The sequence below is a fragment of the Emys orbicularis genome, chromosome 7 (genome assembly GCF_028017835.1).
Source record: "Emys orbicularis isolate rEmyOrb1 chromosome 7, rEmyOrb1.hap1, whole genome shotgun sequence".
NCBI lineage: Eukaryota > Metazoa > Chordata > Testudines > Emydidae > Emys > Emys orbicularis.
In genome coordinates this window covers 83,106,661-83,178,749 of record NC_088689.1, presented here as the reverse complement: position 1 = coordinate 83,178,749, position 72,089 = coordinate 83,106,661, and positions in this window count along the sequence as shown.

The window sequence follows — 72,089 nt, the reverse complement described above, 5'->3', positions numbered from 1 at the left end:
AACTATACTTGGCATGTCCTGATTGAGGGACTCACCCTCAACTACACAGCACTTGCTAGGCAGGGGACATGGGTTCCAAAGCCAGGTGAGTGGAGAGAGAGGGTGGGGACAGGTACTTGTAACTGGTGTGTGGGTCTTGCTTAAGGGCTTCCCCCCCCCCCTTGACCCTGCCTCTCTCCACTGTGTAATAACAGAGCTAATTTACACTCAATTGAGAGTCTTGTTACATGTTGCAGAGCTGAAATCACTTATACCTAGGTCTAAGTATTAGACCTGCTTTGATAGAGTGTCTCTGATACCAGAGACTGGCCAGTGTGCACTAGTGGTGAAGCTTCCCCACTAACAACTGAAATCACTGAGAACTGAAATCAGTACGAGCGATGTTAAGTGTGGGGCCTTGAAGACATCTTGGTGATCAGCAGGGCGGCTGGTGGAAAGGTGTGGTGAGCAGCCAGCAGAGCGGCTGGCCGAGAGTGCGGGAGCAGAGCCCCGCAGAGAGTGGCGGGTGCCTCCTTACCCCTTCCCCCCTCCACCCAGGGTGGAAGGTGAACTCTGCAGATGCACCTCTGAACTCTGGGTCTGCACTGTCCAAGGACACCAACTGTGAGTGGGGTTCAGAGAAGGGATGGGCACATTAAAAGGACTTTTGGGTTACTGGACTTTAGAACCTGAGGGGAAAAGGACACTGCCCAACTTACTTGGTGGTGGGTCTTTTGCTCATGGTTTATGTTTATATACCGTTTGCAGTGTTTCCCCAAATTAATGCTGCATTATTTCCCTCCTTTTATTAAAATTTTTTTTTGCTACACTCAGACTCTGTGCTTGCAAGAGGGGAAGTATTGCCTCCTAGAGGCGCCCAGAGGGTCACTGGGTGGGGGCTCGAGCTGGTTTGTGTTGTATTGTTGAAAAGGAACCCCTAGATATTGAACCCGGCCCTTGTTGCTGCCAACTCTGACTGGCAGAAGGGTTACACAAGTGTCAAGTACAAGACTGAGTCATACATGGTCCATTGAAGGCCACCAAAGCTGTAACACATCACATGTCTGCTGCATGTTCCTCTGTTACTTCCCGGAAAGCTGCATTGTTTGATTTGCTTCCAAGACAGAGCTTGGTTCACCCGGGGCGGGAGTCCAACTCTGTGTTTCTCAGCCCTTACCTGCAAATTCCTTGCATCTCTCCTTCCTGCCAACATTGTGCTGACAGTTTCAGAGTTTGTTTTCCACTGCCTCCCCTGGGTCCCTTTACTGTTCATTATTTCCCAGAGCAGATTTATTAAATGGTACAGTGCAGTATATTACTTTTCCCTGTGTTTTGTCCCCAGCCTTATTACCTTCAATTGCTTCTCATTTCATTGCTTTGGTAGGATTATGTCCTGGTCTTAATGCTATTTTAATAGAGTTTTTGCCTCTAATTTCCTTGTCATTAAGTTATTGCTGTCTACAGCTCATCAAAACAGTGTCATTTCCCACTCGGTCATAAAATTCCCTTTGAAATTATTCGAGAAGGTAAGGAGATAGGAAAAATATCTGACTGGTGGCTCCATTCAGGAGCAGCATCGTGTCTGACTCAGACAGTGACTCAGACGCAAGGCTCTTGGCCACCGTACCTTCCTGGGTTTCATGCAGGCCGAACAACATGAGGGCACATTAAGTCAAGATGGGGGGGGGGGAAGAGGAGGATTTATAAATTCAGGCCTTTCATTGTTATCTAACCCTTCCCTCTCCCCGCCGGACAGTCTTCTATGGGATTTGTTTCTCCTAAGCAGTTTGGGCTAGAGTACAACTGACTATACATCCACACAGGGGGACTGTGTCTAAGGGTACATCGAGACTTCAAGCTGGGGGGCGTCATTCCCAGCTGGAGGGGACGTAAAGATGCTAAAAACAGAGCGTTGCCATGGGGGTGTGAGCAGCCGAGGGGCTAGCCACCTCACGCACGGCCCTGTCTGAGATACTAGGGACATACTCAGGGTAGCTAGGCCCTCCCATGGCAGAGGCCATCATGGCTACCCTCTGTTTTTAGTGGAGAGCTTAGAGCGGGTACATCTCCTTGAGCTGGGAATTATACCCCCAGTGCAAAGTGCAGACATACCCTAAAGCCACCCACTTATACAGGCTCCCAGACCTTACATCTGGCTGGATATCTTCATATGTGGATGCAGCACACTTGCAGGGGAATGGGAGTGGGGGTGGGAAATGGGCAACGGCCTAGTGGCAGGCCAGTACAGCTGAGCTAGTGCACAGAATACAGGCCAGGAGCAAATTATTCCCCTTCATCCAGCCTGACTGTGGAGGAATTGGGACCTGGGAGGTGGGGTGTCTCTGGGCCACAGCACCTCCTGGGCCTGCTCCTGGAATGGTGCTGCTTTACCCCACTCCTTCTCCTCCTACACTCATTTGACTGAATGATTTCCAGACAGCGCGTTAGCTGGGTATTGTTTGCTACTCACGCTATGCGGTTTGCCTTGGTCACATGGTATTGTCGCTGCTCCTCTATTGGGCGTCTGAAAGATTTTAAGCCAGAGAACAGTGAATGGCTAGTAGTGAGCTGGTGGTACAAACCATCTTTTGTGCCAATAGTGGAGGGACGTTCAGAATTCCCAGTGCCTGTGGCATTGGGAGGAATGGGCCAGGATATACACGGACCTGGATTCTCAGAACAGGGAGTCTGGGGGCCTGGTGTGTCTTTTGCTCTTTGTGATGAAGCCGGCCAAACACAGTTAGGTCCCAAATAACCCTATTTACTCACTAGACTGGGCCAGGGATAGCTCCATCCTGCTGCTTTGGCTGGTTTCTAGCAGCTGCTAAAGCAGTTAGAGAGTTCACACACTATACAAAGGGGCACAATCCTATTCTTATACATTACAGTGCCCATCTTAAGAGACCTGAAAGTTGTCAGTGGGCGGCTGTTCTGCGTTTTCTGACAGTCAAGCCCTAGTTTTAAGGTAGTACCAGAGGCCCCCAAAGTCACACTCCTCAGTTTGGAAAATGTTGGCCAGGGCATCCCCATGAATCGCCCCTGTACCCCAGGGTGGGGTACAGACACATTTCTGGCATCTGTGATTGTAAAACAGGGAGGGAATGTATACGATGTCCTGCCTCCCTTGAGGAGCCAGATGAAGGCTTGGGCAGAAGGAAGCCCAGTTGTAATTGGGTAAGGAAAGGCCTGCTTCAGCCCATGCAAAGCCAAGGGCTAGATTGTGGCTTACTTCAGCCAGGGAAGAGGAAAACACCCCTGCTTCTCCTCTCTACTCCAACCCACTGCCTAGAATGGCACTCCTGACTCTTTTCTCCCCAGCACAGAGCTCCAGCGGGTGAGAAGGAAAGATGTAACCCTCCCCATCTGGCTCAGCCCTTCAGCTGCACTCCTTCCCCTAGCCAGGAGAAGACTAAACCCGCCCTTGCTAACTCCTGGATGGGACAGAGATGGACTCACCCTAGGTGGTGTCATAGCAATGAACTGCTTGGATTCAATCTCATAGCCCCACGGCTTTATCTCACTTTCCTAATTGCCGGTATCGACTGATAAAATGTGGTTTGTTGATTGAAAACTATGGAGAAGTCTAGTCTGCCTGCAGTTTCACTAATAGAAAAGCTCCCTGTGTAGCTAAGCAGCTCTTCCAAGGGGTCATCTATTACCCCGTCTTTACTCTTACCCCTCCAAGCAGTTCAATTAATTTAAAGGTTAGATCCCCCCACACCTCCACCACCCCCACCCCGCACACCCTTCATGGTGCTAACAAAAGCCATTAGCATCTCCAGCTTCAATTAGTGCTTGCTTCCAACTGAGCTGCTATTTCTTCTACCCTGGCAATTCTGCTCCCCAGCAAAGATCAGTTCCTGATGGGGAAGACAAGAGGAACCATGAAGGGATGCCACGGCCCTAGCCCAGGACTGAAAGCATCCAGCTACTCACTGGCAATACAGAGACATCCTCAAGGAAGTCTAGAGGCTCTCAGCTCTATTTGCAGTGTCATGCCAATTTCACGGAGTGCATGGGACTCGCTCCCTAGCTTTGGCTTCCCGGCGTGCGGTGCAGGTGCATGCACATGTAAGGGAGCAGGGCAGAGAATGTAGAGATGATAAGGAGGCCTTAGATTAACTCATATGGAATATACAGGTGTTTAAACACAGCTCTGCTGGGGGAGGGTAGGAAACTGCAACGCCACCTGTGATCAGCACATGCCTTTGTTACCATTGCTGCCCCACTGTCTGTTCCGGGGCCCTGATGTGAAAACTTGGTGGCTCAGTCCATTTCTTGGCAGGGGGAGCTGACGTCACAGAAAACAGTTGGCCCCACTGAAATCAGGGTTTCACCAACAGAGAGGGCTGTCTCAGGTCAGGGTTTGGAGCAATGATTGCTGTGTTCCTGCCCATGTCGGTGGCTCGACAGTGGATTTCAGTCTCCTGGGTTCCTATCAGACAATCCATAGCAGTCAGTGTGTTAAGGGGGGAAGGCACAAAGAGGAAAGCAGGGATCTGAAGTATTCCATATGCTATAGAAAAGTGTGCAAGGAATGGGGAAAGGGCAATTGCTTTGCTCACTCATTGCACACACTGCAGGGCTTTCTGGCACACTCTGGGAAGTAGCAGGCCATGGGGCAATTTCCCACTTATTTTTTTAAAGAAAAAGAAAAAAATTCCATATTCAGATATTTGCAAGCGAGCAGGAGAAAGCATGGCACGGCACATCTGTGCCATCAGTGAGACAAAAACCTCATCCTCTTTTCATGCACTCTTTATAACAGAAGGAAGCAGAGCCCTAAGCTAAACACACGTGTGGAACCAGTATGGCACAATTAAGAGATCCTTGTGCAAAGCACAGTGTGCATGTGCACTGTACAGATTTTAATCCCTTACACTGTAACTGACAAATTATTAGCAACTTTCATGAGAACATCTAAAGACACATCTGAGACCCATAGACAACCGAAATACCTACTTTCAAGTCTTTACCATATACCTCTGGTGTTCAAGAGCTGGTGAAATTGTTCTCTTGAATGCCCCTGTCTGCATGCAGTTAAGGGTACGAACAACTACATGAGCAACAATATTTCCCATTCGTTATTCCAGAGTATTAAAAGTTCCATTTAAGCAGCTAGGGAGCAGAAACAATGCTATGTGACTAGGGTGACCAATCACATTCCATGAATATCAAGCAGACATTGAAGGAAACAACCTGTAGGCTTAAGTTTGTTTGTGCAAGCTGTTTGCTTGCAGATAAAAAGCACATTGACAAAAAATGGGGATTGGCCCATGAAAAATGCACAAACTGAAAAAAGTGTTCTGTTCATTGGATAACTTATCCCTAACAAATCATTCAACTACAGCAGAACCTCAGAGTTATGAACACCAGAGTTACGAACTGACCAGTCAACCACACACCTCCTTTGGAACCAGAAGTACACAATGAGGCAGCAGCAGAGATTAAAAAAAAAAAAAAAGCAAATACAGTACACTGCTGTGTTAAATGTAACCTAATAAACACCCAAAAGCAACATTTTTCTTCTGTATAGTAAAGTTTCAAAGCTGTATGAAGTCAATGTTCAGTTGTAAAACTTTTGAAAGAACCACCATAATGGTTTATTCAGAGTTACAAACAACATTTCAGAGTTACAAACAACCTCCATTCCCAAGGTGTTCGTAACTCTGCGTCTGACGAAGTGGGTATTCACCCACGAAAGCTTATGCTCCAATACTTCTGTTAGTCTATAATGTGCCACAGGACTCTGTCGCTTTTTCCTGAGGCTCTACTGTAACTCTACTGAGCAAGCTGGAACAGGGAACTTGGGACACTAAGTTTAGAATGAAAGACATTGACTAGAGAACCCAGCTGTTGGTCTGTGCCATCTATTGCAGCAGGCTAGAGCTGACAGCTTTGTTGAGTATTTGCTAAAGAGGACCTTCTTTATGTTGATAGACATTTGTGTGCATAAGATTTATGCATTTAACAGGTTTAGATGCTATTAGGAAACCCGGAGATCATTTCTCTGATTGCTCTGGCTGATGAAATTGTATTTATGCCTTTCTTGGGTATTAAAGGATTTTTCCGGATGCATGGAAACCGCAGTTTGGTCTCATTAAAGGTAGGCTTTGAAGAGATTTATCCTTATCCGGAATTTGTTTAATTCACTCTATTCTCCTAATGACATAAATCAAAAGTATGAGGCCTTTTATTAACATGTTAAGTGTGTCAAGTGTTTAAATTAGGTTTTAGAAGAGAGGAACAGGATGGGAAAGTCTCTTGGGGTTATGGTCAAAGAGGAGCAAGAGTATGATGAACAGTCCTTGGGGATGGAAACAAAGGTACAGGCTCTGTGCTGGATGGTAGAGATGTCCTTGCTCTGGGGCAATTGTACCTGTTGTCACAGCAGTATTACTCAACTTCTGTGTTCTCAGAAAACTATGTGGAAAAATTACAAGCTGTCACTTTAAATTTTAGGGGGTTCCCCCTCCTGCTTGCAGGCTAGGGGACCCCGTAGAGAAGCATGTGATCTAGCAGCAGTTAATCTGAGAAGCCCCAGTTTGGAACAAGATGGGGTGAATTGTGCCTCGCTCTGCCTTAGGGAGCAGCCTGCTTTGTCTCTCTCTGTTTTTGATAACTGTGTGTTATTGTTATGGAGTCTAAGAATAAAAGCAGCATTATTCTGCAGCCTTGCAGCAAGAGTATTTTATGTTTTTAATTTAACTTCTCTGTATGCATGCTGTTAAACGTAACTGCCGGTCTCAGCAAACCAGAACTCTTTGCAACATAGTAACAAGACTAAGAGGAAGCCACAACCCTTGCACCATGTTGAACTGTTAGTCAGATGGCATCAGAAACCCCTACCAATACTGCCCATCATGGGCAATTGATGCGGCAGGAGCCCTCTCCTCATTCCTGCAGTTGAAGCTTGTTCAGCAATGCTTAATCTCGTGATATTTAGTTCTTTCTTTAAATCCTCAGCTCCTGGAGTCATGGAGTTTGGGAAGAATCCAGCTTTCATTTAAAAAAGTAAGTCAATTTCTAGCCCTCCTGGTTGTGGAGACCAATGGGAAAGCATGACACCCCCTACAGGCTCAAATGAAAGAGGACATAATAAATGAACCCTGTTTTGTTTTAACCTCATGATATTTGAATGCTAATTTTTTGTGGACTGGAAGTGGGGAGTATGTCCTCTGATAACCAAGAACTTCCAGTTACTAATTTGAAACCCTAAATATTAAAGTTTAACATCCTAATTTCCCCCCAGGATTATGCACACAGCTGGGTCACTCCAATAGCAGGCAGAGCCATAAATCCAGCAGGTTGTTCAGACAAGTCCTGAGGGATTCCCCCCTGTAGTGAGCTCAGCAGCCTCCCATGCACCCCTTTGTAGCTAGGGGTGCCTGTATGGGGTCTGCTAACTATTCCTCCCCTCTTCAGGACTCTCCCATTACATTCACAACAAACCAGCTGTCTCACAAGCTCAGGCTTTTATTCCTTTTCCATTTCCCCAAAACTGGAAACACCACAACAGTTACCCTGCTGGTTGAGTTCAGTCCTCAGGGGCACCTCATCTGCAGCTTACCTCCTGCCTCGGGTGTTCTCAAAACCCTCCTCCTCTGCAGCTGCCTCCTCACTGCAGCTTCCTGCTGCTCTGAGAGTGGAATCACCTGATCCAGCCCAGCTGTGGCTCCTTCACTGTGAGGGTTGGCTGACCCTCCAACACATAAGGGCAAGTCACTCTCTTACACCCTCAAAACAACATCTCCTCCAGGGAACCCAAGCAGATGGTTCACTTGTAGAGAGGAGAGATAATCTGCTAGATCCTCAGCTGGTGCAAATAAGCATAGTTCTTTTGCCTTCAGTGAAGCTATGCTAGGATCTAGCTCCACATTCCTGGAGAGTCTAGTGGGGCTGGATTCACAGAAACCTTGTACTGCCTGAGTAGGAGGAATAAGGACTTCCAGCTTCTGTACAAAGGCCCTCTCCCTTCCTCCACCTTTGCATACTCATGGTGGCCAGGTGAAATGTTGCCCATAGCCCCTCGGTATCACCCTCTTAGCCTGCATCATGTTTGTGCTGCCTAGTAACAGTCGAGACCTGCTGAAACGCCATGAGGACTTATTCTCCAAAAGTTGTCTTCCCCGATCCCAATAGCAGATGCTGTGCTCTTTTGCTGCACCGCTGGGGACACCCAGAGGACAGCTGGGCGCACGTTTTGTTGTGTGGTGCTGACAAGGGAGAAGCCAGATTTTAGCAGGCCGGAGCATCAGAGTTGGTTTCACAGAAAGATGGAGTGTTCATGGCCACAGGCCCTAATTACAATATTTAGCAAGCCTGCGGCTTTACACGGGAGCCACTCTGCTCTGCCTCCCTCCCTTCCCCAGATGTATAAATCACTGTACAATGCTTCACCCTGGTGCACTGTGACTGCTAGGGAGTTTGGGCTGGAAATGGGACAGGAAGCTGTACTTTGGTAGTAGAGCAACTGGTCCTAGTCCTGGCACAGTGTGCTCAACGGGGGAGGAGGACAGAAGCGGCTTGTAGTTCCACCATAGGTGTGGATCGATAGCATGACTGTTTGCTCAGACTGGGAGCCAGTACCGATCTGCTGCTGCTGTGTACCAGGTATTCTTGTCTCGATGCACAGCAAGCATTGAGGGCACTGAGCAAAGCAGCAGCACAGGGACTGGTGAATGATAGGATCCCACAGTGTAGTTGTGGCCAAGTTTCTCCCTGGTGAAAGTTCCCTTTGCTCCTTCTGTTTTGACTTCTATCTCCTCCTTATCACCATAGCATCTGAGTGCCTTCCCAGAAGATGAACAGGTGTTTCACTGGTGCCGGGTTCTCTATCCCTTCCCAGCTCAGGGCAGCAAAGAGTCATTTTCAAATTCTTATGATTATTGTTCTGTGGACGGAAAGCTAGAGTCCAGAGATGGTTCTTGCATTTGGATCAGAAGGTGGTAGAGATTCAAGAACACCCTGATCTCTTCAGGAAGGGAGCCCCGCCACCAGCCAGCCACAGAGAAAGCTGTGTGTCCAGCAGGGGTGGTCACACATTCTCCCTTGAAGCTTCTTTTAGAAGATAGAAAATGGGGGTTTTTAACTAAGGAAGAAATTGACAAAAACATTGGCTTTCCTCAGAACTTTTTTGATTTTTTAATCTGAAAAAATGGAACAAGGGGGCGGTTGGCAGTTTTCAGCAGAAGGTTCTCTGGTTTTCCATTTTTCACCAAAATCTAGTTTTCCACTGACACAAATATGGTAGGTTTTGCTGAAGTTTTCTGTACGAAGAGACATTTTCCCATCAGACCTAGTCTCCAGCTCTCAGTGGGCACGTAGCTTCCTTTTCCCCCCTATGCTGCCTCTTCAGATGTTACCTACCCTCTTCATCAGGGCCCTCCCCATTCCCCAGGGAATGTGCCACTCCACACAGCAAGATGCCCAGGCAGCCTGGTCCAAGCTGGGCCTTGGAAGGTAAAATGCTGAAATGTTGTACAGGCTAATGAGCCTTGAATGGCATTGGCCTCCGCAGGAGCTTTGTATTATTTTTAATCTCTCAGTGCCTTTGTTTGAAATGGATACGGAGAAGAGAAAATAGAGATAAATTAGCCCCATTCTGCTAGGAGAATAAAATGACCCTGAACAAAGCCGAGCCGAGGAAGCGAGCTATTGTTCCAGTGGCAATCACAACAGAAACGAGAGGAACAAATGCTAATTTCTCTTTTCCACAACGAGACACGGGAGCGGAAATGCTAATGGCGGCCACAGAGGGCCGGAGATAAAAGTCGGCGTTTGTGTGTGCGCGCACACGGACGAATTTGAGCTCAGAGATAAGCTGGCAAACAAGGTAATTAAAATAATTAAAATGCTAATCAAGGGGGGCATCAGGCTGAATGACAGACAGGCATTGATGGGGTGGGGAGGTGGTGTGGCAGCGGTGGCTGTGGGGATAATGCAGTCACTCTATTGCTAAGAAATGTCAAAGCTTTTATCCTCGCCCCTGGGAAAACGGGAGAGAGAGAGAGACAGCGAGGGGGACCTTGGGAGGGCATTCAACTCAGCAGGGTGAGGGGTATATTTAAATGTATTTGTCTTACAGCCAGGTACTTTGGGGGACTTGGTGACTGTGAAGACTCTAGTGAGGCCCCAGTCAGGAAGGACCGGGAAGATCCAGAGACATGCACACAAACTGGTAAGAAAAGAGACTTATCTTCAGGACAGTGTCCCATCAGGCTCCACGCCACCACCAGAACAGGGGCCTCCCTGCCTTTGCCCACCTCGTGACAGCTACTCCCAATCTGAGAGGAGGCCCTGTGGCCCAGAGCCCTGAAATTTGTAGTCCCAGCTGCCCTGCAGGGTCCGCAAGGACAACAGGACTGGCCCAGACTATGTGGTCTGTGTCTATCTGCTCTCAGCCTCCACTCATAATGGGATCCCTTGATATTTCCTCACCAAGCCCAAGAGTGCCTGTGAAAAAATATACTACATATCTGCTTTGTCCTGAATATCAGTCTTCTGCCCCGAATGCCATCCCTCTGCCCTGCCCCATGCCTTTTCCCCACCCCGGCTGCTCTATTTCCAGAGCAGGCAGGAATGGAGAGACGCCTGAATCCAGCAGGTGCCATATACACATCACTCCCATGAGAAGGGATGAAGCAGCCAGCCAGAACACAGGGGCCGTGCAACCTGCACAGACTCAGTCATACCAGCTGTGCACTAGGGTTGGCCCCAGGAAGCTGGGAATGCTGCAGCCCCTTTGGGAGGAGACAGTGGCTTCCAAAAAGAGGCAGATGTTCCCTTGCCAGAGCCACTGAGCGCAGGGTCTGTTCTAGGCCTGTCGTCCTGGAGGTCCTCTTTTCAGAAGCAGGGATCTCTGCTCCCCCTCCTGTCCCTCTGACTCCCACCCTGCACTCTCCACTGCCCCTCAGCTTACAGGAGGCTCCTGTATTCCCCTCCTTCCTCCCCCATGTCCACACTCACCCCCAATGCTCATCCCCACTCCCTGCCTGGGGTCTGGGTCCCAGCGATGCCCACACTCATCCCACCGCTCACTGTCCTTTGTCCTGATCTGTACCACAGGTAGGAAGGGAACGGTGAGTAGAAGTGGGGATGGCGCATAAGATGGATCCTTCCCTCTCTTTCTGATCTCATTCTCCTCCTCGTCTCACCTCCTCCCCCATCCCTTTCTCTTGGAAGTGGCGGAAATACGGCGCTCCGTGTTTGGAGATAAGCTGGCTGAGCCTCTTCGTTTGCTAAGACAAGAATGGAGCGAGCACACGTTAGTGCTTGAGCGGCGGCGAGGACACTGGATTATACAGATAGCGCTTGGAATCCAGCTGCGGCTGCCGGGTTAGCTTTAGCATTCACCGTGCCCGTCATGCCAGCCAACTTCACTCTTTGCTAATCCAGCCAGCAAATGAATTGGGAGCTCCCCCTCACATTCCCAGCACCATTAACTGATTCACTCCTGCTCCTCTACTACAGCACCCCATGCTGCCATTTTCTGCTGATCTTCCAATGCAATCACCAGAGAAGTAACATGATCCATTAAGCACAGGACCTGGAGAGGAATTTTGCCCAGTGTAGCAGGCATATTACACCAAGGGTTCTCAAACTGGGGGTCAGGACCCCTCAGGGGGTCGCAAGGTTATTACATGGGGGTTGCGAGCTGTCAGCCTCCAACCCAAACCCTGCTTTTCCTCCAGCATTTATAATAATGTTAAATATATAAAAATGTGTTTTTAATTTAAAAAGAGGGGGCTGCATTCAGAGGCTTGCTATGTGAAAGGGATCACCAAAGTTTGAGAACCAGTGTATTACATAATAAGAGTGCACACAATTTGCTAACATACCAGGGACCCGTGGCCCATGCCTTTTGTCATGCTATCTGAGATCAAAATCCCATCTTAAATAGGAGGGGTTTATTAAAGAAAATAGCTATAACTACAAACAGTCTTCTGCACAGCTCAAGTGCCAGCGTTGTCAGCCTTGTTTACCAGAGGCTGTACCCTCTACAGCTCACAGAGACATTTAGTGCTGAATTACATACTGCAAATAAACGCATCATTACACCTGAAGCAGTTTGTCTACAAGTGCATGTACATTTAGAGATGCATAATAAATGCACACCAATGTGTTTGCTTGTACTTATATATTCCTTGATCGAAAAGTGGAAATTGTTTATTGCTTGACTTTGCCAGTAATAAAACCCAGCAGTGCTGTCATCTCCCTGCTGTGCCAGAGACAGAATAACTACAGTAAAAAGCCTGAAAGTGCCAAGTGCAGAATTCTGGACAGGCCACCTCACTTGGAGCACTGCACTTTGTTAGAAAGCCTCTTCAGTAGGCATTGTGTAACCTAGTTATGTGACCTCAACTGCTGTCTGGTGTGATCTGCCAGGGGGAAATTCCCTTTCTAGGAGTCTGGCATCCCTCAGTCTAGTCGCTCACACTGGATGATTTCTCCCAATCCACTCTCCGTCTCTTATTAGCGCAAAGGGCTACCGCCCATGGCCTTTCCACTGAAGTGATGGGGGCTCACTCTGTCTGAGTTGTGGCAGAACTGTCCACTTGTCCGGCTGGAGACGAGATCCAAGTTTGGTGGCTTTCTCCCAACTCTATTGTGGGCCAGACAGAAAACTTGGATCCAAATGCCCACAATGCTTTGGAGAGCTAGATCCCAGCTAAGTGCCTGTAGCCCAGACCTGCTCAGGATAAGGGAATTCCAGCTCAGCTTGTCTCCAGCTGCTTCCTCCTAGCTCCTGTCCCTTTATCCTGGTTCCCCAGGTCTAGTCCTCAGTAGATTGATCCTGCAGGTGACAATGGAATTTAGCACCCCCTTCACTCTCCCAACCAGTCCAGCACCACCCGTTCCTTCTCCTATCTGCAACAGGGGCTCATCTGGGAACCAAAGACCCAGTGTCCTTTGAGCTGTGAAGGAGTCCAGGGTAGAGCTGGTTGGAAAATAGATTCTCCATCCTGAAAAAAATTGAGATTTCAGCCTTTTCCATCCAAAACTGGGTCAAAATTTCGAAGTTTTTTGCAAAAGGAAATTCTGAAATATTTTTGCTTTGATAAATTCAGAGTATTTCACTGGAGTTTTGACCCTTCCCCCATCTTTTAATATATAGTAAATTTCAAGATGACAAGACATTTCCAAATGGAAAACAAACTTTTCATCCCAAAAATGTTGAAGTAGGATGTTTTGACAATTTGAAAAAAAGTGTTTTCTACTGGAATTTTTTTTAATTAATCAAAAATCAATCCAATTGTGAAAAATTTTGATTTCATCCAAACAGTATTTTCCCAACAGAAAATTGTTTTGAATAACTTTTTCTGACTGATTCTAGGTGGGGACAGCTGGGCCCCACACAAGCAGAAATGTTACCTATCTGGAAGTGAGGAGCAGGTGCTCGGATACCAGGGTGGTGGGCACTCGATCAGTACACAGATTAGACAGATAGTTTGAAATGGGCTTTTATTGATTAGCCACAGTGCTAGCCTACCACCTCTTTATCTCTGCTACTCAATGGTGCTATGTTCTTAGCCTGGGCCCATTGGCTCCATCAGATGCTCTAAATTTGTTACCTGCGTGGTACAGACTGATCTCACAGCCAAATGGCACCAAACAGTTGCTGGCTGGAAAGCTTGACAGGGGAGAAAGCTCAACTCCTGTGAATGAGTTCCCTTTGCAGATGGGAGCAGTGGGAAATTCAAGGCTTGCTCTAAAGTCTGGAGTCAACGGGAGCCTTCCCAGTGATTTCACCCAGGTTTGGATGAGGCCCGCAAAGACGCATTCCTGAAACAGGTTTGTGACCGGGATCCCTGTGGCTGCAGAGGGGGTGGGAATGGGGCTGCTTTGCCCCTCAGAGAGTTGGGAGGACAGTGATCCAGGAGACAACATCCTTCTCTACAGCTTCCTTCACACAGAGCGTCACAGGGCAGTTGCCACAGAGCGGCAGAGTAGAGAGAAGGTTTCACACACCTGGGTGTGGTGCCAAGGGATGGTGAGGCATTAAGAGGAAGAGGAAAGGGGAGGTGGCAGGGAAGATTGGCAAAGAGACAAGCAACTGTACTCAGAGACTGGTTACACCTGAGGGGAAAGGTGACATCAGTGGAGCTACACCAATTAAAACCACCTGAGGATCTAGCCCTTATATTATTCTCTCTCCCCCCCATCTCCCTGTAGACTAGAAACCTTTCCTCATACAGAAACCATCAGAGGATGGTGAAGGGATCCAAACTACCCCAGTGTTCTGGAGGGTTTGGATCCTCTCCTTTGGTTTCATCTCACAGAGATGGCGTCGAGGCACAATCTTTGAATCCAGACCTAAATTCCCATCGTTCCAGGGGGCTGGGATTTAATTCTCCAGATTTAGGCCCATTTGATTTAAAGCAAACAAGCAAACACACAACCTGCTGACCAGCGTCTGCCTCAAGGAACAGCTCCCCTGGGAACCAGCACATTACCAGTCTGTAGGCAGTGGGCCAGAGCAGGCGGAAAAAGCAGAAACTTCCGCTGTGCCTGGATCTGACTTGGCCTCTCTCAGAGCAGGGAGCAAAGCAAATTCCAGAGCAGAGGGCTCTCCAGCAAGGCCTTGTTTCTGCCCCCAAATACTTGGCGCTGAAGACAACTAGCAACAGCGGCCAAGCTGACCCCAGCTCTTGCTGGAGAGGGAGGCATCTCTCAGGCCATCAAAACGGCAGCCACCAGCTTTATCAGGAATTTGAGCTGCATCAGGAACCAGACGCCAGTGCAGCTTTCGGAGAACAGGGGTCAGGGGACTTGTGTGCCGCATACTCCAGTACGGGGAAGGCCCTGTGCCTCACACCAGGGAGCTGGGGGTTGGAGGAAAGTCTTGCAGGTTGTCATAGGCGCAGGTGGCTCAGATGAGCAACCTGTGGCTCGGTGGGGCCCCGTATCTAGACCCTGATCTCAAACCTGCTTAACCCACTCTGGAGTGAAGCCCTCAGCTCTGCGGGAGCCCACCCCTCTCCTTCACGCCAGGACACCAGAGGAGACAAGTGGCGGGTGGTGTGCTGGCGAGTGCTATCTCCCGTTGCCATGGCACCAGTGGGCCTGTGAAGGGAGGGAGGACGGGGGAGCCACAATGGATAGTTTATAGGCTGCCTCAGGAAGATTCAAGGCAGACAAAAGTGTTGCAGGTTATGAAAGATTTACACAAGAGGGTATGCAGTCAGGCAGGGCTGCAGAGGCCTCTCCCCTCCCTACCCCTCCACAGACACACTGTCAAGGACTCTCAGGGGTTACAGCTGAGGGAGCTGTATGCTCTCAGCATACAGCAGTGCTGGTGCTACTGGCTTTGGAACACTTGCCCAGGGGGTAGGAAACAACCCCATGGCACAACAGGGGACCCTGATGAAAGCTGCTCAGTTGGCACGACGGTCTGCTGACGTGTTGAATGGACCCAGCCTGCGTTACATCCGGAGCTAAACTGCCTTGCTGATCCACTGGCAGTGGAGATCTGGCTGATCCTGGGCAGACCCAGCTTTGCACAGGCTCACAGTACAGTTCACATGCCATCCCAGGCTCCTGTGCCTTCGGAGACAGTCCAGCGCGTCAGGTGAGCGCAAGGACAAAACAGGAACATAGGGATTGCCAGAGTGGATCAGATCAGGGGTCCATCTAGCCCTTCCACAATAGCCAGTCCCAGCTGCTTCAACGGGAAGATGCAAGAAACCCTGTATAGGCAAAATGGGATAACTGACCCCCAAAGAAAGTTCCCTCCAAACCCCCATTAGTAAGAGGCTGGCCTATGCCCTGAATCAGGAACTTGGTCTGTGAAGATCTAGTATTTGGAAATCTAGCTGGTGGCTTCTAAGCCACAGATTACAAAAGGAATCACATTTGCATGGGAGTTGATCAGGGCTGGGCCACAACATTTTGGCACCTGAGGTGGGGAGCTCAAATGACACCTCCATGCCCTCTCACTTGGGCCAAAACTTTGAAAGGTCTCAATTCTGCCTTCTTCCTGTTCTACTCCTCTCATGGTACTGCTCTGCTACCTACCCCAATAAAGGAGAACTAACAACTTAAAATGTCTTGTTCAAAAATTTTAAGTAACAACTTTCAAACACCTGTCCTGGATCTCCCTTTGTATAGCCGCTTGGGCATGAGGTGACTCCCGGTAGGGTGGGGTTCTAATTGGGTGAGCATTACCTGTGTCAATGGAGTGGTATGCCCGTTCGGTCCGTCCTGGAGTGGCTGAGAAAAATCGGTGCAAAGCTTGTGCACAGCTCCTTTATCTGCTGTCGCTGCAGACGTCCCAGGGTCGTGGAGAGGTTCACCTCTTCCACGCCACCATTCCTTTTTCCTTCATAGTAGACACCTGCAGGCCACTCCGCATCATCAGTTTCCTGGGCTGTAAACTGGCAAACGTTTAATTCTCTAGAATAAAAGGGCTTAAGAGAATTAACAAGGTATACCTTAGGCTTTATGTTGGAGGTGGGGGAGGCTATGAGATAGTTAACAGCTCCTAGGCGCTCCTGGACCGTGAATGGTCCTTCCCATGACGCTTCCATTTTATGGGCCTGGAGCGCCTTTAAGACCATGACTTGGTCTCCTACTTTGAAGGACCGTTCTCTGGAATGTTTATCATACCAGGCCTTTTGCTCTTCCTGAGCATCCTTTAGGTTTTCTTTAGCAAGGGCTAAAGAGTGTCGGAGGGTGTTTTGTAGGTTGCTTACAAAGTCTAGAATGTTAGTTCCTGGAGAAGGCGTAAACCCCTCCCATTGCTGCTTCACCAACTGTAATGGCCCCCTAACCTCGCGGCCATACACAAGTTCAAATGGTGAAAACCCTAAACTGGGATGTGGTACAGCCCTGTAGGCAAAAAGCAACTGCTGCAACACTAGGTCCCAATCATTGGAGTGTTCATTTACGAATTTACGTATCATGGCCCCCAAAGTTCCATTAAACCTCTCCACCAGACCATTGGTTTGATGGTGATGAGGGGTGGCAACCAAGTGATTCACCCCATGAGCTTCCCACAGGTTTTTCATGTTCCCTGCCAGGAAATTAGTTCCCAAATCTGTAAGGATGTCGGAGGGCCAACCTACCCTGGCAAAAATGTCTGCTAATGCCTGGCACACACTTTTAGTCTTGGTGTTGCTTAAGGGTACAGCTTCCGGCCATCGGGTAGCAAAATCCATGAAAGTCAGTACGTACTGCTTTCCTCTGGGTGTCTTCTTTGGGAAAGGACCCAGAATATCCACAGCTACTCGCTGAAATGGGACCTCAATTATGGGTAGTGGCTGGAGAGGGGCTTTAACCTGGTCTTGGGGCTTTCCCACTCGTTGGCACACCTCACAAGACCGGACATAATTAGCAACGTCCTTGCCCATTCCCTCCCAGTGGAAGGACTTCCCCAACCGGTCTTTGGTTCTGTTCACCCCAGAATGGCCACTGGGATGATCATGGGCTAAGCTCAAGAGCTTTACCCGATACTTAGTGGGAACTACCAGCTGTCTTTGAGGATGCCAGTCTTCCTGGTGCCCACCAGAAAGAGTCTCCTTGTATAAAAGTCCTTTTTCTACAACAAACCGGGATCGGTTAGAAGAGCTGAGAGGCGGTGGGGTGCTCCGTGCCGCCGCCCAAGCTTTCTGAAGGCTGTCATCTGCTTCCTGCTCGGCCTGGAACTGTTCCCTTGGATGCTGGAGACATCAGTTCCTCCTTGGACTGTGGACTGGGGCTTGGTCCCTCTGGAAGCGATGCAGGTGCTGGGGCTGTTTCCATTGACTGTGAACCGCTGTTCGCTGGTGCACTATGTGGTATCTCAGGCTCTGGCTGAGCCTCTTGGGTAAGGTTATCTGCTGCTTCCGCCAGTTCAGGCTCGCTGGTGTCCTCTGGCATTGGAGTTGTAGACGGGCTTGCAAGCGCTGGACTCAGTGCTGGCAATGGTTCTGGTGCTGGTTGCGTTGCCAGTTCCGGTTCTGGGACTGGCTTTGGCTGGGTCTCTGGGATTGGATCCACTACGGCTGTTGCAGTCGTTGGCAGGGGATCCGGTTCCACCACCTTTGTTTGGGTCTCTGGTAACACAGACGGGGTCCTGGTGGACGGCTCAGGAACAGGGATGGGGGTGGAAGCTTGCTTAGCCTGGCTGTGGGTGACTATTCCCACCCTCTTGGCTAGCTTCACATGGTTGGCCAAGTCTTCCCCCAGTAGCATGGGAATGGGATAATTGTCATAGACTGCAAAAGTCCACATTCCTGACCAGCCCTTGTACTGGACATGCAACTTGGCTGTAGGCAAGGTTACAGACTGTGACACGAAGGGTTGAATTGTCATTGTAGCCTCCGGGTTGATGAGTTTGGGGTCCACTAGGGATTGGTGAATAGTTGACACTTGTGCCCCAGTGTCCCTCCAAGCGATAACCTTCTTTCCGCCCACTCTCAAGGTTTCCCTTCGCTCCGAGGGTATGAGAGAGGCATCTGGGTCTGGGGTTCTTTGGTGTGATTGGGGTGTAATGAACTGTAATCGGTTGGGGTTCTTGGGGCAGTGAGCCTTTATATGCCCCAGTTCATTACATTTAAAACATCGCCCTGCTAAGGTATCACCGGGGCGATGTTGGTTGATGGAGACTGGTGTGGTGGGGTGAGAAGGCGTCTGGGGTTTCCCTTGGGATGTGGGTGGGGCCTTGGGTTGTCCCCGGTGATAAGGTTTTGTTTCGGCTTGCCCCTTCTGATATTCACTCCAACTGCTACTAGCTTTTTTCTTTTCTGTCACCTCCACCCATTTGGCTCCAATCTCCCCCGCCTCGGTTACAGTTTTGGGCTTCCCATCTAGGATGTACCTTTCTATTTCCTCAGGAACACCCTCTAAAAACTGCTCCATTTGCAATAGGAAGGGCAACTCTTCCGTAGATTTAACATTTGCTCCTGATATCCAGGCATCCCAATTTTTCCCAATGTGGTAGGCATGTCAGGTAAATGACACATCAGGTTTCCACCTTAGGGCTCTGAACCGCCGACGGGCATGCTCAGGTGTTAGCCCCATTCTGATTCTGGCCTTGTTTTTAAAAAGTTCATAACTGTTCATGTGTTCCTTAGGCATTTCAGCCACCACCTCTGCTAAGGGTCCACTGAGCTGCGGCCTCAGCTCTACCATGTACTGGGTTGGAGGGATGTTGTATCCAAGGCAGGCCCTTTCAAAATTTTCTAAGAAGGCCTCAGTATCATCGCCTGCCTTGTAGGTGGGGAATTTCCTGGGATGGGAAGTGGTACCTGGAGAGGAGTTGTTAGGATGGTCTGATGCACCCTGCCTAGTCCTTGCTGCTTCCAGTTCCATCTCTTTTTCTTTCAGCTCCATTTCTCTCTTGTGGGCCTCCTCTTCAGCTTCTTTCTCGAGTTTTTAAATTTCAAGCAGTCTCTGATGTTTTCTCTCATTTTCTTCTGCTTCTAGTCTGGCCAGTTCTATTTTGTTAGCTGCTTCTTTGGTAGTCATTTTCCTGTTTTCTTGTGCTGGGTCACACCCTCTGCAGTTGACTGAAACTGGGATGTATTTAGCTTAGGCTCCTGCTGAGTGCTGCTGAGTTAACAGAGACTTTCTAACTAGCTACTTCCGAGGATGTAAAAAGAAAAAAAAAACAATTCAGCTTGTAAATTACCTTTACCAGATCAAAGTTCGCTCACTGATTGAACCCTTCTCTTAACAAAGCCCCTTGTTAAAAAAACGTAACACCTCTGCCTTCAGGCAAGGAGAGATAAGATATGCATCTACCTTTAGCTCTGCTCTCCAAGCAGCTAGAAGGAAAAAAAAAAATCTCTTACTGGCTTTTGGGTTTAAAACGATCCCACCGCTGTGCCACCATGTCAAGGCTGTATCCCTACTTTGAACTTTAGGGTACAAATGTAGGGGCCTGCATGAAGACTAAGCTTAACTACCAGCTTAGTTCTGGTCCGCTGCCACCATCCCAAAGCTAATTCCCTTTCCTGGGTAGCCTTGAGAGACCTTCACCAATTCCCTGGTGAATACAGATCCAAACCCCTTTTGGATCTTAAAACAAGGAGAAATCAATCAGGTTCTTAAAAAGAAGGCTTTTAATTAAAGAAAAAGGTAAAAATCATCTCTGTAAAATCAGTATGGAAAATAACTTTACAGGGTAATCAAACTTAAAGAGCTTAGAGGAACCCCCTCTGTCTTAGGTTCAAAGTATAGCAAACAAAGTTAAGCACTCTAGTAAAAGGTACATTTACAAGTTGAGAAAAACAAAGTAAATCTAAGACGCCTTGCCTGGCTTTTACTTACAATTTTGAAATAAGAGAGACTTGTTTAGAAAGATGGGGAGAACCTGGATTGATGTCTGGTCCCTCTCAGTCCCAAGAGCGAACAACCCCTTAAACAAAGGACACACACAAAAGCCTCCCCCCCCCCCCCAAGATTTGAAAGTATCTTGTCCCCTTATTGGTCCTTGGGGTCTGGTGTCAGCCAGGTTACCTGAGCTTCTTAACCCTTTACAGGTAAAAGGATTTGGAGTCTCTGGCTAGGAGGGATTTTAGTACTGTACACAGGAGAGCTGTTACCCTTCCCTTTATAGTTATGACACACCTGAACAACAAATGTAACTTTTCTTGTCTGCATAATAAACACTGGCATTTTTATCTGTTTGAATAATCAAAGTGGTGCTTTCTGTGCCTTCTTGGTTGCGAAGATTTGAACTGCTTCCTGAAGGTCCACAGTCTGGGCCAGCTCATGCTCTATTGAGATGGTTGCAAGGCCGACCAGCCTCTCCTGTGTCATTGTGGAGCGTAGATGTGTTTTTATTAACTTCAGCTTGGAGAAGCTGCGTTCTCCACTGGCAACTGTTACAGGAAGTGTTAGAAGTATGCATAGAGCAACAAAAGCATTTGGAAAGAGGGTGGTCATCTTATTTGTGCACATATATACCAGATAGCCTTTGGAGTTGATCCTGCTGAAAGGTATCTTGAAAGGGCTTTCAGTTCATCACCTAAATCACTCACATCAATATCATGCATGTCATCATGTGTCAACACAGTCTCTAGTGCCCTGCATTGCTGGTGTAGGTCTTCTTCAGGTATAGTGAGGAGTTTTGGAATATCATACAACATCCCAAATATACTGCTGTGTTCCTTGAGCTGCATGAAACGTTCAACTGACTGTATTGCACAATCTAGCACCTGGTTAAAGAATTCACCTTTGAATTGTTGTTTGGGGTCTCTTGTGGGATTATCCCATGCCTCGTAATCAAAATGTTGTCTTCTTCGGTGACTCTTGTATTCTTGAATTGGTGGGAAAATAGCTTCAGTGTGAAGTTCCTCTGCCAACTTCTGTGCACTCTTCAGAATGTTTTGAAATCCCTCATCTGACCGGTAAGACTGTAGGTATGACTTTGCTTTGTCAGTTGTTCCATTGCTCCAGATATATCAAGGTCAACACCTTGGAGTCTCTTGCTTACAACATTTATTTCAAGCAGTATGTCATGCCACAACACTAAGCCACACAGAAATTTGAAGTTATATATGTTTCTGGTGATTCCATTTCCCTCTGCCACTGTTCTCCCACGAACAGTTCCTGTCATAGCATTAATTCCATAATGGCAACTATGGCATCATCTATCTTCCCAATTTGGTGTTTGATAGGCTTTATTGCCTCCACTCAACTTTCCCATCGTGTGGCACTCAGTGGTTTCAGTGTCAGAGAGGATGTTCCCAGATGTTGCTTCAAAATTTGCCATTGATGAGTTGATGCAGAGAAAAATACATAGATGCTTTGAATTACATTAAAAAATTCAGCAGCCTCACTAGAAGCTGATGCTGCATCACTGACCACCAAGTTCAATGAATGAGAACTGCATGGGATAAAAAACGCTCGAGGGTTTAACTCTCAGATCCGTGTCTGCACTCCTCTGTTCTTTCCTCTCATGTTGGCACCATTATCGTAGCCCTGACCTCATGTCAGCTATTGCAATTCCTGTATCTTCCAGATTTTTAAAAAGCACATTTGTCATACCAGCTCCTGTAATATCATCAATGTCAATAAATTCTAGAAAATGCTCTCTGACAGTCACCATTGCAAGGACATTTTCACTAGGTTCTGTTGTTGTTACAAAAGGCACCATTAAAGTCATTTGTTCCGTCTGGCTGATGTCAGGTGTGCAGTCCAGAATAACAGAGTAATATCTTGCTTACTTCAGATCTGCCACAATCTTCTGTTTGACTTTTGTTGCCAATTTTGAATTGTTTTTCCAAGTTAGTGGTGTGTGTACATTTCTTGGGTGGTGACTCTTCTTAGATGCTCCTAGAGTACAGCATCAAACTCAGCCATCAGCTCCACAATTCTAAGGAAGTTTCCATTGTTTGGCACATACAGCTGATCTGAAGTGCCACGCAGTGCTAGGTTTTGGGTAGCAAGCATTCTCACAATGGCAATGAGCCTTTTCAGAACATTTTGCCCATAAAGAGACTCTGATGCAATCTTCTCTTGATGCTGATCATCTATGGTGGCCTTTAACCTTAATCTCATCTCAAGCTCTTTCCACCTATGGAATACTCTCTGGTGATCTGCTGCCTTCTCACAGCATGCCAGATTTCTAGCCAGATTTTTCCAGTCCTTTGTTCCTATAGAACCCAATGTGGCTGGAACATTAGACTAGAAGAGTTTGCAACAAAAACAGTATGCAGCATTTTGAGTTTTTGAGTACATAAGCCATGGTCTCTCCACTTTGTCACCATTGGGGATTTCACAGCAGTAATGTATTGGATGGAAACTTCTATTTTCATTGTTTTGGGGAACATGAAGTTTTTCACTTGCTGTGGCCCATGCAGTACAAGGAAGTCCCTCAGGCTACTGCTCAAGTAAGTCCACAGTCCTGAATCATCTAGACTTAGGAACTAAACTCAGCAGCAGCTGTTTCTTGCACCTCCACCACACTCGTCTCTGACCTACACTTTTCTTCAGGAATGTGCATGGTTACATCCATTTGAGATGGAGATATGGATGCTGCAGTAATTGCCAGGTCACCTGCCCCTCTACTTAACTGGAAGATCAGGCATCTCCTCACCACTCACATCCTCACTGGGGCCGGAAGGCTCACCGTGAACATTTGTGTCTATGTATCTCAGGAGAGCTCCTTCCTGCTTAGATAGAAAGCAAAGGAAGCTTTTCTTTCTTTTTCTGAATGCTGCCCCAGAGGGGCATTTTCTTCTTTCACTCATGACTGCTGTTCTGTGCCAGCTATAGTGGCTCTCAAACCTCAGTAGAAGGGGGCAAATAAGCAGACTAGTAGCAGGGCCTGAGTGAGGGAAGATATCAGCGTCTTAAGGGCCTAACTGGCTCCTACTACTTCAGTTGACTGCCTGTTCTCCTCAGGTGGGTTCAGGGAAGCAGCAGGAAACAGGAAGATCCCTGAGAAGCAGGTGTTAATCAGTCCAGGCTCCTGTGGGTGCTAGAGAGGTACATAAGAGGCTCCTCCTCCTCTCTCACCCTGCAGCTCCCGTTGCTTTCTGTTATTCCTTCTCACCTTTTCTCCTGCCTGCCAGTTATGTCTCTTGTGCCCTCCTTCCTCCAGCACAGCACTCCACCATCTCTGTGCATCTAGAGCAGAGAGAATACATATGCACCAGCAGCAGACAATTTTTTTTTTTTTTTTTTTTTTTTTTTTTTACACTCTGGGTCCTAGTGGCGCCCCCTCCCCCCAAATTTGGCACCTGAGGCAGCCGCCTCAGTTTGCCTCATGGTAAGGCCAGACCTGGAGTTGATTGTGCTATGAGGGGGTTAACCATGCCAAATATCTACCCAGGTGCCTGCATTCATCTCCATGAACTACACCTTCCACCTGTGCTTTTCATCATTCCCCCCCCAAGGAGTTATACAGCCACAGCCAGCTATGCCATCGTGTGCAGTGATCCCACCAGCAGGCTTGGGCTGGGTAGACCCTTGGACTGGAGATCTTCAAGAAACACAAGTATTGGGAAGAGGCGGGTGGCACTTTTGCCTCTGAGTCAATGCTCAGCATGGGGCTAGGGGGTGCTGCGTTGCTGGAGGTATTGTCATTCAGATGAGATATCAACCAAGGTCCTCCTGGCCACTTGTAAAAAGTGCCAGAAGACCTCTAATGATGACAAGGAGAAGGATATTAACCCTAGTGAATGGTCTAGATTCCAGCTTGGATAAATGCATCCTCCCTACTGAAGCATCCTTGTTGGATCTCAGGTAGAGGCAAAATTCTTCACTACCTGCCCTGGGCTTCCACACACTGTTAAATAACTGCTGTATTCCACCCCAGAGGTGGCTGCATTTTGGAGGTGGATGACTTGATCTGCATGTAAATGGTTTTCCAGTTTCAGTTTAGGAAGCACTGAAGGTTGAAGAGCACTATCTCCACGGAAGACCTTCCCATAAGAATTATACAGATCATCTTAGGAGCAGAAGATATCACTTCTACAAAAGATGTTCAGAGTGTAGGATGTAGCCTCTTTCTGTGAATGGGACATTTACCACGAGCCTCTTATAGTTCTATAAAACTCTTCAGCCTTCAGGATCTCTTCCTGGTTTGAGCCTTTAGAGCTCACGTTTTCAAACTGTTCTCCAGAACCAGGAGGGCTAGAAACCTCATTTGAATTTAAATGCAAGCAGAGATTCTCACATGACTTCAGGCGCTGGGACTTTAAGAACATCAGGGACTGAGACTTGATGCAGTTGAGAAAGTTAGGAAGAGCTCTGTTGTGAGATCATGAATCCAGTTCCCTTTTAACCAAATAAGGTCTCTGCTTGTGTGAACATGTGTGGCTGGTGTCAATCCAGAAGAACAGAGCACTCAGCCCTGTTCTACACTGCTAGTTTAGGTCAAATTTAGCAGTGTTAGATCAACTTAACCCTGCACCCGTCCACACGACTAAGCCATTTTTGTCAACTTAAAGGGCTCTTAAAGTCAATTTCTGTACTCCTCCCTGACAAGGAGTGCGCGGAAATCGACATCACCAGGTCGAATTTGGGGTAGTGTGGATGCAATTCGACGGTATTGGCCTCCGGGAAATATCCCAGAGTGCTCCATTGTGTCTGCTCTGAACAGCACTTTCAACTTTGATGCACTAGCCAGGTACATAGTAAAAGCCCCGGGAACTTTGGAATTTCATTTCCTGTTTGGCCAGCGTGGCAAGCTCATCAGCACAGGTGACCATGCAGTCCCAGAATCGCAAAAGAGCTCCAGCATGGACCAAACGGGATGTACTGGATCTGATCACTGTTTGGGGAGACAAATCCATGCTATCAGAATTCCGTTCCAAAAGACGAAATGCCAAAATATTTGAAAAAAATCTCCAAGGGCATGATGGACAGAGGCTACAACAGGGACCTTCAGCAATGCCGCGTGAAAATTAAGGAGCTCAGGCAAGCCTACCAAAAAACCAAAGAGGCAAATGGCTGCTCCGGGTCAGAGCCCCAGACATACCGCTTCTATGATGAGCTGCATGCAATTCTAGGGGGGGGCCCTACCACTACCCCACCCCTGTCCGTGGATACCTGCAAGGGGGGAGTCTCATGCAACAGGGATGAGGATTTTGGGGACAAGGAAGATGAGGAGGTGGAGGAGGAGGAGGATAGCGCACAGCACACAAGCGGAGAAACCATTTCTCTCTGACAGCCAGGAACTGTTTATCACCCTGGAGCCAATACCCTCCCAACCCTCCCAATCCGGGCTCACGGACCATGAAGCTGGAGAAGGCACCTCTGGTGAGTGAACCTTTGTAAATATAATGCATGGTTTAAAAGCAAGCGTGTTTAATGATCAATATGCCCTGAAGACTTGGGATGCATTTGTGGCCAGTATAGTCCCTCCTTTTAAATGGCCAACCCAACGGGTGCTTTGTATGGGAAAGGAGGGTGCTGCTGTTTGAAGCCATTCCCACATGTTATGAAGGTTGAAGAAGCCGAAAGACTGTGGCTTACCATGGCTGCCTGCAAGCTGAATTCTGTTACCCAGCCCTGCGTGTGTGATCTCTCACACCAAACCGGCAGGCCCTTAATATAAGAGGCAAAATGCGACCTTGTACCAAAAGCACATGTGCTATGTAATGTTAATAGCTTGGTTCACTATGAAAGAGTCTACCCATTGTTCTCTAAAATGTGTCTTTTTAAATACTACTTTCCCTTTTTTTCCCTCCCGCAGCTGCAAATGTTTCAACGCTCCCCCTATCATCTCTGTCCCAGCAGCTAGCGCAGATAAAAAGGCAAAAAAACCCACACTCGCAATGAAATGTTCTCTGAGCTCATGCAGTCCTCCTGCACTGAAAGAGCTCAGCAGACTACATGGAGGCAAACAATGTCAGAGTCCAGGAAAGCAGAAAATGAACGTGAGGATAGGAGGGACGAGTGAGATGAGAGGTGGTGGGAGCAAGATGAGAGGTGGTGGGATGCAATGCTGAGGCTATTGGGGGATCAAACTGATATGCTCTGGCGTCTGGTGGAGCTGTAGGAAAGGCAGCAGGAGCACAGACCGCTGCTGCTGCCCCTGTGTAACTGCCCACCCTCCTCCCCAAGTTCCATATCCTCCTCACCCAGATGCCCAAGAACACGGGGGAGGCTCCGGGCACCCAATCACTCCACCCCAGAGGACTGCCCAAGCAACAGAAGGCTGGCATTCAATAAGTTTTGAAGTGCAGTGTGGCCTTGCCCTTCCCTCCTCCACCACCCCACCCGGTGCTTCCCTCCTCTCCCACCCCTCCCGGGCTACCTTGGCAGTTATCCCCCTATTTGTGTGATGAATTAATAAAGAATGCATGATTTTGAAACAATAATGACTTTATTGCCTCTGCAAGTTGATCAAGGGGGGAGGGCGGTTAGCTTACAGGGAAGTAGAGTGAACCAAGGGAGCAGGTTTTCATCAAGGAGAAACAAACAGAACTGTCACACCGTAGCCTGGCCAGTCATGAAACTGGTTTTCAAAGCTTCTCTGATGCGCAGCGCGCCCTGCTGCGCTCTTCTAATCACTCTGGTGTCTGGCTGTGTGTAATTGGTTTCGCTGAGGTCTAACCAAGTCAGTAAACTGCACCAGCGCACTTTTAAATGCCCAAATGCACATTCTACCACCATTCTGCACTTGCTCAGCCTATAGTTGAACAGCTCCTTACTACTGTCCAGGGTGCCTGTGTATGGCTTCATAAGCCATGGCATTAAGGGGTAGGCTGGGTCCCCAAGGATAACTATAGGCATTTCAACGTCCTCAACAGTTATTTTTTGGTCTGGGATGTAAGTCCCTTCCTGCAGCTGTTCAAACAGACCAGAGTTCCTGAAGATGTGAGTGTCATGTACTTTTCCCGGCCATCCCATGTTGATGTCGGTGAAACGTCCCTTGTGATCCACCAGTGCTTGCAGCACCCCTTGCAGTTTATGTACTAGCTGCCTTGGTGGTCTGGTCCCAAGATAGGGATATGCGTTTCGTCTATCGCCCCACCACAGTTAGGGAGTCCCATTGCAGCAAAGGCATCCACTATGACCTGCACATTTCCCAGAGTCACTATCCTTGATAGCAGCCGTTCAGTGATTGCGTTGGCTACTTGGATCACAGCAGCCCCCACAGTAGATTTACCCACTCCAAACGGATTCCCAACTGACCGGTAGCTGTCTGGTGTTGCAAGCTTCCAGAGGACTATCGCCACTCGCTTCTCAACTGTGAGGGCTGCTCTCATCTTGGTATTCTTGCACTTCAGGACAGGGAAAAGCAAGTCACAAAGTTCCATGAAAGTGCCCTTACGCAAGCGAAAGTTTTGCAGCCACTGGGAATCATCCCAGACCTGCAACACTATGCGGTCCTACCAGTCTGTGCTTGTTTCCTGGGCCCAGAATTGGCGTTCCACGGCATGAACCTGCCCCATTACCACCATGATGTCCATATTGCCAGGGCCCGTGCTTTGAGAGAAGTCTGTGTCCATATCATCACTATCATGATCGTGCTGTCGTCGCCTCCTCGCCTGCTTTTGCAGGTTCTGGTTCTGCACATACTGCAGTATAATGCATGAGGTGTTTACAGTGCTCACAACAGCAGCGGTGAGCTGAGTGGGCTCCCTGCTTGCCGTGGTATGGCGTCTGCAGGACAGCAGAGTTACAGTGGAAGCAGTGGATGACGACAGATGCCACGAGAATAGATGTTTATACCGAACGAAGAGAGGACCTGCAAGGTGGATTCATGGCACCAGGAGAGCAGAGTTGCAGCGGAAGCAGTGGTTGGATGACGACGGTTAGCAGTCCTACCACACCATCTGCTGAAAGCAGTATGGCATCTGCATGGAAAAAAGGCGTGAAACGATTGTCTGCCGTTGCTTTCATGGAGGGAGGGGCAACTGACGACATGTACCCAAAACCACCCGCGACAATGTTTTTGCCCCATCAGGCATTGGGAGCTCAACCCAGAATTCCAATGGGCAATAGAGACTGCGGGAACTGTGGGATAGCTACCCACAGTACAAAGCTCCGAAAGTCGATGCTAGCCACGGTACTGTGGACACACTCCGCTGACTTAATGCGCTTAGTCTGGACACTTACAATCGACTGTATAAAATCGCTTCCTAAAAATCGACTTCTATAAATTTGACCTAATTTTGTAGTGTAGACATACCCTCAGAGTTTATAATTGGGAGCCTTGCAGATGCTTAACTATAGCAGCAGGGACATGTGTTACTAGAAAGCCATCTGGGGCAGCATTGCCGCTGGGTTATGCTGGTTTCTCAGTATGCAGAGGAAGAGAGTTCAGCCAGCTGTTTGAGGCTGCTAAACCTTGGAGGCTCTGGATCTTTTCATCTCAGCGGTCCTGGGGTCCAAATTAGGTCATTAGTGAAATGAGTTTGGTGGGTCTCATCCTATTCTCTAAGGGATACTAGTTCACATCTCCGATTCACCATGTAATACAGCACAGCTGGCAGTTTCTGCTCACAAGAGCCCCAGGACGGAAATATCTAGGGATGCTGAGGAGCATTGGCAGAGCTGCACAGGGAGCCCAGTCTGTTATTGTCAGGGGGTGCTGTGGGACCAGTCCGAGGTGCATTTGCAGAGTGTTAAGGGAAAACTTACAAAGCATCTGTCCCATGAACACCTGGCTCCAGCCAGAGCCACAAGTACATCGCTTTCCAAAGCATGGCAAGCAGAAATCAGATGCCATCTGAAGCCTTGGCTTGGGTACAAAGTGCTGTTTTCGACACATTTGCTCATGGAGCATGGGGAGCCAGTGATATCTTTTTAAGGGTACGTCTTCACTTACATCCGGGTCCGGATGTAAGCAATCGATTTTCTGAGTTCGATTTATCGCGTCTGGTTAAGACGCGATAAATCGATCCCGGATCGATCCCGGAAGTGCCCCGGATCGATCCCGGAAGTGCTCGCCTTCGACGCTGGTACTCCAGCTCGGCGAGCGGAGTACGCAGCATCGACGGGGGAGCCTTCCTGCCGCGTCTGGACCGCGGTAACGTCGGACTAAGGTACTTCGAATTCAGCTACGTTATTAACGTAGCTGAATTTGCGTACCTTAGTCCGAAGTGGGGGGGTTAGTGTAGACCAGCCCTATCTGATGCTGTTAAAAAACCTCAATCCATGTGTGAGGCACAATGTGGACACAAGTCCTGAGCCACCCTGCAGCTCCCAGTCGGAACTTCCTGCTGTAAATGAGATGTAGCTGAAGCCAGGTCCCTGCTCTTGGCTGCCTGCCCAGGAGTGGTCTAAAGCTCATTCAGCAGTTTGAGGCTTGCAGACAGCTATTTAACACAAAGAGCCAAGCTGTTATCTTTTCCCTTAGGGCTACCATCCCTTTCACTTCTCAAATGCCAAATTATAGTTTACATTTAATTTCAGTGCCATAGGGAGATTCATGTCAGGGGAGGGTAGCTTCATTTAAAATTAGCCACTTTAGATTAACAGTGATAGAGCCAAGAGAGCCATGGGGGAGGGATCACATGAGAAGAGCAATATCCTATACCACCTACCGCCTTCCCAACCCTAACAAGGGAGACCTCCTCCCCTGCATTCCCCGAGGCTCCGGAGGGGTTAATTCAGTGGTTCTCAAACTTTTGTACTGGTGACCCCTTTCACATAGCAAACCTCTGAGTGCGACACCCCTCCTTATAAATTAAAAACACTTTTTTATATATTTAACACTATTACAATTGCTGGAGAAAAGCAGGGTTTGGGGTGGAGGCTGACAGCTCATGACCCCCATGTAATAACCTCATGACCCCCTGAGGGGTCCCAACCCCCAGTTTGAGAACCCCTGGGTTAATTTAATTTTAACACCCTGTGTCCATTCTCACGCATGTGCTATTTTGAGCATTTCAGTTTTCACAACATAGGCTCATCCCAGATTCTGGAACAAGCTCAAATGCTCAGTTTGTGGAGTATGTACATAAGCTATATGTGACAAAGCTCCAAGCCTGTATTGGTGGGCCCCGCGCTTCCTGGCAGATACAGTGGCCTCAGAAGCTAGCTAAGGCCCTCAATATGACCTCCCTTTCCCAGTATGGCGGCAAAGGTTACAGCTTATTGAGCTACTTTCATCACAGGCCGGTATGGGAGGTGGAATACCCACAGTCTCTGTTGCTCCTTAGAGCTCCGTAGGCACCGTTTGGTCTCCTGCCTGGACCAAAGTCTGTTTCCCCTTTCAAAGGGATCTCTGTAGATCATGCAGGGGGAAAGGGGGGAACCCGGGCCCGCCCTCTACTCCGGGTTCCAGCCCAGGGACCCTAATGATAGCAGCTGTTAGCAGCTTCCCTCCTCCACTGATGCTGCTATGATTCCCTGGGCCACTTCCCCGTGGTCCCCCTTTTCAAGCTTCACCCTTACCTCAGGGTTCAGTAATGCTTCCTCTCCTCCAGCTCCTTTCACCTGGGCTCCTCTCAAGAGAGCTGGAAAGAAGAGCTTTTAAAGCAGTATAAGTGGGACCTTAATTGGTTCCAGCTGTCTCCATTAGCCTAACAGCCTTAACTGGTTAAATTGGCGTCAGGTGTCTTGATTGGCCTGGAGTAGCCCTTGTTTGGCTATCCAGGGAACAGGGACCTGCTCATTCTGAGGCTGATATACCTGCCTTCCACTACCCTCTTATATCCTTCTGGCCTGAGTCCGTCACATACACTAAAGACAAACCCCCAGTAACCGTCTCCAGTTTGGGAGGGACCCCATGGAGCCAGTCTCTAGGAAACAGATAAATTCATGGAGGTTAAGTCCATTAATGGCTATTAGCCAGGATGTGTAAGGAACGGTGTCCCTAGCCTGTTTGTCAGAGGGTGGAGATGGATGGCAGGAGAGAGATCACTTGATCATTACCTGTTAGGTTCACTCCCTCTGGGGCACCTGGCATTGGCCACTGTCGGTAGACAGGATACTGGGGTGGATGGACCTTTGGTCTGACCCGGTACGGCCGTTCTTATGTTCTTATGTTCTAACCTAAATGAACCCAAAGTTATGGAGACAGATATGAGTCAAGGAAGCCAGCAGAGTATCAGAAACCTGGAAATATCTCTGACTGGATGGGCTCAGGCTGAGGTGGTTCAAAAGTGGTTCACAAGCTGAGGTGGTTCAAAAGTTTTGGGGGTTTTTTTAAGCAGAATTTTTTGACTGTTTCTTTAAACAATCAAACACAGCAAGCAGCAAATATTTGGCCACACACTTCTGAAACCCCAAACCATGTTCAGGTTTTGACAGACTAATTTCAGCTTTTCAATTAAAAAAACCACAACAAATTTTGAAGGAAAGCAGACATTGTCTGTGATTTTTTTCTGCTTTTTAAAAACCCCTAGTTTTCGATCCAAAAAAAGTTTTGACAGAAAATATTTGTCTAACCCTTGTAATGAGCTTTAGTGCCTTTTAGCACAAGCTGATGCTGAGAACCAGTGATACCTTGTAAAGGTGACATGAAAAGAAGTTTTTTCAAAACTGGGTTTGTGCCGAGATGCGGAAGGTTTTTAAATGTTTATTTTTCCTGCTTGTTTGTCCCTTATAAATATCAGGCAGTGGCAAGTCTGGTTTTCCCTGGCTTTGTAGGAGAACCTCTGGGAGGGCTCAGGGATGTAAGTGTTAGCTGCAGCACTTTGAGGGTGCTGGTTTCTTAACGCCAATAACTTTTTTCTGGAATGTTCATTATGCATTGAAGTTAAATGTCAGTTAAAAACAAAGGTTTAAACAATCTGAGTAACAGCCCCTTCAGCTCTCAGCTTTCACTGGTTTTGAACGCCTAGTGAAATAAGACCTGAATTTCTAAGGTTTAAAAAAAAAAGCAGGAAATTCTTTAAAAAAAAATCTTGTAGACTTTCCTTATGTAGCATAAAGCAGCAAGAAAAGGCATAACCCAATTGTTTTCTTTGCGCATCACCACCCGAACTGACAAACCAGCTTCCATTTATTCCCACTGGCCAGGCCCCTCCAAAGCCACTTGCTGCTCATGTAGGAAGTCGGTGGCAAAGCCGGGAACTGAATGCAGGTCTCCCAAGCCCCAGACTAGCAGCCCAACCACTGATCAGTCTTCCTCTCAGCCACATCTCTTTCAAACACACCTCGGTGGTGACACCTCATGGAGAATAACCCCCCAGGAAAAGAAGTGTTTAAAAATATCTGCCTCCCTCCCCCGAGGTTGTACCATCACCTTCTGCACGATGTGCCTGAGCTCCAGGCTTTTGAACAAGGTAGGCTGATGCACCTTCCCCCTTACACTGGATTAAATCTGTGGAAACACCACTGAAATCAATAGGTCAGCACAGCTGTGAACAGAGACTCTGGTCCCGTGGCTCTGTTTGATGCAGCCCTATGCACTTGCAGTGCCCAAAGTGGTCACGCAGCGGATGGTTTACAGCTCACCATGGGATGGGGAGTCAATGGCCTGCATGGAGCAGTTCCGAGCATACAGGTGTCCACACCTGAGACCCTCCCCACCATGGACACTGATTGGCTCCCCACTCAACCAAGCAGACTGGGACTGAACGGGCCATGGAGTCAGAACTCCCCTCCCTTCCCTGGAGGTGGTTCCTCCCTTCAGTGGTGAGGGGAATCGGTGGGACTATACGGGAGACTTATGCATGTTCCTCACTCCCAGCGTGGGTGAATGGGGAGGTGCAAGTCTGCAGGCTTGTCAGTCTAGCACCTCCCAAACTGCAGGGCAAATGCAGCCTCCTGCCTCTCCAGCAGAGCCGGCCAAGGGGCCAGGCAAACCTGGGCTCCGTGTTCTGCATTGGCGCTCCATTTACTTCCACACCCCAGCCATTAATTCTCACGGATAACTCCAGGAGCCGCAGGGGACCCAGCTGTCTCAGAGACTCCTCCCTCTACATCTAGTCCCATGCCTGCCAGCGCTGACAGCTGTAGATTCCTGCTCTCTGGAGTGGCAGGGCGCTCTTAGGTGAGTGCCCAGGCCCTTGCAATTTGTTCTCCCTTGTGGTCTGCAAACATAGGCCCATCGTCAGTCACTGCATGCACAAACCAGGCACACAAATTCATGCTTGTACACACACACACACACAGTTCACTTGGTGCTGAAAAGAAGCTTTCATAGAATCATAGAATATCAGGGTTGGAAGGGACCTCAGGAGGTCATCTAGTCCAACCCCCTGCTCAAAGCAGGACCAATCCCCAACTAAATCATCCCAGCCAGGGCTTTGTCAAGCCGGGCCTTAAAAACCTCTAAGGAAGGAGATTCCACCACCTCCCTAGGTAACTCATTCCAGTGCTTCACCACCCTCCTAGTGAAATAGTGTTTCCTAATATCCAACCTAGATCTCCGCCACTGCAACTTGAGACCATTACTCCTTGTTTTGTCATCTGGTACCACTGAGAACAGTCTAGATCCATCCTCTTTGGAACCCCCTTTCGGGTAGTTGAAAGCAGCTATCAAATCCCCCCTCATTCTTCTCTTCTGCAGACTAAACAATCCCAGTTCCCTCAGCCTCTCCTCATAAGTCATGTGCTCCAGCCCCCTAATCATTTTTGTTGCCCTCCGCTGGACTCTTTCCAATTTTTCCACATCCTTCTTGTAGCGTGGGGCCCAAAACTGGACACAGTACTCCAGATGAGGCCTCACCAATGTCGAATAGAGGGGAATGATCACGTCCCTCGATCTGCTGGTAATGCCCTTACTTGTACAGCCCAAAATGCCGTTAGTCTTCTTGGCAACAAGGGCACACTGTTGACTCATATTCAGCTTCTCGTCCACTGTAACCCCTAGGTCCTTTTCTGCAGAACTGCTGCCTAGCCATTCGGTCCCGAGTCTGTAACAGTGAATGGGATTCTTCCGTCCTAAGTGCAGGACTCTGCACTTGTCCTTGTTGAACCTCATCAGATTTCTTTTGGCCCAATCCTCTAATTTGTCTAGGTCCCCCTGTGTCCTATCTCTACCCTCCAGCGTATCTATCACTCCTCCCAGTTTAGTGTCATCTGCAAACTTGCTGAGGGTGCAGTCCACGCCATCCTCCAGATCATTAATGAAGATATTGAACAAAACCGGCCCCAGGACCGACCCTTGCGGTACTCCGCTTGATACTGGCTGCCAACTAGACATGGAGCCATTGATCACTACCCGTTGAGCCCGAAGATCTAGACAGCTTTCTATCCACCTTATAGTCCATTCATCCAGCCCATACTTCTTTAACTTGTTGGCAAGAATACTGTGGTAGACCGTATCAAAAGCTTTGCTAAATAACACATCCACTGCTTTCCCCTCATCCACAGAGCCAGTTATCTCATCAGAGAAGGCAATTAGGTTAGTCACCCACCCAGGTTTCATCCACCCAAAAGTTCAAAGTCAAGGAACTATGGAGTTGAGTCCACATGGGCCATATTTCAACTCCACATACATTGAAACGTCCACACCAACCCCTCCAGCATGCACCTCCTCTGAGCCTGGCCTCTCCACCCACTCCTAGTCTCCTGGTTCAGCTGGTGTGCAAGGGAAGCAGCCAGAGTTGTGATTGAGGGACAGATTGCTAAAACAAATTCTGTCCCATCCCTAAATAGTGAACCCTTTCCATGCTCCTGCTTGCCCTGCCCTTGGACTGCCCCCTTGACAAGTTGCCAGGCAGGGCTCATCCCCTGTATACACTCCTAGTGCATGGATCTACCAGGTTAAAAGTAGGTGGGCAGGGTAGCAACTCCACTGATCTTATCACCAGCCTTCTGAAGACTGGAGAGTTGTAAGTTTCATCGGCTTACCCCAGCTGCTTGCCTCCCTGCTGTCAACAGTTCCCAGAAGAAGGGCTCAGAGCCATGCTCTCAGCCTTGATGCATTAAGATGTACACACCAGTCGGCCGGTAGCTTGGCTTACACAGGACTTGGCCCTGCTGGTTGCTAGGCCAGAGCAATCCATCAGGTTCCAGAGATACAACAGGATTTGTTTTGGAAACACTCTGCTACCAAGGCGGCCAAATGCCTATTTAACAACAGAGCTCATGTACATCTAGAGGGCCATCTGGGCTCTACTGAGCACTCTCACGTGGCCAGTAGTTGCCTTCACCTTGGATCTGGGAGCTCGGCCAGCTGAGACACCCAGGCCCAGAATGGGATGTGCCCAAGTAGAAACCACCCGAGTGGAATGGGGAATCATGCGGATCACGCATGGGGCTGCAGCTCTGCATTACACAAGGATGGCAGCAGTAGGCATAATGTTATGCAGCTGAACTAAGGGCCCGATTCTGCTCCTGTTGAAGTCAATAGCAAAACTCCCATTGACTTCCACAGGAACAGGACTGGGCCCTGGTCACCTCCTTAGTCTCCTAGCAAGTTGTCACTAGAGCTGGGCGAAACGTGCATTGGCAGGTCGACCAAGGCTATTCGTGAATCCAACATAAATTGGCCAATAGTTTCAGCCAAAAAAAAAGAGACTGGGGGGCTCAATTCACAAGAAAGGCACTAGAGGAGGACAACACTCACCGCAGTGGTGGGAGATCTACATGCAAATCCCCACTCTGCACAGTGACTTGACCTTGGTCTCCCTTGCCAGGTGAGAGCCTGACTCACAAGGTTCTAGGCTATGCTGGGACAGGGCTCGGTCTCTCCTGTTGTATAAATACTTGAATAGTCTTTGGGCCAGCAAAAGAGAGAGAGAAATAAAGTGGTTAGGGACTCAGCTGGGGGGGGGGGGGGGGACAGGATACCAGGTTTCCAGTCCCTGCTCCAATGACTTTTTGGGTCCTTACACATGATAGTCTCCTGACAGCTAGATCTACTAGCAGAAGAGTCTCCCAAGGCACGTGAAATGACAGGAAGCACACTGAAGTTAGTGGGAGTCATTCCATAGGCTTCGATTCAGGACCCTGACACCTTTTAGAAGGCGCCTGCCCAAAGCACTGGGGAACTGTGCTGCTTGGGCAGGGGGATGAGCTTGCTGCCCCATAGCTATGTCCATCCCCAGTCCCTGTGATGGCGCATGTTCCTGACAAGGACGCTTCCCTCTGCTACGGTCAATGTGACTGGAAGGCGACACCATGACGCATATGGAGAGAGGGCTGCTTTGCCTAGTGCGTGTCCCTCTCCCATAGGGCAGCAGAGAGGTTACGTGATTTATGAGCCTGCATTCTGAGAGCGTGCGGTAGGTGTGGAGATTAGCTGTCACCGGCAGATGCAGTACATTAAGCATGTTTTCAGCAATCAGCTGTTATTTATTTTGACAAACAATAACTCATTAGGTGTAAATGAAATTTATCTCTGGGAAGCTTCAGTGAAAACGAGGCTTTTTGCTTCAGTGGAAAGAAGGGTTGTAAAAAAATCTCTGTCTAGGAGTCTGAAAGATGCACTGGAGCAAGGTTATTTCAAGAAGGATGCCTTGGAATACTACCAGAGCTTGTAGAAATCAATGTTCTGTTAGGGCCAGGTTTTCAAGTGCTCACCACTCACAATTGGGGGCAGAACTTCGCTCCTATGTAGCACATGGCCTCAACTGTGCGTAGTTATGGAGTTTCGGTCCTTAGTGTCCGAGATTCAGTTAGGTGCTATATCCCCAAACAAAGAGACTTAGGGAGGATGGTGGGGAGGGTTATTGGATACTGCTTTGCCAGAATCATTTTTAATTAACATTTTCCATCAGTGCATTTAATGTAAAAGATCATTATAGTGCAGATGAGATACAGATGTTGAGTATACAATTTTCTAAGAAATTTGGGAGTCTAAGTCCCATGGAAAGTCAATGCTACTGAACGTGCTAAGCAGAACTGGTCAGAAAATGGAACTTCCATGGGAAATATTTGTATTCCCAAGCTTAGTTTCCATTTCAAATTGGAACGGAAAGTTGAAATATCAAAAAAATAATAATTCTGAGAAGTTCCAAATCAGACACATCCAAATGAAGACTGACATTTTCAATTTCAACAAAATTCAAGTTGTTGCTCTGAATCAACCTCTCAACTTAAAATGCCCCTCCCCCCCACGGGGGCGGGATTTTTAAACAAATCAAACAAACCAAATGCAACCTGAAGACGCCACAGCATCTGTAGTGAAACAAAATGAAAAGCTGTCCTTATTTTGAATGTCAATTCAAAATAAAATCTTTGTTTTGAAGCTGTCTTTTGGCAGGAAAACTTTCCACACCAAAGATTTCCACCCACTCTACTAAGTCTCTTCAATCCTCTTGAAAAATCTGTCACAGCAATCAATATAGATCTATCAGTTGATCCCAAGGGAGTCTGGTGGATTCCCTTTAAGAGGGTGCAGTTCCAACTAGGGTTGGGCTGTTGCCATCAAATTAACCTTTGTTTTTCTGGTACAACACTCTTGGATTTAAGAGTTCCCTGTGCATTGTTTCAAGTGTGACAGCTCGATTCGCCCAGCCATTGGTTCAGGGATTAAACATAGGAATTATCACGTGAAACAAATGAATTGATATATACAGCTCAGGCTGGTGTCTTGAGATGTTCCTGGTATATATCCTCCAGCCATTAGAAGGACAGATAATTACACACACTTGAACAGGCTGGAATGGGGTCAGCAGGGAGCAGCGGTGCGCAGACATGCATGCAGTAGAGCTGTGGTAAAGGGAAGTCATTTCACCTTCCCCTACATCTGTTTCCCCTCCCACTCCAGGTCTGTCCTGTCTATTGAGCTGTGGGTGCTTTGGGACAGGGATAGCTTCTGACTATGTGTTTGTATTCTGCCTGGCCCAATGAGACTCCAATCTCAGTGAGAGTCTCCAGGTGCAATTACAATACATATAAATATTATTATTAAACACACACACATACAAATGTAACTAAAACTGTAGGCAAAGTATTTAAAGGGCATAGTATTGACAGTCATTAAAAAAGTATAATTATAGCCTTTAAATGACAAAGCAACAGCTCTTTAATAATAACCAGATACAAAGGGGGGGTAACATCAGCAAGAAACACACATTTATTTCCCCAACTCTCTGCTAAGACATATTCTAACCACAGCCTTTCATTAAGAATTTGTATTCTGTTGCTCTATGGTTTGTCTAGAGACAAAACTATCAGCTTTTGCCTCCTCTTTCTGGGTGAGGACAAGTCAATCTTCTATCCCAAGAGCCAGCTAATCAGCCTTTAGCCTGCAAACCTGGCTATCTAGCTCTACTCAAAATGGGATCTAGCCCCAGATTCCCTGGACCTGGGGAAACTTGGCCACAGAAGGTGGTTTTCAGACTCATTTTTGCAGTTGAGAATTTAGAACAGAAGATGAGTCTGCACCTGCATCCTCATTTGTTATCATAGTTCCATGCAGCCATGTAAACATTCTAGGGCTCACCATAGGTAGCCTCAGAATATATAGTTTTATTTAGATCCACTGCACACCAGCTATCAGGCCTTAACTTTTCTTGGATACCAGATCCAGCTCCAGATAGTAAAAACATCACATAGTTTGTTAGAAATAAACATCATCTGTGCATAGCAAGAGTGGCTTACCCTGTTGTAGGCAGCATTTGTAGCTGTGCTGGGTGCGAGTTTTCTCTCCGTAATACAATTAACACTGTGACAGCAAAAGAAGATGTGGAGAGCTCTTGAATCACCTCTGGAGTTCACAAACTCTTCAGGGGGAAGAGGGTGGAGTTTACATACTCTGCAGAGAGCCATGTGAGGAATGTATACATTGTGCAAAAGGAAGCTTGAAGAGTTTATAATCTCTGCGGGGAGACTCATGTAAAGTTTACCTGAACTAGAGAATTACCCTGAATCAACTACAACAGATGCAAATGCATCCAGTATAGAGTATTAATGAATCAGAAAATATTAGAGATTATTATTGATTGCATAGTGCCCCATAATATGCTAGGTGCATTACAGACACATAATAAAAGAGAAGTTTATCTGTATTTATTTGAAAGGCCTTCATCATTAACTTTTGGAGCTGGAATCAGATCAAAATCCAAACTTCAACCAAATTCTGGAGCCCGTTCCCAGAAATGCTCTTGATCTGGGGGTAGCTGCTCCCTGCAATGTGTGTCTATACCTAGGGGGTAACTCTGGCTTAGGCAAGTGTGTGGGGAGGTGATCAGAGCTGTGCGAATAATTAATATTTTGGTTTGCTGGCAGTTCTGAAAAAAAATAGTTGAGTAGACCCAAAAGCAAAAACATTTGGACTTTTCAGCAGATCAAAAAGATGGACAATATTTTGTTTCAGGTCGAACAAAACATTTCAATTTGAGGCATCGTTCATTGTTTTCTAAATAAAACCGAAGGAAATGAAGGGCTAGGGTCACACAGGGACTTAGATGCCATTCACAAAACCAAGGGGGAAACCATAGTGCCTCCCCCATATGCTAGTGGGTAACGCATTCACCTGGGCTGTGAGAGATCCAGATTCAAATCTCCCATTCTAGAAGAGGGACTTTTCCTTATGTTTCCCCTGCAGTCAGTGGGTAGCCTGACCAACAGGCTGTTCAGTCTCTCAACTCTGTATATATTGGTCCAAAGAGAATGACTCTACAAACTAGTGGGTAGGGCATTCACCAGCAGGGAGATACCCAGGGCCAGTCCCTCCATTGAACATTCTAAAAAAAAAACCTCTTTGACTGAAACAATTCCCCCAAATCTACACCAAGTCACAAAATGTTTCCATTGCCCCAATCTGCATTTTTTGGTGCAAAAATTTTTGCCTGAAAATTGTCACCCAGCTCTAGAAGATGCCGACATAGAGACAAGCTAGAGGAGGGAGCAGGAAGGAAAGGCAGCTGGGGAGATGGGTGGAGGAGAGCATGGCTGGTATGGTTGAGTGAGGTTAGACTAGAAAAGAAATATAGAGAAAAGAAATAAAAGATCAACCTTGATGTCTCTGAGCAGCCAGGAAGAGTGTGAAATAATTACAGAAGTGCTGGGAAGGCAAATGGCTGCTTAACACCCATGCTCCCTCCGGATCTCAGATCAGGTTGTTTATTTCAGATGTTTTATAATGTCTCTAATCTCAGACAAATGAGCCTGACTGTTCCTCTTGTGTCTGTCTGAAAAGTTTGGCAAGTTGGACGTTAGAATCTGAAAGCTCCGATGGCAGAGTAAAGCCAGCAGGATCAGGCCGGACCACTCGGGGATCAATGATGCGGGCTGCATCAGAGTGCTTTGACATTGATCAGTGACCTCAAGGGAAGGATGCTGGACCCTTCTGCACCAGAGAGAGGAGCAGGCTGCTCAGCCGCCTTCCCGACTCCAGGGCCACCCAGCCTACTGCCCTCCGAAATCCTGACATCGGAGCCGTTGGAGGCTGCTCCTGAAGAGGAAACTATCCACCAGAGGGGGCAGGAGCCCACCGCTTCCCCACCAACAAAGAGTTGTCAACTCCCAATTTCATCACAAGTCTCACAGTAACTGGTGTAGTTCTTAAAGCATCAGCTGCTGGAGTCATGTGGATTCATGAGACTCTCAGCTTTTTTTTTAAGTATGTTTCTAGCCTTTGTGATTGCAGAGAAAAGCATGACACTGTGACCCCCGTGTATCCTAAAGGATCCAAGGCCAGAAGGCCCATAAAAAGAACCCCAAATGTATTATTTGTTTTTAAATCACATGATTTTTCAAGCCAACCTCATGATTTTTGGAGCCCAACTCATGGCTTTTGAACATTTGGGGTTGGCAATTCTAGGGAGCTACTGCAGCAGGTCAGTAGTGATGGAGGGTGACCTACCGTATCTCAGCCCTCCAGGCCAGTGCAGAGGAAGTTGGGGTACTACAAATGCAGCACCAGTGCTGGGCATTCTCCTGTGCTGTCGTTCATTTAGTAAAGAACAGAAATTGGCATGATTTTTTTCAAGTGTTCATTCTTGCTCCTCTTCCTCAGGTTCACCGTCGCTGTTCTGAACCCCCCGTGTTGCTGCCAGTCCATTGGGATTAATTGCTTTGTGATAGTGGGGGGTGGGGGAGAAAATAGTCTTGGCAATTTCAGGGAGATCTAATTAATGTCTCCTGATCAAGTGTTTAGCTCAGACCTTTATCCCCCTCCTCCTCCCTCCATGAAATGTAATAAGGGTTTTTCCAATACCACATGTTCTAAGTAGATAATTATATGGTGTAACTGTGTGACTGAACGGAGTTGCACTCATTTTTTCATTAGGCTAATGAAGTAAACACTTGATGACAATTAGCTAAAATTACTTTGGGGATAAAAGAAAACCTAGAGAAGTGAGCACAGCAAAATCTGGCAGGGACTGTCTTTTTGTCCAATGTCAGTACAGTGCCTAGCACAGTGGGGTTCTGGTCTATACCTAGGGCCCATAGGCACTCTGGTAATGATCATAATAAATAAGGAGTGAGACGTGGTTAAGTTAGTAGCCTAGAATTGGGTTTGGGTCCCGGCTCTGCCACACATTTCCTGTGTGGACACAGACAAGTCACATCATCTTTCTGACCTCAGCTCTCTATTTTACATATAGGGCTACTGAAACTTCCTGTATTGCACCCTTTGTCGTCTTCTCTATTTTAATTTTGTTTGAGGCCTCTATGTGCTACTGTACTGACAGTAATAATAAATGGTGATGTCTCAAACTGGCCAAAAGAAGGGGGGTGACTCACTCGAGAGTCCAACAGATCCTTTTGTTGCTGCCTAGGCCAGCGTCCTTTGTTCCTGTAAAGCTGGGCTGGATTTGTCCCATACCTTCCCTGATGAGGTGTGAACTGCCTCTCTGCTCTTGGAGAGTTTTTGCCCGGGTTTATTTTAAGCCATGAGGGTACATTTTCAGCTTCATAACTACATACATGAAATTATAACCTATAACATTACTACAACAATTACTATAACAACAATGCTCAGTGCATCATGAGCCTTCCAAAGACATTCGACCTGACAAACTTTGCATTAGATACCACACAATCATTTTACAAGGAGGAACATGGGGGTGCTGGGTGTTCCCCCAAGGTACAGAGCATCACAGTATGTTTTAAAATCAGTCTTAAGATGAAAGAAACCAATAGGAAGAGTCAAGTCATCAGGACTTTGGGAGAAGGCTCCGGAAGAAGGTAGCAGTTTAGTGCAAGAAGTGAGGCTATGAGACCCAACATCTCTCTTCCGTAACAGCTGTAAATCTGTGTAAAAGCAAGTGCGAGCTGCTAATTTTACCCTTCTGTGCTACAAACCAGCTATTTTTAAACCAAGTAAGAACCAATCAATGGAGAAATTAGCCTCAACACGAGGAGAAAGGCAGGAACAGTGACAATGTGATGCAGAGGTGTCACTATGGATGGTTGGATGAATGTTCTGCAACACACTGGTGGCCTTCGCAGACCATGACTGTAAAATCATCATAGAAATCAGTGATCCAAAAGGCCCACCAGCTCGCCCACCCCCATCCCATCCCATCCCCATTCCAGGCAAGACTGCGCCTATAATTTATTCTTCAGGCTTCAATGAATGTTTCTCAGAAAAGGTCAGATCAATGAAACATCCCCCATCCACTTTTGTTACCAAATACAGACACATGGGGCCAGATATGCTGCTGTTGTAAATCAATGCAGTTCCATCCTCCTGGGGCCAATTCCCCACTCGGGCCGGCATAAATCAGAAGTAACCTCACTGGAATCAATGCAGCTATAGCGGTGCAAAACTGGTGTAAATGAGTGGATTATCAGGGCTGGCAATGATTTGCACTGCATGTTGAGGAGAAGCTCACCCTTTATTTGATGCTAGTTTCAACTTTCTTGCCTGGTCTGACTTGCAGGTATGTCCCACGGGGTTGGCCCCTGCTGCATCTGGCTTGGTAATAGAACAGCACGCATTATGAAATGTATCATAATGTGTTAAAGTTTGCTAAAGATAGAATAAACAGTTGGGCTGAAAATTAATAAAAACTGTGCGCCTAAATTAAAAACACACGAAAGGTGCGAGACAGGGATCCAGACACAGGGATTATGGCACTTAAGATATTGAAAGATGACTGTGCAGCTCCTTTTTGTCCCCCACCAGTGCTCAGCCAGAAAGCTATTAGCTGGATTAAAATTTCTACTAAAAACAAAAAATAATCGCACACTAAAGTCTATAGTTTAAAATAGGGTGAGAGATTGATTTCGTTCCCCGCATGATTGGATAAATCAGTCCAGAAAATAGTAATAGGCTCTGTCTGCACCAGTAGATGAAGAACCTAGAATTCACTCTTGCAGCTTGGAGCGTTGATAGGCCTGGGATGTTTTTCACCACCAGTCTGTCTATTCATAGTGTTGATATTACTCTAACACTTAAGGCCACCAGCTGAGATCAGGGCCCCCTCATGCTCAGCTCTGCACCATCCCAATGTCCGAATCATCCTCTACATTTTTAGGGATAGAGCACTGAGGTGCACAGAGATTACAGGATCTAATTTGATGGTGTCCAGTTTGCAAAATTAATTCCAGTTCTGCAGTTTCTCATTGGAGTCTGTTTTTGAAGTTTTTTCGTTGAAGAATTGCCACTTTTAAGTCTGTTATTGAGTGTCCAGGGTGATTGAAGTGCTCTCCGACTGGTTTTTGAATGTTATAATTCTTGATGTCCATTTATTCTTTTGCGTAGAGACTGTCCAGTTTGGCCAATATACATGGCCGAGGGGCATTGCTGGCACATGATGGCATATATCACATTGGTAGATGTGCACGTGAACGAGCCCCTGATGGTGTGGCTGATGTAGTTAGGTCCTATGATGGTGTCCCTTGAATAGATATGCGGACAGAGTTGGCAAACAAATTAGGCCTGAATAAAGACTAGGAGTGGATGGGTCACTACAAAAACTAATTTCCCCATACTAATTTCCCCCTACTGTTACTCACACCTTTGAAATGGGGCACCCTGTTTACATTGGCCTTCTTACCACTACAAAAGTGATTTTCCTCCCTTTGTATTCTACTGTTGAGAATAGCCCACTTCCACTTTAATTGAATTGTGTCATTAGCACTGACCCCCCACTTGTTAAGGCAACTCCCATCTTTTCATGTACTTTTCATGTATATACCTGCCTACTGTTTTTTTCCACTCCATGCATCTGATGAAGTGGGTTTTAGCCCACGAAAGCTTATACCCAAATAAATTTGTTAGTCTCTAAGGTGCCACAAGGACTCCTCGTTGTTTTGGCTGATACAGACTAACACTGCTACCACGCTGAAACCATTCAGAAGGTGTTTCCCCAGGGAAACACAATACTTAGAGATACAAGTATGGAAGGTCTGGGCTAGACTCAACCTTTGGGCTCAGTGCTGTGCAAGGAGAGGGCATGTAACTGCACCCCCCACAGGGGGAGCCCCAGGAAGGAACTGATCCTCAGAGAGGCACAATCACTTCCCTCTAGCTCCTTGTGTGTGTGTGGGGGGGGGTATTTTGCTACGTCCCTTGTCAGGACACAGTATGCCCCCATGCATACTGGCACAAGAGGAGAATCTGGAATCACGGCTTGGCCCGCTGCCTGCCCTTCCCCACCGATTTGTGCTTCTCCCTCACCGCACCCAGAGCTACAGTCAGAGGAGATCTAAGGCAGCCAGGGGGCGGGTTCTTCCCTGCATAGCCACAATAGAGCTGGCCACAGGGAGATCACACCAGGATGTGGAGCCCAGCGACAGGGATACTTACATGAGCCACCATGGCAGAGCAGAAAACCCCTCCGGGACACACGGGATACAGACTAGACCTGACGGAGTGTGGATTGCGCTGTGGGAATATATAGGAAAGGAGAGGGGGATTGGGAGGAAGAGTGAAAACGCACTGGGGTTTGCACAGCAGAAACCCTTTGGGTCACAATTTGCTCCAGCTCCCACAATGCACTACAGAGATTTCTCACCCCTCAGGCTCTGTGCTGGAGCCAGCTAGTCCTCCAGCAGCTCTGAAATCTGTGCCCCAAAGAGTGCCTGGACCCAGCTCAGGGACTCTGCAAACACAGCTGTGTGGTTCCATTACACTTTGAAGTTGAGTGGTAGTTCCAAACAGATTAAACAGGCCGGATCCTCCTCTGGTGGAAATCGGTGCCACTGCACTTTCTTCACCATTCTGATACCCATTCACATCCGCCAAGGAGCTGGCCTAGAAATCCGGTATTATCTTTCTCCCTCCTGGAGTATTGCAGAGCTGTTTTCTACAAATGGAGAAGGACATTAATTAGAGGGAAAGAGGGGGGAAAACATACATGGGCCAGCTCCTCAGCTGGTGCAAAACACTGTAACTCTAGTGACTTGGCTGGAATCTACATGGACTTACATCAGCTACAGGATCTGGCTCACAGTTTGGCTTGAACTGATGTGACTTGCATGTGTAATTGCTTTCTAAAAGGGGATTCTTGCTCCTCTCCCCGAGCTGCCTGCAGAGACTGCCAGGAGCTCCTGGAATTTCCAGAGCAAAAGGAAGGGGAGAGAGGGATGAATAAAATATTATCAGAGCAGTTTTTATACAGCCCCATGAAGCTGCTACGCTGTGCTGCAAGCTTCATTTTTAAATAAGCTCAAATCAATTCCCTGCAAGGGAAGGCAAATGTGTCAGGCTTTTATGAGAAGGCACCAAAACAGAAAAGCCTTCCCCTCCCCCCCCCCCCCCCCCCATCTAATCAGACTGGAGCTGGGTTAATTACCCAGCTCTGTCCTGATACAAGCGATGGAGATTTATTCAGTACAACTCTTCCTTTATTAATGAATTGCAACCCAATTTTAATCGAAGGAAGGGTGAACAAAAAATCCCTTTGCCAACACGCTTCGTTGGCTGCTGCTGTCTTTCATTTCCATAACTTCAAAGTCATGCATTTTTTAAACCAGCCTATTTTTTTTGTCCAGTTTGACTCTATTTGATCAGCCAAATAGAGAGAGCAAGGGAGAGACAGAGAGACCCCCGGTGTACCCCTCTGCATGTGCTCCAAGCTCTAGCAGAACAGAATGCCAGGGTGTGCTGATGTTACAGCTGTTGGCCCAGACTCCTCTTTCACTTGCATTGGTGCAACTACACTGATTTCAGTGAAGATGCATCATGAGAGCAGGATTTGTCCAGATTAGCTATGGTCCCTCTCTCCTAATCTGCCCCTTCTCTAGGGCACAGGTGAGCAGAAGAATGAACACACACACACCCACACGCTCCCCTACACACACACAGCTCTCTAACCTCTCAGTTATATACATACACAAATCTCTGTGCACTCTTCCAGACACACACAGCCCTACACACACACACACACTTATTCATACTTAGACACACAGATCTATTCATACACACAAACACATTTATACACTCTCAGGCATCCAAGTACGGCTGCATCCGCTAATCCCCCACCCCACCACCACCATTTGAATTCAATTCTTTCTTGGTCTGACAAGCTAGAGACATGTTGCCAAAGCACAAAAGTGACAGATTCCAGGTCCCTGGCAGAGGCAGGTATGGTCTGGGCTTCCCATTGTCTTGGGGTTTCATCCCCTCTATACATCTGTCACTAGCACCCATTCCTGATCACTGGCAGGCTTATTACATGGCAAGACCGCAACACCATCTCTCTCCCCTTGTCTCCTTTCTCCTCACAGCATTGTGATAGAAAAATCTGTCATGATTCTGGGTAATTTGAAGAAATCTCTCCTTGCACATCCTGGAACTGCGTGACGCCCCTCTCCCAGTATTTCCTCTGCTCTATGGCTGCACAGCTGCTTCTGTCTGGCTTTGCACTATACTTTGTGTTTGGCAAGAGTCTGCCTTAGCTTTGCGCATTTCACTGTAGCAAAATAGTCTGCCAGCATGATAGTTCTGTGCAGGGATCTGAAGCAATCTAGACTGTTTTGCAATACTCAGTGATTCATATAGGGGTGTTTTAAGTGTGAACCTAACATGTTGGGCATTGTGGGACACTGTTTGCACTGCTGGTGGAGAATTTAGAGACACACACCTGTTGGCATATAGTCACACACATACACAAACACACCTGCACACTCCCAGAGACACCCATGCATCTGTACATCCACACCCACACATCCATCCATCCATATACCTATACTCTGTCTCACACACATACACACACACAGAGCTACACTTTCTCAGATACTCACATGCCCACACAGCCACTCATACACAATGGTGCTATCTCTCTTCCTCTGTCTCAAACTGCAGACTAAATGAGGAACATATGGGCTGATGTGATTAAAAACAAGTTAATTGCTCTGGATCCCAGCATCTTTTCCCTTCTCGCAGCCATTACAGCTCGGGGACAGGGCCACTTTCCTTGATGTCTATTTGCCTGAGTGAAATTCTCTCTGAGGTAGCTGGAAATCAGCTTCAGCTTGGTTCAGTGTGAAGCAGGGGGCAGGGGATTTCTGGCTAGCACTTCCATTGGATAGGGTTACCCTAGTAGCTGCTCCAGACAAGACTTCTCTAGCCTGCTCTTTCCTAGCTGCAGACATGGCACCATCACCTCTCACCTCTCATCACTTCCTCCCCTCCCCACCCCCGCTGCTACTTGCTGCACCCACATCGACGGGTCCAGATTATGGCCACAAGGTGTTTTATGGAAGCCAGAGCTCTTGCTGTCAGTTGCTCACTCTGAGAGACTGGGCTGATGACAGCTGCGACCTATAAAGGCATTGCTGGAATGGCCCCATCTGATTTCCTGAGTGTCCAATGTTATGCACATTAGCCACGTCCTTTGATGTCCTCTGGCTCAGGCCTTCTTTGAGTCTGCAACACCAAACGTCAGGCCCTCAGTGCAGCCGGCCTTCTGAGACATCCCCTCTCTTCCCGTGCCTTGATCTCTTGGTACTCTGAACTCCAGTACCTGTGTGGGCTGGGCTTTCTTGAAACAACCCACAGGTGGCAGGTTCTCTAGAAGCCATCCTCTTCCAACTGCTTTCTGCCTAGCACTGCTATTTCTGAGGCACTCATCGCCTTGGTATCTAAGGACCAGATCCTCAACTCCCATTGAAATCAATAGGAGATTGGCGCCTAAATACCTTTGAGGATCTGGGCTTAATTGCCCAAAATCTGAGTATTACAGTAGTATCTACCCAAGCTCAGAGCCCCATTGTGCCAGGCACTATACAGACACATAGTGAGAGAGTTCCTGCTCCAGCGAGCTCACAGTCTCCATAGGCAGACAAAGGAAGCATTATTATACTCATCCGACAGCCAGGGAACGGAGACTTAGATATATTGAGGATCTGGTTTACAAAGGTATTTCGGTGCCTAAGGCTGCACATAGGCACCTAGTGGCATTTACAAAAGCACTTAAGTGGTTAGACGCCTAACTCCATGTAACTGTGCAACTGCCTCCCAAATTCCACCTCTTGGCCTGGGGTGGTGCTGTGGCACCCTGCCTCAGTTTCCCCTCTTGGACTCCTCAGTAACTCAACCGGTCAATAGCACTAAAAGCCTTCCCCTTCTGCAGTCCAGTGTAGAACTTCTACCTACAAAACAGAACTCATGCTTCACCCCACTGGGCACAGCCCCACCTCCCTGAGGAGCTGTCTCCCTTTACCCTCCTGTCTCCTTGAATCCAGAGCCGCCAGAGCTGGGTTCAGTTCAGTCTCTCTCTGGGAAGCAGGAGCTTGGTCCTCAAGGCCCCAACCCCAGTTCAATGTCTTTCTTCCCTTTAGTCAGGAGTCTCCAATCCTCCTTCCCAGGGCTGCGTTCAGCTCCCTCACGCCCTGCTGGAGCCAGGCTTGCTCCCTGCAGCTGCTTCCTCAAGCCAGCTGAAGTTTCCTAGGCTTCTGGCCTCCCAGTCCCTCCTGGCTGGAGCGTTACTGGCTCGAGCTCCTTTTCAGTCCTGCACCCAAAGCCAGCCTAGCAAGGCAGAACTAATTGGACACGGCTGGCTGACCCAAGGCCCCTTGGTCCTTAAAGGAGCAGGCGGCCCTGTTACACTCCCACTGAAAGTCATTTAGGTGATTTTGTAAATCCACTGGGCACCCAAATACTGTCACCCCAAGAGATTGCACCCAAGTTAGGAACCCAGAATTTCTGAACCACAGTGCCCCGACCACACAACCATCCTCCCTCCCAGAGAAAGGTATCTCATGCCCTGTTTGCACACGTTGCACTGGTTTAACTTAAACCAGGATAGTCAATGAGCTGGGATTCCAGGTCAGGTCCTACTCTTAAAGGGGAGTTTCATAGAGAACTTTACAAGAAGCTTGGCCCATCATTTTCTGTATTCCCCATGCTATTGTAGGAATTAATTATTAGTGTTCCTTCCTGATATTTGTGTTGGAGAAGAGCTTTCTCCCCAGCCCTACCCCTCACTAGGGTTGCCAAACCCTCCCAGTTTGTCGGGGTTAAGGCAGGCTCCCTACCTACCCTAGCTCCGCGCTGCTCCCAGAAGCGGCCAGCATGTCTGGGCTCTAGGTGGAGGCGCAACCAGGGGGTCTCTGTGCACTGCCCCCACCCCGAGCGCTGACTCTACATCTCCCATTGGCCAGGAATGGGGAACCACAGCCAATGGGAGCTGCGGGGGGCAGTACTTGCAGGCAAGGGCAGTGCGCAGAGCCACCTAGCCACCCTTAAGCCTAGGAGCCGCTGCCGGACATGTCGCCATTTCTCGGAGCCACCCAAGGTAAGCACTACCCGGCTGAAGCCTGCACCCCGCACCCCCTCCTGCACCCCAACCCCCTGCCCAGCCCCCTCCCGCACCCAAACTCCTTCCCAGAGCCTGGACCCCTCACCCCCTCCCACACCCCAGCCCCCTGCCCCAGCCTGGTGAAAGTGAGTGAGGGTGCTGGAGAGCAAGCGATGGAGGGATGGGGACTGGAGTGAGCAGGGGCATGGCCTCGAAGAAGGGGCAGGGCCAGGGCGGGGCAGGGGTGGGGCAATGGTGTTTGGGTTTGTGAGATTAGACAGTTGGCAACCCTACCCCCCATCCAGTCTCTCCTGTTGGATGATAATAGCAATTCTTTGCATTTCTACACCTCTCTACAAACATTAGCATATCAACCATCTTAACACCCCTATGAGTGAGGAATTAGTATTCCCACTTTGTAGGGTGACCACATTCACCACAGTACAATCAGGACACCGCATGGGGCTGGCCTGAGCCACCTGGCATCACTGCTCACCTGAGCCCCCCTAACCCCCCCACAGGGCTGTCCCAAGCCACCTGGCGTTGCTGCTCGCCCAAGCCCCACACCACTTGGGACTGGGGATGACCACCAGAGCCCCGCACCGCCTTGAACTAACTGCTCAAGCCCCACCACCCAGCACCTCGTGTCACCACTGGCTTCCCCAAACATTCCTCCGTGCCCCCCAAGGGGGCACAACCCACTTTTTTGGCAAAACTGGGCATTTGTTCCATTTGCTCTTGCCAACTGATCAGAGCAACTTGCAACTGGCAAGAGCAAACGGGACAAATGCCCATTTTTGCCAAAAAAGTCAGGACGTCCAGGACAGGGCTTAAAAAAGGGGACTGTCCTGGCCAAAATGGGGCGAATGGTCACCCTACCACTTTGCAACAGGGAAACAAGAAGCACAAGGCTAAATGTCTCCATGGCCTGAGCTAGACCCCATTACATTCCCTTAGAGCTACCTACACACGCTCTCTCACTGTGCAAGGAATGTAATCTGCTGCAGCTTGCAAGGCAAAAGGAGATGGATGTTGACCCAACTTGGGGGCTTTAACTTACATCTTTTACACCTTTCTTGCTCCACTCCTCTGTTTTGGCCCCTTAGTGTATGGGTTATCCCAGCTAGGACTCTCCACTGAGCTTAGTCTCCGGAGCCAAATTCAGAGGTGGTAGGTGAGTAAGGGGGTGGTAAATTACATCCTGGAAGTAAGGGGGGTGGTAAATTATGCCAAAGGGAGCCTAAATGAGTACAGAGTGCATGTAAATGGTACCTCAATTGTTGCAGCACATAGGGGTCAGAAGAAGGCCTACATTATACAATCCAGATCCTCAGTTGGTGTCAATCGATGTAGGTCCATGAACTTTCAATGCATGTTTAAGCTTCATTTGTTTTGACTAGAGATACGCTACCTGAGGATCTGGCTGGAGGACTCCATCTAGACGCAGGGCCTGATGCACCACTCTCTTCCACCAGTTTTTTACCAGTGTAAATTGACTGATGGCAGAGAAAATTCCCTGACAGTGCAGCATGAACCTGGAAACAAGAGAGCGGAGATGCAGGCCCTTAGCCTTTCTGAGCCGGAGTGGCACTGTAGCTACTCAAACCCATGCAAAGTGGGCATGCAACTCTGCCACCCGTGCAAGGGGTTGCAAATTCTGCAGGGAAGAGGAGGAGCCTGCAGGAGATCAATTGTCTCTGCTCCAGCAGATGGCGCTGTGGTTAATGGTGCGAGAAATGGGGAAGAAAATTAGAGGCCTAGAAAGCAAGAACTTGCAAGAACCCCAGGCTGGGAATCTGGAACAGCAGTTGTGTGGAAGCCACTGGCTCCCACCTCCCCAGAAGAGGTTAGAGGAAAGCTGGCTCTGGAGGGAGTGACTGAGAGGGTGGGCGTGGGTGGTGGTGGTGCCACAGCTGAATAAACACATACAACGCAATTAAGTGGAGTAAAGATGCTTTGATTAAAAGGCGAATCCGGGCTCATCTGTTTGTGTTTGAACTGCCTAATCTCCTTCTCCCATTGTGCACAAAATTAAGCGGCTGGGATTTGTGTGTCTAAACAGCGAGCTGTGAGTGGCAGGGTCACAGAACAATCCCAAGCAGCTCTGGCCAACTGGGCGGAATAATGTCACATTCAAATGGAAATGCAGCACCTCTTGTGCACTGTTGCCGCCTTCCCCTGGGATGCAGCAGCCATGCCTGGCTCTTGCAGGCAGGTGTTCCTGGACACCTGCCCAGGCCAATGAGTAGTACCCCAGCCACCTAATAGCCTTCTCTGAGGAGGAAGCAGGATGTCTAGGGTGGCTGTTGCTTGGCATGTTGGGCAGGGAAAGAAGCAGTTGAATAATCTGGCGACCAGTCCCCATCACACTCAGACTGAGATGGCTTGGGCGGAGGGCTTCACACCCATCCTGCCCTTCTGAGCTCTCACCACGTGCCTCCTCAAAGGTTTCTTTTGGGGTGACTGAAAGTTGGTCTGTTCCCCCACTCTCCCATTTCGAATGGATGTTCAATGGGACTTCAAACCCTGGAGCTGGGAGAAGAGTACCAACAGATTGCCCCAAGTACTCAAACCTTCACGTGAACTTGGGGAAATGGAGGCAGAGGGAGGGGGCCTGCCCAAGGTCACATGACAGCTCTTTGGCAGAGCCAGCACTGACTGTCACGCCAGCGTCCTAGCAGCTGGGGCGCCTGTCTTTCCAAACAACAAAACCCGGCAGCCAAGGTTTACTCCTGCCAATGTTGGGGGAAAGTAATTTTTTGAAGGCGGTTCAAACGGCACATGCACCAACGACCTAAGGATTACTGGGGCGATGCTCAGCCAATCATGGAGCAGAAACAATATCATGTGACCAAATCACAACCAAGCAAAGTTTGGCTATCCAGGCGCTAATAACCAATATTTGTGAAATCATTAGTGGCGTAACAAGTAAATGCGAGGAAAGCACCATCTGCCTGTGGCTGCTCCATGGAGCAAAAAAAAAGGCAAAATGACTGAATACATGATACAGTTACAAATTCTTTGCTCCGCTCTCCCTTGCAGCACAGGCACCGACTTTCAGCTTTCCCCAGGGATGCTCCACCCCCACTTGGCCCCAAGGGTCCGCCCCACCCCCACGCCTTCCCCAAAGGCTCCGCCCTGCCACCTCTTCCCGCCCCTGCTCTGTCCCCTCCTCCAACTGAACAGTGGCGGGTGGGAGGCGCTGGGGAGAGAGGGAGGAACTGATCGGCGGAGCCACTGAACATCTGATCAGCGGCGAGTGGTGCTGGTGGGTGCTGAGCACCCACTATTTTTTTTCTGTGGGTGCTCCAGGGCTGGAGCAGCGACGGAGTCGGTGCCTATGAACACAGGCATGGGGCAGGCTACAGACAGATCCACTATACACCTTCAGAAGATGCAGAGATGTCCACCACCATGGAAAGGTGCTCTCTATTCCAGAGGCTGGGGATGTGAGGCCGGAGGAGGAGAAAGAACAGCCAGACAACAGTTGTCCATGCCTCTTAAGAGTCTTCTCTCTGCTCTCATCCAACCAGCCCAAGGCCAAGGGAGTAGCATGCTAACTCTTCCCCATTTTTGTATGTTCTGCTCTTCATCCCAGGGAGCCAGTGAAGTAACTTGTTGGCCCTCAGGGCGAATGACTGACGTGGCGCAGAAGAAAGGACAGCATTCTTAACCCCTGGCTGGCAACTGAAACAGTCTGAGCCTGTCTCCTCCCAGCCCTGAGGTAACTTGGTTATCACTGGAGCAGGGGCAGGGCTGAAACTGTCCCGCTTTCTTCGGAAGAGGCAGGAGGGGCTTAGATAAAGGGGTTTCTCGGGGGAAGGTGGGAGCTGATGGGGATGGCGGAGGTGGAGACAGAGGCTGACAGGAGCCTGTAATATTGGTCACCAGCAGTTCCCATTGCACAGGAGCTGCTGGCAGCATGCACAGAACAAATCTCTTGGCCTGTATTCAGTTGTGGCCTCCTACGGCAGTTGGAACAATGAACCCGCATAGGTCTGCAGGGCTATTCTGGGGGCCCACCCCACGAGCAGTGCTGCCTGACGCTGCTCAGTTCTGGTGATTCATGTGGCAGATGCATCCCATGTATCAGAGAGGTGGCCATGGCCCATTGGCCAGAAGGAACTAGGGGACCTTGCAGGGAACCCTAGGAGCAGAATTTGGTGCATTTCTAATGCCCCCACTGCCATGGCACTTGCAGTGCCAGCTCCCCATGGCACTTGCACACCCACAGGCAGAGGGCACACCCTCAGTGGCTGGTGGGGGGCCAGTGGCAGCTGGGGCCTGGTACATGGATTTCTTTCCTTCTCCCCGCAGCGCTACCCCACGTCTCCCTGTAGCCCGGCGGGCTGCGTGCTTGTCCCTGACACACAGCACCCGGGGAGCGCTCTGCCTCCCAGCGCTACTCCCCAAGCTGTGGAAACTGCAGACATATGCTGCTTTTTCGCACTGTGGAAACAACAAATGTTCCTGTCTGTGCTCAGTCCCGGCAGCCTCGGGAGGGACAGAAGGGGACCAGATTTCCTAGGCACCCGAGCAGGCCGAACACTCCCACGGAGGAGGGGGTGGGGAAGGCGCCATGTCCTCATCAGCTGCACGGAGGATGTGGGGATGGGGATCCCTGTCCCAAAGGCAACCATCACTCCCTCCTCGGCCTGACCCTCTCGTCTCTGCTGTCTGTGCCCTGCCCAGTCACGTCAGTGCTGGTCCTGTCATCAGGTCCTGGCCTGCCATGTCTGCATTGTTCCACTATCCCGCAACGTGGAGAAGGCCTAGCGCCGCTCTCCCAGCCCTCTTTCCTACTTGCAGGCCCAGGTCTTGTGCTGCTCCCTGATCCTGCACCATCACCCCTGTCTGTCTGCCTCTCCCACTGTCAGGCCTCTGCCCCACCCAGATCTCCCGCCCCATCGCCGCCCCCTGCCCCGTCCCGCCAGCACTCCTGCCCCATCGTCCACCCCGCTCCCCGTCCCGCCAGCACCACCCAGCTCTCCTGCCCCAATCATCCGCCCCCCACCCCATCCCACCAGCACCGCCCAGCTCCCCTGCCCCCATCGTCCACCCCTCGTCCCATCCCTCCAGCATCACCCGGCTCTCCTGCCCCCATCATTCACCCCCACCCCGTCCCGACAGCACCGCCCAGCTCCCCAGCCCCCATCATCCGCCCCTCGTCCCGTCCCTCCAGCACCGCCTGGCTCTCCTGCCCCCATCGTCCGCCCCTCGTCCCATCCCTCCAGCACCGGCCAGCTCTACTGCCCTCATCATCTGCCCCCTTCCCCATCCCGCCGGCACCGCCCAGCTCCCCTGCCCCCATCGTCAGCCCCTCGCCCCGTCCCTCCAGCACCGCCCACCTCTCCTGCCCCCATTGTCTGTCCCCTGCCCTGTCCCACGGGTACTGCCTAGCTCTCCTGTCTCCATCGTCCGCCCCTCACCCCATCCCGCCAGCACCGCCCAGCTCCCCTGCCCCCATCATCCGCCCCTCGTCCCGTCCCTCCAGCACCACCCAGCTCCCCTGCCCCATCGTCAGCCCCTTGCCCCGTCCCTCCAGCACCGCCCGGCTCTCCTGCCCCCATCATCCGCCCCCTGCCCCATCCCGCCGGCACCGCCCAGCTCTCCTGCCCCCATCGTCCGCCCCCTGCCCTGTTCCGCCGGCACCATCTGGCAGTGCCAGGTTTACAATGGCGCCAGTGGCACCATGGAGCCGGGCCCATGCTCATAAGGGGCCCCAGCCTGCTCCTTTTGCACTGCGCCCTGAGACCTCACTGGCTCCCCCCACCCACCACTTGCTCCTCTCGGCCTGCCCACCCTCTCCGCCCCCTCGCCCCACCCCCTGCTCCTCTCCTCCCCTGGCCGGATCGCGCTGCACCTCCGGCTCCGGGCAGTCTCTGCTTCCCACCACCTGTGGGGCCCCATCTGTCTCCCCGGAGCTGAGCCCTCTGGGACTGGTGCAGAAGCCTGGCCAGTCTCAGCCAGGTGGGGGTGGGGGAAACAGTGTGGGGGGCTTGGCTGGGCCCCTCCAGGCAAGTGCATCTTGAGGGAGCCCGGCTAGGGCAGGCCCTGGCTGATCGCACCACTCCCGAGGGGCCGGAGCAATTCCCCACCCTGGGACCAGCCCTGGCTGCGCTGCCTGCTCAGCCCAGCAGACACAGTCACCTCCCAGCAGAGCAGGTGAGTGCAGCTGCAAGGCAGGGCTTGGGGGAGTGGGTCTGTGGGGTGTGGGGGGGATGGGCTGTGCGGGGGCGGGGGAAATGTGTGTTAGGGTAGGGCGTGAGGGTACTGGGCAGTTGTGGTGGGGCTGTAGACAGGGGGGTGCTGGGCAGGGGTGGTGTTGTGCAGGGTGTTAAGCATTTGCGGGGTGGGGTGGGGGGAGTACTGGGCATAGTGGCTCCGGGGGGCTCTGGCCATAGGGAGTCAGGGGGGTGTTGGGTGGGGGGAGGGGGCTGTGTGGTGTGGCATGGGCCCGCCCCCGAGGGGAAGGGGCATGTGGGCAGCACAGGGCCAGGTGGGCCACTATGCGTCTGGCAACTGCTGGTTTGTAAATAGTGGCCTCGCACTAGGCTGGGCGGAGCAGGGCCTCCCCTGCCCTGCCCCATTGCCCCTGGCTGGCCCCTTGCTCCGGGGACTGACCTCCCCGCGCCATGCTCCATTGCCTCCATGGGGGCCCACAAATATGTTTGGTGCCGGGCCCACAAAAGATTAATCCGGCTCTGCCGCCCAGCTCTCCTGCCCACATCGTCCACCCCCTGCCCCATCCTGCTGGCACCACCCAGCTCCCCTGCCCCCATCGCCTACCCCTCACCCCGTCCCAACAGCACCGTCCAATTCTCCTGCCCACATTGTCCACCCCCTGCCCTGTCCTGCCGGTACCGCCCAGCTCTCCTGCCCCCATTGTCCGTCTCCCTACCCCATCCTGCAGGCACCGCCTAGTTCTCCTGTCCCCATTGTCCACCCCCTGCCCCGTCCTGCCGGTACCGCCCAGTTCTCCTGCCCTCATTGTCCATCTCCCCGCCCCGTCCTGCCAGCACCGCCCAGCTCTCCTGCCCTCATTGTCCGTGTTACGCCCCGTCCTGCCGGTACCGCCCAACTCTCCTGCCACCATCGTCTGCCCCCGCCCCGTCCCGCCGGTACTGCCCAGCTCCCTGCCCCCATTGTCCACCCCCTGCCCCATCCCACTACCACCGCCCAGCTCTCCTGCTCCCATCGTCCAGCACATCCTGCTGTCTGCCCCATACCACATTTTGCCTCCCCTTTATCAGCCGTAAAGCCTGAGTGATCTCAGATTCCTTCTGCCAAACAAACACCCCAAACCTGTGAATCACATGCTCTCTCTGATACTGGTGCTGGGGGAATGCCATCCGGGGTCAGACCTTCCGCTGGCACAACTGGGTGTAGCTCCACTTTGGTCAATGTGGCTCTGCCATTTACAGCAGACAACGAGCAGCAGAGGACGCGCAGCGGCAGGCCACACACCTCTCAGCCCCCTCCTCCCCGCAACGTGCTTCAACATTATTCTGGACGCAAAGAGGGGACAACCTCTAGGATCACAAATGGAGCCGCTCCCCAACTGTCCTCCAGGTGTGGGGAATGAGGCATGGCACAGCTGAGTAACTTGACCACAGTCATACAACTCAGTGACGAAGCCAGGAATAGAGCCCCAGCATCCTGGGTCCCATTTGTGTGTTTCACCCACTCTCCCTCTCTGTGGTAACCGGTGATACCTCATGTCCCCATGGTGACGTCATATTATAAAGGCAATATATTCAAACGTGGATATGCACTTGGGGAAACTGAGGCAGAAAGGGGAGTTCAGTAGCAGAGCAGGGGACTAGAACTTATGTCTCCTGAATCCAAGCCCAGTGCACTCTCTGTCTGCCCTGAAGCTCAGAGAAGCAAATGGAAATCAATAGAAATCTCTCCACCGACTTCCAAGGGCTTTGGATCAGGCCCAGTATCATTTTGGAGGCTGACACCTATGGATGGAAAAATATGATTACCCCACCAGGAACAGCGAGGTTCCCTGCAGGTTGGGCACGGGAGGAAACAGACTCAGGCCGCGCCAGCCAAACAAATGACGACAGTGAGGAGACAAGAAAAACGCGTTGAGAGCTGCAGCGTTTCTGGTCTGATGGTTTTTAATGGGCTAAGCAGCAGTGGGAGCGCTTGGCTAACAGCTTGCGCTGTGCGACACTGGAGAACAGAGACGGGCCTTGGGGGAGCCATTCATATCCACCCCTAAATATCATGTAAATGCGGCGTCGGAGATCAGCTGTGTCGGAGGAGCCCAAATGATGCGCCCGATGCCTCACAAAAGCTGCAGGCTGGGAAGCAAAGCATGTGCAAATGAGAGGGGAGGGGGGAAGCTGCTGAATATTCATGAGCAGAGAGTTCCCTGATCAAAAGGCGCAATCCTGTTTTCTTTTATAATATATCTGGTTAATACGGACTTAATGAACGAATGAATAATAAATTAGTCCAATTTTGTTTTCTTTCTTCTCGGAATCATGGGCTCAAAGGGGGACTTTGGGCAAGTTTGATTGATAGCAGAGGCTTGCTGGGAAATCGGCTACCCAAATGTTTATGAAATAGGAACCAAATAAATGGTGCAATTGTTTTAATCTTTGGGTGGCAGTGAATGCCAGCGAAAAGGGGGAGGAAGAGGAACTCTTTCTGATCTTCTTCCCGGGCCGACGTCTTTTCTGAAGGGGGAGGAGTGAAAGTGCTAGGCCCCTACACCTTTGCTTTAGATGGCAGAGCCAAGACATGCCCCCAGCGCAATGTGGGCCGGATGGCTCCAGGGATGGGGAATGGCATACGGAGCCTCTCCCCTCTAAGACATGGACTGAGACTTGGCCAAGGTTAGGGTGACTGGAAGCTGGTGTCTGACAGCTGTTTTGGTTGCCCCTCTGTGAGCTGGGAGCTGGTGGGTCCATCATCTTCCTAGAGAACAGATGTCCATCAAAAAGCAGTGCCATCACAACTGCAGCCTTGGCGACTGGCTCAGCTGACCCTGACTGAATGGGAGAGAAGACTGAACAGCTTTTTACTCTCTAGAGCATGGAATTTCATTTGTGTGTCTCACAGCCCACTTGTGAGACTCAAGCCAGTCATGTCTGTGAAGGACTTGGCCTCAGAAGCAAGAGAAGCACATAGCACAGTCCTTTTATTGATTGTTATTAACAACATTGATGTGCAGATAAGTCAGAATGAATCCTTTCCCCCCATCATTTTTGCCTCTTTGGCCTGTTTCTGTGATATTTGTGAGCAGGTCACAATTATCTCGAATTTACTTCTTGTTGGGCATCACTCGACAGAATTCTTCATGAATCTTGTTCACTCACATTGTCAAACTGGAAGTCCAAGATTCAAGCCACGTCCTTTAGCTGTGAACAGTCACATAGAGCATATGGTGCTGTTTCTCTTTTCTGATTGGACGGGTGAGAGATTTAGAACTGTAAATGCTCTAGGTTCACTCTGAGTGGGTGAGCTTAAAATTCATTCACCATGAACCTCTGTGCTAGTGAAATGTGATTGCACTTATGGAAACACAAAAAGGCATGCAAACATGTGACATTGCATGATGACATTGCATGATCTGGTACATACATGGCATCGTGATGTGAAAAGCAGATGCAGCATCATCGTGTGTCATGGCAATGTTGCGACTCCTGAAAAGCCTCTGTGTCAATTTACATCGGTTGGGCCTGGCAAAATCTCAGGATGGAGAACAGAAGAAGATGGGCCTAAACTAGAACCCATGAGCCAAACTATGGAGAGGAGGAAGTGATCTCTGGATAAGGAAGCAGCTAATGACTGCCCCAACTCTCTGCTTCACCCAGGGTACTTGGCACAGTTGAGAATTGGTCCGGAATCTCCACCCAATTACATCAGGTTTATTATGATGTAGTTTCATGGAAGCCAACAGACTAAGACCAGTATAACCTCAGTGTAATGGAGTGGCAATTCAACCACTTCACCCTAGACACACAGCCCAAAAGAGGGCATTGGCGTAGACAGTCTTTACGCTCAAGCGGGCTGCATCAGCAATCTCAGCAAGGCAAAGTGCTCCCTTCCTTCTCTACTTACCCCTAGAGTTACCAGCTCTGATGCTCCCATCCCTCCACATCCACCAAGCCCACAGGCTGGTTCTAGTTCCATGGCTCCCAAAAACTTTGGGTTTATTCGGCTCACCTGCTGACGTGAAGAGTCCTGCAGCATCACAGGCAGAGATGAAGAGTGGTCTTGCTTGGCCTGTGCTGTTGAGATGTGCTCCACCTAGCTGAGCTGGAGGAATTCACACCCCATGTTAGGGACAATATGGACTGTTTGATACCTTCTTCGATGGGGCAAGAGGCCTGAGTTGGGACCAGAACCAGGTCCCCAGCTCTAGGTCAGAGCAGCAAGGCCCCCATTGGCCAGATTCTTATTGATTTCAATAGACTTTGGATCAGGCCCTTAGTGTAAGCCTAGGGTCTGTAAATGCTAGGTCCCCTAGTGCCAGCGCTAACCCCAGCCCTGCAGTAGGGCTGAATTGTTTGTTATAAGACCCTCCACAATATTAGGAGTTCTGTGTGTTCCTTCCTGTCTGGTGGGGTTCCCATCAAAGGATGAGATGAAGGTCCAGTTTGTATGCGGCAAGATCTTCCTATCCACTCCCTGCTGTTTCCTCAGACCTTGTCATGACTCCCAGACCTTGGCGAATGGAGAGTCACCATCTCAACTGGGTAGCTTGTGTGGGTCCCTCCCGGTAGGGCTGGGGGACATTTGTACATCAAAAAAGTTGCTAGAAATGACCCAGAATTGAAATTTTAATTGAGTCCAGGTTTGGTGGCCAAATGCTCACTTTCCTAAAGTGGCTTGTTCTTGTCTTCCTGGGATCTTCCCCCTTAGCCGTAGGGAGCGGCATGCTGGCCACACACCAGGGACTCGACATTTCCGCCTCACCAGCTGATGATTTACCCCAGGATGAGGGGAAACACCTTCAGTTTCCCCTAGCCACGTCCTCATTTCCTTCAGGGAAAAACCTCCTCCACATCTCTCAGCTGGGGCAAGATCTCTTCAGCCTCCTCTGGGAACAGCCATAGTACTCTGGAGTTTGGTGTGGAAGCTGCTAATCTCCAGGTTGTTTTCCACCCTGGTCTCTTTAAGAGCAACTCCCAGCTGAGCCGAGTTTAGCTCCGCTCCAGCTGGCTTGGTCCAGGCAGAGCCGCTGCCTGTGATACTCAGGGTTCCTTGTTTGAGTCCTAGCTGCAGTTACAATATGAATCTAGCCAGGGGAGGGGGAACTCTGGTCAATGGTCATGCCCATCCAAATGCCCAGCTATCAGAAACATTGTGCCCTGTGAATTAACCACTAACCTCCAAAGCTTCTTACCTAGGTAGATTTAACTCGCTGCAGGCTTCGTTGTTGCACCAGCACGAACATTCTTCTTGCATAATGTCCTAATGACTGACTGACCCATGATGCTCCCAAGCCTTTTGTAGTGAAAGCCAGACCTGCCATGGCCAGTGCTTTTCTCAGCAGGCTACTCCCTGTGGGCCTTTCTTCTGAGAAACCCAACTAAGCTCCTGCTTTTTCTTTCCTGGTGCTGGGCTCTGGGCTCAGTGTGTGGGGTGAGCTCATAGACAATCAAGAGAGGGATTTGGGGTCTTAAGTGTCTAAAGCATCTTCTGCCTCCTTGAGGTCTCGTATCATTTAGATTAGCCAAATTCAAATGCTTCCAGCTCTCTCACAAGGCTTAATTCTGAGCAACAGCATTTCAATGTCCATACTATTAATTAATTAACTAATTAATTATTATTCCTAGTGTTAGTAGTACCCAAAGACCCCAGGATCCAGGCCCACAATCTTGAAATATGCCTGACAATTTATTTAAGCCGACCAAGAGAAAGCGGTTGAAAAATAGCTTGATATTTCTGCATTTCCCTTTGACTCTCTCTGGATCATCATTAAATGATCATTAAGTTAAAGGCAGTGAAAGATAGTTTCCTGATAGTACATGAGCATGTTGCCTTGAAAAAAAGAATAGTAACCAAACTGGAAATATAGGCCTGGATCCTCAGCTGGTATATATTGGTGTGGCTTCATTGACACTATGCCAACTGGCAACAGCTACAGTAGGGAAATGTATATATTTTTTAAATTTGTTCCACCCTGGAGCCTTAATGTTCTACCTGTGCTGTAGGAAGGGAATGTCTTATATACATGAACTCCATGTTATTCAGAGAAATTCACCCCAAAAGAACCAAAGCCCTTTTTTAAGAGGTGGAATTATAAAGCAACAGTTCTGTATACCTGGCATCTCTATGTCCCTTGTAAATGGCATCTCTCCACACTGGAGTTTTGCTATAGCATCACTTTAAAGATTTTTCAGAAATATGAACACTTACAACCCACTGCTTCTTTTGTTACAGGGCATTGGAAGATTGGTCAAGGACAGAAGCAAACACATCCGTGAGGCAATTCCACTTAAGTCAATGGAGTTATTACAGAGATGAATTTGGCCCATTGTCTACACTCTCACCATATTTTTTTACACTGTGGATAGTGGGCTTTGGCTCCTTATGTGCTATCATCTTTGGCAAGATTGTCTGGCCAGCACCACGGCTTTCAGCTGTCCTCTGGCATATCCCAGTGTGCCGACAATAGACATCTCTGCAGGGCCGGCTCTAGCTTTTTTGCTGCCCCAAGCAGCAAAAAAAAGCGCCGCCCCCGAGCCCCCCCCAGCCGAGCAGCCGCGCTGCCCCCCCCCTCCCAGCCGAGCGCCACGCCGCCCCCGCGCCGAGCGCCGCCGGAACCCCCCCTGCGCTGCCGCCCCCCCCGCCGAGCGCCGCGCGCCGCGCGCCGGAGCCCACCCCCCCCAGCCGAGCGCCGCCGGAACCCCCCCCCAGAGCGCTGCCCCCCCTGCGCCGAGCGCCGCGCCACGCCGCTGGAGCCCGTCCCCGCCCACTGCCGAGCGCCGCCGGAACCCCCATTCCAGCGCCGCGCCCGCGCCGCCCCCCCCCCGTCGAGCGCCGCGCGCCGGAGCCCGCTCCCGCCGACTGCCGCGCGCCGGAGCCCGCCCCCCCGTGCCGAGGCCGCCGGAACCCCCCCCCCCCAGCGCGAGGCCCGCGCTGCCCCCCCCGCCGAGCGCCGCGCCGCTGGAGCCCGCCCGCCCCTGCCGAGCGCTGCCCCCCCCGCCGAGCGGCGCCGGAGCGCCCCCCCCCGTGGAATGCCGAGCCGCGCTCCTCCCACCGCCCCTTACCAGGTGCCGCCCCAAGCACGTGCTTGGGTGCCTGGTGCCTGGAGCCGGCCCTGCATCTCTGCTACTAAGCTTTTACAACTGGGCTGAATCTTCAGTCATTGTAAATCAGCATTGCTTTACTGGGGCTACGCCAGTTTACACCAGCCAGGAATCTGGCCCCATACATTTCCATTGGGTTATTACAGAGATGCTCTGATACAGAATAATAGTAGTCCTACTGTGAGAAAATTCAGTATGGAGAATAAGAAGCTGATTACCTCCTCTATCAACCCCATGTCAATGGAAATACACATGGCTCATCTTCCCAAAAAGGGGATGCTCGCTAGGCTGACTAGATTCTGATCGCTTCATTCTGAGATTTCAGACAGGAACGTTTATCGACTGCATCCACCGACCATGGTGTCCCCTAGTGACAGCAATGCTCTGTGCAAAGCAACTTCTGTGCCTTGGAAGTGTGACTTAGCTAGAAAAAGGGCATCTTGGAAATATACCAGGGAATGGGTGCACATTATTTACACATAGGAATGAGTGAAGGCTAACACGTAGGAATGGATGCTGATTGTTCACACACGGGAGTTGGGTGCAGGTTGTTAACACTATTTGTTGCGCTATTAACTAGGCTAAGAGAATGGTGCTGTTTTGTGGATTACGCAATTATGTGGGCATGGAAATAGCTGCATAATTTACCTTCTTGCCAAGTTTCTACATAAAAGTGCCCTCCTCCTGCTCCTGCGCTTCTCTGGATCCATTTTGTCTTCACCCGTCCCACCTAACCCCATTGTGTGGTTTCCCCACACAGGGCAATTCAGTGGATTTCCTGATCCTGCTCCAATGCTGTTGCCCTTTGAAAGGACAGCGCAGAAGGCAGTGAGGGAGATCCTTCCAGACTGAGGGCAGCGGCAAGGCCAAGAGAGGCTGCACCCACTGAGATCATGTATCAGAGGTGTAGGGCGTTCTCTGTTGAACTTTGCCATCTGGGCTGTGGGTAGGGAGGGACACTGCAGTCTCTAAGAAGTTCTCCTCCCCCCAGGCCTTAGGAGCTCTGCAGGAAGGGAGACTGTGTGGCTGTCTGGAGGAAGACACAGGGGAAAGGAAAAGCAATCAGATGCAGAAGAGGATACAGGGAAAAGCTTGCCGATGGATGCAGCTTCTGCCCAGAGCACCTAAGCCCCAAGGGGGCAAATTTCTGTTCCCATTGATAGCTGAATAATTCCCAGCTGACCAGATAAGGCAGTGCAAGAGTGCCACATAAATCAGGCTGCCTCACTGTTCATTAGCTCTAATGTGCCGGGGGCTAGTTTAAAGAGGATTTCACTCTGAATAGCAGTTCGGCCACAAGCGTAGAACTGGGCCAGATCAACACATGTCAGCCCCTGGGATAATGAGACAGTATAGTAGCATTTCTCAGGAGGTCAGACGACCTCTGTCAGAGTTAGCTCCATTTGCCCTCTCATCACTGGTTTCTTTGGCCTAGCCCCGGCTCTATCAACACTGGCATCATTGGCTGGCACCAGAACTCTGCCTTGGCTCTATAAGCTTTGCCTTAGTCCTGGCACCCTTAGCTTGCCAATCCATGGCATTGATGGCTCTGCTGCCACAGTATGGCAGGCTCCATTAGCCCTGGCTCTTGTCTTTGTTAGCCACAGCCTCAAGTTAAAGATCGGGGGGGGGAAAGAAGCATTTCAGGAACTCCAGCTCCTCAATGGCACTGTCCACAGCTCACTAGGGTGTTAATGAATGGGCAGTGACACAGTGGTGATGGAGACTGTGGAGACCGAGCCATCAGCATCAGTCTGCGCAACTAGAGCTGGGGGTTGGGGGGGGAAGGTGAGATCATTTAGCTTTGTCTCCTGGAGAGAAGGCAATGACTTTAAGCCAGCACCTCACGGACCCAAGAACTAGGTCAGAACTGGCCGCTGGGCTGAAGAAGTGCTGATGAACAGCGTCAGAGCCCCTGCGGCCATGAAAACAGCAGAAGGGCTGCAGAAGGTACCCTGAGGCTAGGCATGACAATGACGCTCCCATATGCCTAGTGCATCCCTTGCCTTTCAGCACATACCTGGCTCCCTCCTTCGAGGGAGGAGTCCCCCGGCTGTCTTAGTTACCTTTGCCTGCTGGGTTAGCATCCTCACCCTCCACCAGGACACGCTCCACAGGGCCCCAGAGCACAGGTTTGCAGCGGCTGTGTGATTCACCCCAAGGGCTTGTGGACAGCTCCCAGTTTCTCTTTCCTTCAAAGGCTCTACTGATCTGCAATGTTCCTGCGATTAGGGCATTTGAGAGGGATTGAGGATCAATGAATAGGGACGGCAGACATTACTCACCCCTCCCTAAAGTCTTGTGGCTTAGTTAGAAGGGGTGTGTCCTGGCTTCATTACCGATTGCTACTTCATTTTATACAGGGAGCCGAACCCCCGATTCAACTGCCCTTCAGCTGTCGGTGGCTGGGAAAGTGGAGTATCAGGGGGTGGAATCAGTCCACACTGAGCCAGATGCCCTGCCCCTTATTGAGTCCTTCGCACCAGATCACCACTCTGATTGGGCACCATTTTTATAGCCAGGTGTAAATGACCAGACTAGACACCTAGCAGGGGAGAATGACTTTACTGGGCATTACACCACTACAGTGAACACGCTCGGCTTCTGCTTTCTCCCTGAGCCTGCCTCTTCCAGACCTCTCTGCCCAAGGAGCCTTAACAAGCCGCACCCAATGAGCCAGCAGGAACTGGCCAGCCCCTCCTTGCAGGGATCCAACGCTTGCTAATAAGGGGAGTCGGCAGAATAGCCATGACACCTTCTGTTGAAAGCCAACCCTATATTTAAGGTACTTGTGCGGCCTCCATCATGGGAGTATCGGAGCCCCTCACGATCTCCATTGCCTTTATCCTCTCACACCCCTGTGCAGCATTAGCCCCCTTTTTAAGTGTGAGGAACCAAGGCACTGACAGACTAAGGGCCAGCTGCTCACAAGAATCTGATCAATTGATTTCAGTGAGCGCTAGGCACCAAAATACCTTTCTGGATCCGGGCCAAAGTGATTTGCCCAAGGTCACGCAAGCAGTCTGTGGCCAAGTGGGGTATTGAACCCAGGTCCCCCAATTCAGTGTCCTAACCACGGGGATATCATTCCTCTCCATCCTAGACCCTGACTGGCCACAGCCCCTCTCTTTATAATGGCAGGGGAGAAAATCCAACCCCTCCCAATCCTTGGGCTGCCAGAGAATCAGCTGCCATCACTGCCATGTGGACACCTATCTATTCGCTTACTTGCTAGTGGAGTCATGAGCAGTAGTAGCCATCCAGGCCTGTTGTCCGGGCCTGGCTGCCATCCGCACCCAGGGCTCATTCATTGCTCACAAGCTGGTCTGCATCTGAGGCTCAGAGATCAAGGGAAAGGAACAAACCGGGGTTGTTCTGTCAGAGCTGGGGGGAGGGAATCTTCACCCACCAGGAAAGGGCCCTGCTGGCCAGGAGACAGGTGTTTGGTGCGATGCTGCTGGCTGGACCTAGACAAGGAGGAGCTGCACACTGCACCATGCATGGTCTGGCCAGGTGTGTCCACACCCCATCCCCCCCCAGCTGCTTTGGTACCTCCATAACTGGGACCCAGTCCCTGAGGGGCAGGGACAGCTTGAATTTCACCTGCATCCATTTTCCACCATGGAGATCTAATTGGGGGCTCAGGGTGGGGGGGAAGCTTCCCACCCCTGCTAAACCAGGAAGCAAATTACCTCCTTCCCCTTACCTCTCCCTCCACAAAAAGCTGGGGGGAGGTGATGGGCTTTCCCTACAGAGCCTTTTGACATCTGCCCCCAATTTCAGAGACTGCTGAGCTTTCAGTTAACAAGACCCTCTCCCCAACCCCCGCACTTTCTTCCCCCAGCCTGAGCAGGCCTGACACTTCCAAATCAATCTAAGCAGGGTGCTGGGAGTGGGGGTCGGATTCCAGGGCAAGCCCTCAGTTTTGTTCCCCTCCTGGCTGCCTTTGTCCTGGGCCCACTTTCCCCTTTTGTGCAGCCTTCCTCTCCCGCCCGGCGGGTTGCCACAGCGATGAGCAAGCACGGCCTAGCTTGCTTGGTTCCCAGCTCGCCCTCCCCTGCCGCAGAGGGACAGGAGTGCTGGGCTCCCAAGCACTGAAAGGGAGGGGATCTTCCCAGCCATCCCCCCCCGCCCCATTGCACGGCTCAGACACTCGGTCTTTTCTGAGGCCTGCTCTACACCTACATATTAGCTTGACCTGGCGATGCCTCTCGGGGCGGCGGCAGGGAAAAGGGATGGAGGCCAGGTGCAGCTCCCGCTCAGGAGCGCCCCATTGGCTGGCCGCGCAGGGGCTTTGTTCTTGGCAGGGAATGTCGCGCAGGCCGCGGCTCTGCAGTGGCAGCCCTCCACGAGCGCGCAGCAGGCTTAGAGCGGGTGAGCATGTGCGGAGTTAGGGGGGAGGCACTGCAGCCTGCTGATGTAAAGCGAAGAGAGGAGAGCTGTGCACTAGGAGCCCCCCTTCCACTCCCCCCGCCCCTCCTCCCCTCAGCAGGGCAGGGGGGCGGTCGAGCGGAGGAAAGCAAAGCCAGAAGCAGCTCGCTATGGCAAGTGCAGCGGAGGCAGGTGCCATCTGGTCGCCCTCACCTCAGCGGCGAGCGGGAGAAGAGGACGAGGCTGGCTGGCTCAGGTAGGACCTGGGGTTTGCTGGCTTCCTCCAGTTGCCCCGGCTTGCAGTTGTCGCATCCTGAGGTACATCCAGCGCAGGAGGCTGTGTGCATGGGGCGGGCGGGAGTAGGTAACAGCTTCCCTAAAGGGACTGAGAGTTTTTTGGGTTTCTTAAAGTCCTTCTGGCTGAGCTATAAATAGAGACATTTGCAGAAAAAAAACCTCCCCCTTCCAGCTGCACTGAAACAGATTGGAAGATTTTCGGCAGGTCGGGGTGGAATGGGGCTGTTTGGCTAAAATATGAGTGTGCTAAGCAGGGACTCTGAACAGCACTGGGGTTGGAAGTGAAAATAAAGGGGTGGGGGAGAGGAGAGGGGCTCGGAGGTGCCTTGGGAACCTTTAGCTAGACCAGTGGTTCTCAAACTTTTGTACTGGTGACCCCTTTCACATAGCAAGCCTCTGAGTGCGACCCCCCTTATATATTAAAAACACTTTTTTCTATATTTAACACCATTATAAATGCTGGAGGCAAAACGGGGTTTGGGGTGGAGGCTGAAAGCTTGCGACCCCCCATGTAATAACCTTGTGATCCCCTGAGAGGTCCCGACCCCCAGTTTGAGAACCCCTGAGCTAGGGCCACGTGTATGCAGAGCAGTGGGACTCAAACGCTCTGCTTGGAATGAAATATGGACAGCGTCTCGGAGCAGCCGGTGCTTGGCTGGAAGCTGTTGAGAGAACATGCGGCCGGATAGGATCAGAGGAAATGTTAGTGTAAAAACTAAGAGCAGCCACCGGATTTCTCTTCGGAGCTCCAGGAAAAGTTTATTTCCATTGTGTTCAGCTCACTGGTTTTGCTCTGACTCTAAGATGTCTTGGCAAAGGGGGACAACTTAAAACTTTACCTAGGTGTAGGGTGATCAGATAGCAAGCGTGAAAAATCGGGACACGTTTTTTGGGAGGGGGGTTAGTTGCCATAAGACAAAGCCCCTAACAACAGGAAGGTGCCGATAATATGGGAACATGGTCACCCTACCCAGATGGGTGAGTGCTGCCTTAGTGCTTGGAGTACGGAGGCGCCCGGTCTTGGGGTGCGTCTGCTCCTGGATATTTGGGGTAAGGGAGAGAAGTGGGTTTCTTAAATCTTGGAGTGGGAGGGGGATAGAAGCAGCTGGGTGAAGGGAGGTTACTGCCTGGGTTTGTAGATTATGCTTCCCTTTGATTTCGTCTCCAGTTTCTCATCTTCCTAGAGCAGTCATCTGGAAACAGACTCCTAATTGCATTGTACTGAAAACTTAACTCCTCCTGCATTTCAGACCTGAAACACACATTCTCTCTCCCCCTCGTTCCTTCCACACTCATCAACAGTTCTTCTGATTGCTTTGTGCCCAGAGACCAGATTCTGATCTCGTTTACATCAGGGTGAATGTGGAGTAAACCCGTCGATTTCAACAGAATCAACAGAAACATTCCAATTTTCATCCGTGCAACTGAGATCAGAATCTGACCTGGTGTTTTAAATATCCCATTTCCTCCTCCTCCTCAGTGTTCAGGCTTTTGATCTGTTATCTGCACCTTTGTGAATATTCCCTGATACTCATATTCTTCTCTTTCTCCATCTTTGTGTTCACGTCTCTCTGTTTGTACGTGTGGGATACATAAATACATAAATACATGAAGAAAACACATTGTCAGTGAAGAATATCTCTACACACACACACTCTCTCTCTCTCTTTCCTTTATTGTAACATCTCTCCTAGCTCCACAACTAAAGATCTGTCAGAGTTTTCTTTAGTAATATTTCTTTTCACTAGGTTTATAACTCAGCTGTTAAAATCTACAGTTGGCTGAGATTTGGTGCACGGAGTTCTAGCCTGAAATGTATCTGTTTGTTTTACAGGTGAGGAAAAATTGTGGACATTTTAAAGTTATATGAGTGTTTCTTAAACAAAGACAAAGTATTTGGTTTCCTCCACATTTCTGAGAACAGGGGGAAAAGCTGAATGGCTATAGCTCTGCAATCTGAACAGGGACTGGATTTGTAATAATAAATACAATAAAAGGAGCAGTAGTGTTGGGGTTTGTGCATGCGCGATCACAGCTTTCATTGCGTTATTCAGTCTGCATATCTAGATTAACACAGGGCTGGAGCGATACTATGCGCTGATACCACTGGTTAGTGATGTACGCAACACGCTCTAACATGAATACACCATTTAACTGGGTATATTTTATGTCTGGTGAGATCTGCATTTTCAATTACATTCCCCCCCCCCAATATCTCCCATAATGGATCCAAGGTGTATACGGGATCAATGATCCACCTTAAAAACAGTGCTAGGATTTTGCACTCATTAAAACTAGGGAAATAACACTGGTTTGTGTCAGACATAGCGCAGAGAAGCACCAGGCATACATCGCTTCCGCTGGCACTGCCAATGCCCCTCAGTCCCGATCTGCAGCCCCCTGCTATTCCAGCCCTGGCTCCCACACACAGCCCTGCCAGTGCCCCTCAGTCCTGATTGCAGCTGCCCTGCTCTTCCAGACCTGAGCCTTACACAGTCCTGCCAATGCCCCTCAGTCCTGACCTGCACCTCCCCCCCTTATTCTACTGCTGGGACAACCAGCCACACCAAACTTTGGCAAATGAATAAATAACCACTAGTGACAAGGCTGAGACTGTTCACCTCACTGTCACTCGTCCTGTAAACCCAGACTGAAAGCTAGACCTTTGGCATGTCAGTTCAGAAAAATTCAGGGATGGAGGGGAATTTGTATATAGGACATTATATGTGATTGCATTATATCCTGCAGTCGGGGGAGGGGTCTGGATGCCGTGTCCCATGGCAAATGACACCTCTGCTACTAAAATAAAAGGCCTTAGTGCATGGGGACTGTGCTAGCAGCTGTCCAGTCACTGACACAATGAGAACTTCTAGGGCAGTGGTTCGCAAACTTTTTTTTCGCAGACTACTTGAAAATTGATGATGGTGTCGGCGGACCACTTAATGGTCTTTCCAAATGTTGTTTGTACCGTTAGCTAACTATTATAAAGCACTTTGGATAAAAGCGCTATATAAAAAAACCCTTAACAATAATTAACGTTTTTTTGTTCTACAAATAGAAGCACACAATTCATATTTTAATATCACTAGTCTTACCTTTCTGATGAGATGGATGTGCCCTCTCTCCCCCGCCACGGCAGCCCCTGAGCTGGGACTGGGAAGAAGGGGGGTCTCTCCCCCACCACAGCAGCCACAGAGCTGAGGCTGGGAAGGAGGGCTGTCTCTCCCCAGCAGCCACAGCCCTGGAGCTGGGGAAAGTCACCTCTTTCTCTGGCCGCTGCAGCCCTGCACGTCCCAAATTCCCCCCACCCCCTCTTCTCACCCCACTGCCCCCTCCCACCTACCTCCTATTCCCCCCAAAGCCACCACTTCACCTTACATGTGCGTCTTCTCCAGGATCCAGACACCTAATTAGTGGAGCCACGTCTGTGTGGCTCCACTAATTAGGTGGGTGGCCCTTCATTCTCTTGTGTGCGGCCGCCCAGGCGCGCACCTTAGAGGGAACTATCCGCGGACCACCTGAATGGAGCTCATGGACCACAGTTTTAGAACCTCTGTTCTAGGGATATTAAATTGCAGGATGGGGGAATGTAGGGAACAATGCTCCCTTCACAGAAATGACTAGTGAAGGGCTTCTAAAATTACAGATGACAGAGATGGGAAAGACCTGTCCATGCCAAGGAGCTAGTACAGGATCAATCCCACCCTGTACATTCTCAATCAGTACTTGATTCAGTAGTGTTTTTTATGACCCAAGCACTGGGGCTCCCTCCCACGCCTTCCCTTGGGCTCCCTGGCTGGGCTCCCATGAAAGCATTAGGAAATTTGTGAGTATTATTCAGAGATCCTTTGGAGGTCACAGTGAGATCCTGAGGCTGCCACCCTGCCATTGATTCACCCGGTGCGCGGCACAAGGGTGTCCCGTCAATGGGTTGTCAGACTGACCACCATGTGTGTTGTAACATCAAGGCCCAAAGGAGTCAATGGGCAGAGAGTTCACCAGACTCCAGCATTCTCCTCTGTTGGGTGGGGGGATAAGTCATTACTATAGATCCGGACTAATCCTGAACGGGTCCAGCTGTGGACTCCCACTGAAGTCAACAAAATTGCCACGTGCATAAGCAGGATTAGCCCCACCGTCACTATATACCATATAAGATATCTCCTGGGCATGTGATTTTGTGACTCTGTGCCGGGTCCACAACTGGAGCTCCAGGTCCTGGGCCCACAGAAGTCATGGCTAAGATGCTCTTGGGTCAAAGGGGAATGGGGTTTTGAGCCTATATTTGTTC